Below are 72,089 nucleotides of genomic sequence, written 5' to 3' on the forward strand. Positions count from 1 at the left end.
TCTAGCTCGGAATCCCATAGGAAGAAAACTCCCAAGGCAACCTAAGACTCATAAGTCCAGCGAAATCACACGCAACCTCAACCTTGGTAGTAATAGTGCCAATTCTTAAAGCCTAGGAACACTACTCCTAGAACACAAGGAGCACAATCTTCAGAAGACCATTCGAGATCCTCGCCAGGAATGGTCCAAAAACCTATAGCCTTCGATTAGCATAATAATCCAGTTCCGTACATTTCATATTCCTCGTAGTTCAACCCTAATAAGTGTCTGGCCGCCGAAGCTCGTAGTCCCACTCGATGAGATCAAGGTAAAAAGAACCCACACCCCAAAGGGGTGCATGTTGGGGATCATAGGCAGGAATATCAAAAGAACAAGGTCAAAAACTAATAGTGAAAATACGCTAGAACGCCAAGCAAGGATCTAAGTTCACTTAGGAATGAGAAGATCAAAAGAAATAGAAGTACACACATCTTTCCTCAACCCTTGGTATTCCACTAAGAATTTGAATTTTGGGACGAAATTCCCTCTAACAGGGGGATTATGTGACAACCTGAAATATTTGGATCAAGCAAGGTCTAAATTCTAACCCTATTACAATAAAAACCTTGAAACCTAAAAAGGCATAGGTGCTTGCACATGAAAGGGTACACTTTGGAAGCCACATACAAGGTAATCTTTTGAAAGTAAACAAGTTTATCAAGGAAAAACTATACAAATTGATTTGATTAAGAATCACATGATATAGATATAAGAACTTGTGTTACGTTGCAACCTTGAGTGCTTGAACTTTAAGGCCATCATTTTGATTTTTCTAAGCACTAGAAACATATACAAATTTATAAAAAAATCATCGAAAACGTAAACACACTTAAGGATTCCATCTAAGACTATAAACCCTTTTCATTGGGCCATGTTTGGCCGTGAACACCATCTTGAGAAGGATCTTAGGGCGTAAACACCTTGTTGGACCATATTAGAGGCCAAAACTACTTAGGGAATCATTGATTTGGGTGTAAACTACCTTAGTGGACCCCCTTGTGCATAAATGTCATTCTAGGTAGCATCTTGGGTCATAAACACATCAAATGAAAGGAATCTTAGGCGTAAACACCCTCCTAAGAAGCATGTGGGGTGTAAACACATGTGTTCACACATGTTTACAGATTTGCATTGAGGAAAAGACAAATACATTGACTTTAGGGTGGGACATTTCAACCATTTCCAAGGCTTACATGGGTAAACACGTATTGACCATCAAATAACTAAGCCAAATCATCCAGTAACCCAAGCAAACATCTTGTCAACTTTCACCCTCTTCTTTAGGAGCGTAAATTCCTTTTTCCCTAACACATTTCCTCATTTTTGTTTACTGAGAAATCTCAAGTTACTCTCTGAGAAGTCAAGCTTCAAACTCTTAGAAAACACATTTCTCAATGGATTTTCTCTAAACCCACGACATCATAATCTTCACAAGTCCATCAAACACTCCAAGTGTTTAGGATAAAACTTTCACTCTCATCACTTCAACTACACCCTTCAACTACTGAAGGTGAGCTTCATACCCCCATATTTTCAAGTTTTTCTATGTTTTAGGGGGGGGGGGGGGTGGGAATACAAGTCAAACTTTGTTTATTCCACAAATAACTATAAGTTTTTCTCCTTTATGTTAAGGACAAATTGTTATTTGTACAAGTTATGGTATTCTCTAGTTTTGATATAAATATGGTGATATGTATATATCTATCAGCAAAACTAACATGATCAATGTTATCAAATCATAAGAAAAGCTAAGATCTGTAAACTACATGGCTTTTGGGAACCTTTATTAAAAGATAGTTTTACCAGTAAGCTTTGATACAGTATACTCATTTACAAATCTAGTGAGTTTAATACCCAAGTAATATGTTTTGATTTCATAATTTTCATGCTAGAATACACTTGTACATTTATATAAAAGGGTATATAAATTATTTCAAACCAACAAGATAATCTATAATCATATAGTTGGAAGTCACGAACTACATTTTCAAAGACACTTTTAATCATTTAAAGGTATAACTATCTTGTTTTTACAAGAAAAGGAGTCATAATTCATGTAAATCGGTTAAGTCTCTTGTGAGACACCTTTAGTCGTACCTACCTAGCGTACGTGGTAAGTTCTGTTAGTTATAATCAGAGTCTCTTGGAGGGAGAGTGGTAGCTTGTGTATAGATCTATATGGGGTTGACATCCCACACCTAAGCTGTTCGCTATAGCTAGACTATGCTAGTCTAGGGTGACAAATATCTTTTAATGAAACTGACTCCTGTAAAACGGCAAGCCAGGTACTCCTTCATATTAGTATGGTTATAACGACTCACATAGGGATAAACAAAAAGATTTATGGTTTACGAGAAGCTTTTACTTCATTAGTTTTATTAAAAGAAATGAAACTATAAACTATTTTATGTATGATTATCACTTCTATTTTGGTCTTGGGATTTTAAGACCTGGTTTACTGAAAGTTTATATTGCTTTAACTTTATTAAAAGAAATGAGGTTATAAACTATTTTTTGTATGATTGTCACCTCCATCTTGGTATTGGGATTTTAGGACCTGGTTTACCGAAAGCTTATACTTCATTAACTTTATTCAAAGAAATGAGGTTATAAACTATTTTCTGTATGATACTCCCTTCCATCTCTGTCTTGGGGTATAAGACCACCGTTCACCTTTAAGAAAATACTGGATTTTTCTGGAAATATATATTTGTATTTTACAAGTGAAGGATATACACCCAATTAGTTTTATAAAGTACAAACCTATGTTTCGTATATTATGTAAACTGATTTTCACAACTCCGGTCTTAGGATTTTAAGACCACAACCCTCTTTTTATACATAAAATATAGGATTTTCCTGGAACACTGTCTTTCTGATACAAACAAGGGAAAACAAAGAACATGCATGCAACTATACACAGATTTTATAACGAGACTCACAAACTACTTTTTATAGAAAATATCAGATTTTCTGGAGTTTTACAACATATTATGAACAAAGATATTGCAACATTTTACCTACAAATATGCTTATGAACCCACCAACGTTTTAGTTGACGCTTTTTCAAAATGACTTGTATTCTCGGGGATCTAGTAGGCAGGTACTCAACCCTTCTTGAGGGGTCGACGTCGTCATTTCATGCTAATTACTATTAAGTTAATTGTATTCGACTTTCGAACAATTGTGTTTTGTAAACAATGTAATATTCTAAATCTAAATGTATGAATATTTTTTGTTGTTATGTTTCATTACTATTCAACTGTTATGATACTATACATGAAGTCACCCCATCCCCCTAGACGTTTCCGCCGTTCTGGTTTGGGGGTATGAATTAGGGTACTTTGCATCTACAAAACCCTCTGGCTAACACATGTAAACATCTTCAACCAACATCCCATTAAGGAAATCAGTTTTGACATCCATCTGCCATATTTCATAATCATGAAACGCAGCTATGGCCAACATAACTCTTATAGACTTGATCTTGGCCATTGTTGAGAAGGTCTCATCATAGTCAACCCCCTGTATGTACGTTCCCCTCCATGTTGGTCTTCTTCTTGAAGATCCACTTGCACCCGACCATCTTACGACCTAGTAAATTGTTAACTAAGTTCCAAACTTGATTGTCATACATGGACTAAATCTCTCTGTCCATTGCCTCTTTCCATTTTGCAGACTCCGACCCCCCATGGTTTCCTTATAGTTATTAGGTTCATCCTAATTTATCAGTGTACTATCACTGATAAATGTATCACCTTCAGCAGTTATACGGAAACCATACAACACAGGTGGAACACTAACTCTACTGGTATGTGTTAGAGGTAAGGACTCGTCAACTGGTTCAACAAGAATCTCTTCCTCAAGTTGAGTGCTAGTGTTAGAGGCCCCTTCATCTCTTGACACTTGAAGCTCTTCAAGATCAATTTGCCTCCCACTGTCCTCTTCGCATATGAGTTCCCTTTCGCGGAAAACCCCTCTCATTGCTATGAAAACCACATTGTTACTTGGTATGTAGAAAAGATATCCAAAAGACTTATATGGGTAGCCTATGAAAATACACTGCTCACTCCAAGGTTCAAGCTTTTCGTGAGTCTCTCGTCTTATGAAAGCCTCGCAACCTCACACCTTGATATGTGCCAATGAGGGAACCTTTTATGTCCACATCTCGTGAGATGTTTCAGAAATCTTCTTAGATGGGACTAGATTAAGGATATGGGTGGCAGTCTCTAAGGCATACCCCCAAAATGAGATAAGTATCAAAGATCGACTCATCATGGAACGAACCATGTCCAAAAAAGGTTCGATTGCGCCTCTCAGCCACACCATTGAGCGGCGGTGTCCTAGGCAGCATTAATTGTGAAACAAATCCACATTCCTTTAGATAGTCGTGGAACTCGATACAAAGATACTCACCACCACTATCAGATCTGAGCATCTTTATTTTCCTGCCCAATTGATTCTCCACCTCTTGTTTAAACTCTTTGAACTTTTCAAAGGTTTCCGACTTGTGCTTGATTAAGTAGATATACCCATATCTACTATAATCTTCGGTGAACGTAATGTAGAAGCGGTTAGCATCCCTTGTGGTGGATCTGAAGGGCCCCCACACATCCGTGTGTTGAGATCCAAAAATCCCTCACCTCTTTCAGAAGTACCAATGAAAGGTGATTTAGTCATCTTTCCAAGCAGACAAGATCCGCACGTGTCATTTGAATTTAGGTCAAATGACTCCAAAACTCCATCCTTTTGGAGTTGGGCTTTACGCTTCTTATTGACATGTCCAAGACGACAATGCCACACATATTCCTTGTTTAAACCAATAGACGAATCGATATGCAACACATTATTTCCTAAGTTCTCTACAACCATCACATTGTCATATACACCATTACAAGGCAACGCTTCAAAATATAAAGTACCATTATAGAAAGCATTAATAGAACCAACTTCATTATTAAATGAAAATCTAAAACCTTGTCTGTACAAACCATGAAAAGAAATAATATTCCTCGTCATATCTGATGAGTAGCAACGATCATTCAACTCTTATCCTAACCCAATACGAAGCACTAAAGAGTAAATCCCGATCTTGGTGACAGGCAACGATTTCCTATTCCCCATTATCAGGTTCATCTTTCCATGCTCCACACCCCTACTTCTTCTTAGCCCCACAACTCAAAACAAATGTGAAAACCACATACTGTATCAAGGACTCAATAACTAGCATGTGATGTGTAACTAGATTGAACAGTATAAATACCTACGAAGGAGGGCTTTATCTTCCCATCCTTGATGTCCTCCAAGTACTTCGGGAAGCTTCATTTCCAATGCCCCTTGTCATTACAGTAGAAGCACATTGCTTCTTTAGGATCAGATGAGGGAGTATCAGAACCGGCTTTACCTTTGGATCCATTTGAAGAGGACCATCATGGGACTTTTCCATTATGGCTCTTAGAGGGAGCTTTCCTCATCTTCCCTTTTCCATAACCTATAGCGAAGACTAGGGCAGCAGCAGTAGCGGTGGACTCGACAACTTTGCCTTTTAGTCTACTTTCAGTAGTTCTCAACAAACCTTGAAATTTGATCAAGGTGACTTCCTCCTTGTTCATATGATAAGTCATCTTGAACTGATAATAACAAGGGGGTAAAGATTAGAGAATGATATCAATCGCCAAATCTTCGTTAAAGATGACATTCAAATTGAGCAGTGGATCCACATACCTTTGCATCCTTTGCAAGTGGGTCGTGATGGACTCTCCATCTTTCATCTTGGTTGTTATCAACGAGGCGACAATCTCTTACCTTTCCTGTCACGCGCTTTGATGGTACTTTTCCATCAAATCTTGACACATGTCATAAGGCCAGTAGTTCTTGTGGAACTGCTGCAGCTCAAGAGTCATAGTGGCTACCATTATACACGCCACCTTTGTCGTGTCTTTCTCATGAGCCCTATACTCAGCTGTTTGTTCAGCAGAAGTTTTGGTTCCATCTATCTCTTTGAGCTCTTTGTCATGGACGTATTCTTTCTACTCGTATCGCATGGCCATACGAATGTTGTGAATCCAATCATTGAAATTGGATCCATCGAAGGTGACCCTGCCACAAATGTTCAAAAGAGAGAATGATCTTGAGGAGTTGGAGTTCGAGCCAGAAGCGTTGTTTGAGCCATACATGTAAAAAAGGAAAAGAAAAAAGTTTTTATTAGATAAAGAATCCTTAATATAACCCACTAATGAAATATCAAGGCTAGGACTCAATACAATAATTTACAATTCGGAAGAGGGAAGTCGTAGTCCAATTGAAAATTATTTGAAGGTAGGTAAATGACGATTTACCAATTCCACCACGAAAAATGAAATGAAAATTAGGTTTTAAATGAAATGAAATTCCTAGATTCATTGAGATTTTCAATGGCATGTTTAATCTCAATTATGCCCTTTAAGTTTGTGACTGCGATACCGAGGATCACAAACATGGTGTAAATAACCATATAAATTAGCTAGGCACTCTCGATGTTGTTTACCACCTAATCAATGTGCCGGTTAACTACACACACTCCATTGATCTATGGTAATTCTAGGGCTACCCTTTGCCAACCTTGTTAGTCCAAGTTAGTGTGCCCGTTAACCACACATGCTCCACTAACGATTTGGCAGCGTGCAAAGTGCAATTTCATGGAATAGCATCATTTTCACATTTTTCTTAAAGTAACTAAGATTGGGAATTTATAAAAACATTTAGTAACTTTAAAATATTTCTTATTCTTATTAATGAGGAATTAATGTCCTATCCTACCCGTTCGGCTAACGACCCTCCACTAGTCAAGAGTGCGGTGGGTAAGAGTGGATAACTAATGATAGTAAGACTGACTTATCTTATACATATATATAAATATAAATATTTTAATATTATTATAGTATAAGGGTTGTATTTTAAACTTTTAAAACCCTAGGGTTTAAGAATTTAATATTTCAAAATTAAAACTTTTAATCAAATTTTAAATTCCAAAACTTGAGGGAATGTTTTGAAACTTTTCAATACTTCTAGATCAAATTTTTAATAATTAAACTAATCACATAATTTTGGACATTATCTTAAAATTTGACCATTATCTTTTAATTAGATGAGGATACTCATTACCATAACTGAAAATTCGAATTTTAAAAGCTAAAAGAATTTAAAGTAATGATCCTTATCTAATTTAGGCTTGAAATCCAAAATATCTGCCATCTGACAAACCAATTCGTTGAGTCAGGGCTTGGACTCGTCGAGTTGGTCCAACTCGTCGAGTCTATCTTAGGACTCATCGAGTTCACCAGGTAGAGACCAAAATCGATTTTTGTTTCAGCTTTGAAAAAACATAATAACATCAAATATAACAGAAAAACACCCTAAGCTATGTTACCACTGATGGGTTTTGAGCACTACAATATTCCTATGGTGCACATGCAATGCTAATTGCTTTTGTTCTAGGTTTTTCTCAAGTTATACATGCAAATTAATTTTCCAAAGCAAGAACCCTAAACTAGCATAGAATTTTCGGATTCAATGTATTAACTAGAGTTAGAATAATACCTTTCTTGTTAACTAGTAGTAACAACTAATCCTTTCCTTGATATTGAATTTCAAGATCTTAGTGCCTCAAGCGTTGCATCTCTAATGGAGGCACAAACACCACAAGCAAAGAATGAGGACGAGGAGAGTCAGAAATGGGCTAGGGTTTCTTCTAGGCTAGCAATCGCCAATTTCATGAGGCTGGGGGGTTCCTTTTATAGTTGAGGCTCCCAGGTTTTCAACTGGAAACCCTAATTTCCCTAGCTTAGGCCCTAAGCAATACATGGATTCCCACATGGGTATCCTTCAACGACAAATCTATGGGCTTGCCACAGATTTTTGTCCACCCTATACCAATAGGATCCATTAGCCCAAACTATAACTATTACTGATTTACATAATCAGTCCCCGTACTTTGAATCAGTCTCTTTTGATCACTAAATTAATTTATGATCAATACGAATTAAATAATATGATTTATCAATTAATATATTATTCCTATAATATATTAATAAACCATTTAAATAACCTCTATCTCCAAAACTCATTATGTCCAGTTGATATGGTGAAGGTAACCCAAAAGGACCATGCTACTATTGGGTCAAGTACATAACAATTATAGTTATGGGCTTAGACACCTAATCCAACAGTTATATCAAGTAAACATCAAACTGATTTGTAACAAGGTTTGCAGTCAAACACGAGTTAGTAAATGTAAACAATTTAAGATGAAGAGGATCTCGGATATTCGATAAGATAGATATATGAGAGAATGATCTTTGTATTTTAGTTTAGCTCAAAAGATCATGAAAGTTGGTACAAAAACGTGAAGAAGGGAGTCTCTATTTATAGATCCCCATAAAGTTCATTTGAAATAACAACTAATATTCTACTGACTTAAGTAACCATGCAAGGTTCACTGGATAATGTTATGCTAACATGCTAAGTCAGTTAATGTAACTAAAAGACTTCATCTTTTTCTTTACTACGGTAGTCGTTGCGGTCCACTATGGTTTACAAGATAACTTTTTCAACTTCGGTAGACAAACTCCAGTTGTGGTAGCAAAACATTTATGGTAGACAAAAAAACAAGATTGCGGATCACTAAGTTAAGAGGGTCACTTTTTGATTCAACAATTTCCCCTAAAGTGACCTCTGCAATTTTCTTCTTCACTTGTTGAGTTTAAGGAATGTGATAATGATCCACCAAAACTTCCTTACTTTACATAACCACTTGATTCTTCAGGGGATTTCAAACTTCACTTCTTCAGTTGTATTCTTGGATGTCTGAATCGAAGCCAATGTGGCATCTAGTTGCTTCTGGGCCAACCGATGCATTGTGGTTACTGGAATGAAGTATTTGATGTCATAGTTGGCTTTCTTGTATACAACTCCTAACTCTGGATAGTTTGTTTCTCCGAGTGACATGTCTTGATAAACTTCTGTAAATCTTTGTGCGGGCTCGAAGTCTGGAAAGTTCAACTTCTTGGCCAGGACATGGTGAATTTCCGCATCTATTTTCCCAAAATCACACACTAATTCCTGGAGAAGTTCACAAGCTTTCTCACATGCAATTTTCATCTTCGGATGTTATTTCACTTTGATCTGAAATACTCTTGCAATCAGAAAAACTTCTTCTGGGTTCATTTAGGGAAAATCAGCCTGTGTCCGGATGTAGTGATCTCCTCTCCTAGTGAGGGTATACTGAACAAATTCAGTCTTGATAAACTTCCTCACTTTGTAATTGTTGACCCCTTCTAGTATGTCGTTAGACTAGATCATTTCAAAGTCAGTATCATGCTTAGTATGAAACTGATATAAGCGTTCAAATTCAAGGAGGAGTCTTTGAGCATCCAGAAGGTTGAGATCAAAAGGCTCTAAAATGGGGAAGAACTTGGAGTTGGTAGAGATTGGAATGTCCCAAAATCCATCAGATGGAGGCTCAACGTAAGTTAGGATTGGTCTATAATCATCATCTAAAAGTCTTCGGGTAGGGTTTGCCCAAGAATTGATTAAAGATTCATCCATGGTTATATCGAATCCTTGTGCCCTCCATATTTGTTCAGCAAACTTCATGACCCTCCAGTCGCGTTTTCTGTGAAGAGTGGCCGGTAAGTCATTTGAGTGATCTGAGGACATTGCGAGCTCCAGATTTCCGAATTGCGGAGGAGTCTGATGAGGAGATTGATGAGGATCTGTTGCGGTGAAGTTTGTTGTGGAGATGATTGCGTACTTGGAGGTTTGTCTTGTTCTTTGGAAGGAGTAGTTTGGATTCTTGGAGGAATTTGATGAATCGAAGGAGTCTTGGAAGGAGAATGACCTTCTTATTGATGAAGATGTGGATAATCCTAATGGAGATGCGGAGGAGTTTCACTTTCCCCTTTTGAGGAAGTAACACTTTGTTGCTCCTGAAACAACTGCTTTAGTCCATCAATTTTAGAGAAGGTTTCATTAAATTAGCACGTGATTTCTTCATAGAGCTGTTGGTTGTTGAGGATTTCTTTATTGAAAAGTAATTGATAGATCTCCTTGGTAAGCCGCAGAATCTCAACAACACTTGAGTTGACAGTTAAGGATCTTCATAAGCCGTTGATGGTGGTTTGTTGAACTGCATGTTTTCTTCGACCATCTTTTTGGAGTGAAGGACTTGTTTTTCTAGGGGAAATTTGAATTCATCTTTCAATGCGATAATCTTCCAGATGAGCTTCTCCGTAGAGGAGAGAAACTCCTTGTGGCCTGCAATGCGGCGATCATCAAGATATCGAATACCCATTTCAATTTTGAGACTAACCCTTTGAGAAAGCATTGTTTCCCTTGTCTCAAGAGTTTCCACATGTTCCACTAGAGACTGTAGTGTGGGAAATTTAGTATTAAATTGCTCTTTTATTGTGACTGTGGCGAAAATCTTATCAACTTTGTCCTATGGACTTAGAAACTCCTTCCTTGAAACTGCATTCTTTTTCTTCTTCTTTGCTTTAGGTTTGGAAGTGGAATGTTGTGATCCACTAGACTCTTCATCTTCAAAAACCATCATGAATTCTTCTGAATGAGGGGGTACTGAATATTTTCAAGATCAATGTCATTAAAACCAAACATTGGGCGTAAGCTAATATCAATTTCGGTGCCGTTGTCGTTTGAATCATTTTTTTCTTCATTTAGAGGGGGCTTTGAAGGACCAACACCACCTTCCATGACTTGGGCTTGTTGAACAGTTGTTTCCATCTGTGAGATCCCATGTGGAATCTTCAAGATGTCATGAACTGTTTTTGTGTTACTGAACGTATCTGCCAAATATTTTGTGACTGTGTGAAGATCCGTATCTTTTTGTTGTTGTTGTTGTTGTACTTGTCCAGCTTTCCTGGCTTGCACCACCCTTTTGAATGCTTTGAATTTTCTAATTCTAGATTCATTACATGGATGGTATCGAGTTCTTGAATCATCAGTGTTGTATCCGTCAAATCCTTGTTGCACCGAGGTGACCCTCGGGTTAATGGTTCCTTGCATAATTGTGTTCCCCACGCTTACACCACTTGTAAGTAATGGTGGCGGAATAGGATTTCCTGAGCTTCCTCGGTCTCCTTGACCTGAAGAAAAGTCTGGCCTCAGCTCAGTTTTGGGTAGCGCAAAAGAAGTGCTCTGCGGTGCAACAAGTGTTTATAGTATTCGTGAAACACGAATGATAATGAGGTTCAACTCATCAGGCTGAAAATAGTGAAAGTGTGATGCCCTAGAGACCTTAGGGCGACTCAAACCAATATGGTCTACTTGGGATCCAACTGGGGGTGTGACTCCAAGATGGGATGAAATAGATACACTTACTGTATCTGAGTGGTGAGATTGGGTGTGAATAGGTGAGCCTCCAGCAGCTCCAATGACTACCTGAGTCTTTTGATAGACTGTGGTATTAGTCATTATATCCATATGGATTTGACTGGGGGTAAGTTTGAGTTTCTTTCTCCTGAAAATATCCCCAGATCTTCAAGACTCGTTAAGGGTACTATCCAAAACATTGACTGGAGGAGAGTGATGAACCACACTTGTGTTTCTTAGAGGGACTAACTCCCTTTTTACGATGTTCATTGGCGTCTCTCTTGAATTGACAAGTGACTTAAATCTTTTGGGTTTGGGCTGAACAGATTGGTCTGCGGTAGTATGAGGAACTTATGTTGCGGTAGGAACTACGGTACTAGGAGGAACCTGTGTTGCGGTAGGGGTTGCGGTAGACTGACTTGGTGTGGGTGGGGAAGAGTGAGATGGGGCAATACCACTCGTAGCCACAATGTGTCACAACTAGGAAATTAGGGTTAAGATGTTGACCCTTATACAAGATAAAATCCTTGTGTAATCTTGCAACATCTCATCTAGTGAAATTTAAACTTCAATGCTATTAAGTTCATACTTTCATACATTGTCATTCAAGTCGAAACAACCTCGTATAAGCCCAAAACTATATCCAATAAGCCAAGTCCAATCAATTTTTGGGCCTTAGCCCAAGAAGTTTCGACCCAAAACCCTTATTGGACCAAGGCTTCCTTATTGGGCCCTATTGGGCCGATAACTTCTCTTTTTGGTTTTGTTGGGCCGAAAATCCCTCTTTAGGCCCTAATGGGCCAAAAATTTCTATTGGACATTATATTGCACCGAAAACCCCTCTTTGGTCCCTAATGGGCCGAAAACATCTATTGAACATCATGTGGGCCTTAGTTGGGCCGAGAACCCTCATTTTTGGACTCCTTGAACCGAAAACCCATATTAAGCATCAATGGGCCAAAAATCTTTATTGGATCAAGCCAAATCGAAGCCTACCCTCTTGAACCCTCCCTAATCGGTTGGACTATCTAAACAAAAAAGGGGGTGAGTTAAGGGTACATGCCACCTCACAAATACACAATATGTAACAAGGTTTTGCCCAACAAACTCCCATACACCTCACATCACCAAAGCCTAGGTCAACTCCTATTCTCCCCCCTTCTCTTGAATCAGTCGACCTCCCTTCCTCTCTCTCCATATTCACTTCCAAAGTTCACTCTCGTCTCATTTTTCTCACAAGTCTCCTTTGTTCTCTGAAGAAATTTTCGAGTTCACCATCATCAAAGATCGACTTTTAAGCTCCTTGGTAAGTCCATGTTAAACTCAAGATGTTTATTTCAAATCTATACTGAGATAATTCTTCTTACAACCTCATTTCCATGTATATGACCCTTAGAACACCCACCACTAAGAGAATCCCCTCAAGTGAAAAAGCTATGATCGAAAAACCTTTTTTATCTTCTTCTACATTTTGAGAATCCCCATGGTGAGCTTCATACCCCACTCTTTTCAAGTTTTCATCCTTTTTTTTTGGGGGGGGGGGGATACAAGTCAAATCTTGTTTGAAATCCTTGTATATTTGCAGGAACTTGTATGTTTATTTTTCTATATGTGTTGAAATGTTATTATTTCATGCTAATACTCCTTAAACTTGAGATTTTTACAAAGTCTCATGTTGTTGGAACAAAGTTATCTTTGTGTAGTTTCATATATTTAGGTATCATGTTGAAAATGGAACAAGTTGCTAAGTAAAAATGACTTAATGTATGTTAAAAGTGAAAAAATAATGTCAAAGAAAATGTTATAACATATTTGGTTATAATAGCTTGAAAGATGATAAAATATGAGAGTTTACACTCAAAATGGTAAATTTTTGGATATATAGATTTTTACCACTAATACTTGAAAAATTGTTGAAACATAATAAATATCAAGGTTTTATGAAATTTTGTGAAAATTGTGACATGTTATAGTCACAACAAAAAAAGAGTATTTTTGGGTTGCAAAACACTCAAATAAATTTTGGTGTCTTAAAAACCCACCATAACACTTAAACATTTTACTAAAAGCTAGTTTTTATTTGTAAAACAATCGTAAAAAGGGGTGTACTATTCCAAGGGTTTAAAAAATAGAGTATTTTGTTATTTTTACAACAAATATTGCAAGTTGACAAGTCATTAGTAATTATTTATAAATATCGTTATAAATAATTCAATAAAATCGGTATGTAAAACAAATTTTTACGACAGGAATATCCACGTGTCATAAAACCGTAGTCATAAATTAGCACTAAGAATGCCATTGGCATTATTCAAATAAATTCGCGTAAATTTTTGTTGAGACTCTTGTAAGATACTCCTGCACCGTACCTAACTAGCGTACACCATAAGTCCTGTAGTTATAACCAAAGTCTCCTGACCTAGCGTACACCGTAAGTCCTATAGTTATAACTAGAGTCTCCTGGAGGGAGAGCAGGGTAATTGTTTCTAGATCTATATGTGGTTGACACCCCCACTTGAGTTGTTCGCTACAGCTAGACGAGCCAGTTTAGGGTGACAAATATCTTATTAGAAACCGACACTTGAAGAACATCAAGATAGGCGCTTTAGTCGCATTAGCATGGTTGTAACGACTCACACAGGGAATAACAATATTATTTTAAATGTACGAAGAATCTACACTCTACTAGTTTTATAAAATACAAAACTATGTTTTGTCTATTTTGTAAACTACTTTCCCCTCTCTGGTCTTAGGGTTTTTAAGACCATAACTTTGATATAAAAGAAAATATAGGAATTTCTTGGAACACACTCTTTTCAAATGCAATGATAGGAAAACAAAAAACATTCATGAAATTATACATGGTTTTGGGAACGAGACTCACAAACTATTATTTGTAAAGAAAACATTGGATTTTCTAGAGTTTTACAACTTATTATAAACAAAGATATCACAAATTTTTTCTTACAAATATGCTTATGAACTCACCAACATTCTACGTTGATGCTTCTCAATGAACAGGTACTCGAGCAATTGGTCTAGATGTTTTGCTATCTTTTTGAGACATCATACTTTATGTTATTTTTGTGTAATGGAAGAGCAAGTACAATTTGTAAACAATGAATGTTGTTATATTTTATTGTATGATGTTTGGTTGCTATGTATCATTTATACTCAATTGTTATGATATTACAAGATGTAGTCACCCGCCCCAGACGTTTCTGCCATCCCAGTTCGGGGGTGTGACAGATTGGTATTAGAGCCTTGTTTATAGTGAACTAGTATATTTAATCCTACAAGATATACAACTATAAATACAAGGGGACTACAATACTCTGACTAAAAAGTATACTTTAAAAATATAAATACTTTACCAAGTGTACACACATACATGCATATTAGAAATCAAGAAGAAGAGTTGGACATCGTGACTAAACTTAGACAATTATGTAATCATATCTAGGGTAAATATAGCATGATCAACTATATTTACTCGAGATACGACTAACATGTGTCTAGGAGTGGTCAAGGTGGACAACAAATCTAAAAATCATCCACTGTAAAAAAAAAGGGTCTAGGAACAAAAACTAGAAGACATAAAAATACTATAGGAGTATTTTTAACATGCTATCTATTTTCTCATACTTATATATTCTCGTGCAAACACTATGCCTGGCTTTTACCTTCTCGGAGACCCTTACTTCCCAAATAACGGGAATGGGGGATGGCTGGAAACAGAGCCGGAGGAGGATCCCGAGGAGCCTATGGAGGATCCCGAGGAGCCTATGGAGAATCCCGAGGAGCCTATGGAGGACCCCGAGGAGCCTGCAATAGAGTTTGAAGAGGAGGAAATTGACAAGGATGTCAACAAGGATGAGGAGGATGACTCGGACGCAGAGTCGGAAGTCATCAATCCACCCTACATGGTAAGGGTGTCGGCACACCAGATGGGCTACAATGGACCAACGCCTCCCTGGGCACTCGACATAGAGAGGTGGAGCCGACACCGGGGCTAGCGCCCGCCCTTCAGCATGGAGCGATGATTCAACATCCTCCAGCATGGAGGCCCAACGGATCAACCACTTCCTGTGATGGTCTCACGGACTAGGGACATTGGTGACCAGGCACAGGTGACGGCCAACCAGATGATCTAGATGAGAGTCGTAGTGGAGCGTGCGGAGAGGTGCACTCAGGACCTTGTGCGGGAGTGACAGGAGCGGCACGCAGCATTAGAGACGAGGGTGGGAGTCGTTGAGCGCCGATTAGCTGAGTATCAGGGCGCTTCTACCTCATCGCAGGCACCACCCGGGACCACTCGTCGTATGTAGGTCTCATCCTACCATTTCTCTTCCCTTTATGTATGTAGGATCGACCCTATGTTTAAGTGATTATACTACTCGCAGGGTCGTTATGCTGTCTGATTTTTATTCTCTATGTACTATAAACCTTTCAAAGGTAATTTTCATGCATTTTGTATAAAAAATTTATCATTAATGAAACGATGATGTGTTTTATTTATGATGTTGTAATCTTCTACGTTCTCTCTTTTCATTTTTACTTGATGTAATACCGTTTCAATTATAAGTATGACCGAACCACCGTAACCGTTAGAAAGAAAGGGTTCCATAAACTCATCGCCATTCCTGTCTCATAGTAGGAAATGCCCAAAAGGTATATTCGCAAAAACACTACAACAAAACCATAGCCACCACCGCCTCCACCGGGGACGGATTTTGCTGCTTTCTAAGCGACAGTCTCAATTGCAATTACGACAACATTAGCACACATCAACCAAGGCACAAACGGAGGAGGTAACGGAAATGGGATGCGAAGTTCCAATCATGGGGATAACCAACGGTACCAAAGAACATGCACCTACAAAGACTTCACCAACGGAAAACCGAAATCATTTAACGGAATTGGGGGTGTAATAGCTCTCAACCGGTGGTTTGAAAAGGCCGAGTTTGTTTTCGAAATATGCGGGTATCTAGATGAAAGCAAAGTAAAATTTACAGCTTGTACATTTTTCTGAGAGGGCCCTTTCATGGTAGAACATTCATGTAGGGGCCGTAACTCTCCCAATCGCGAATGTTATGTCATGGGAAGACCTAAAAACTATGATGTTGGACAAGTACTTTTGCCGAGGTGAAGTGCAAAAGCTTGAGCACAAACTATGGAATCTTACCGTGAAGAATTCCGACATTGAAGCATACATTGCCAGGTTTAGTGAGCTGGAACTCTTGTTCCTGAGAATGATAAGTTTTTAGGGCAAGAATGTTGAACGCTTTATTTGGAGGTTAACTCTTCCAATTTAGGGAAATATGATTGCTGAAAACCCCTTAACATTTGATAATGCTAAGTGCCTTGCGCAAAAGTTGTATGACCATATGGTTAAAAAGGGCACGAAGAATTCCGGCACTGAAACAAAGAAGGAAGATCACAACAAGAAAAATAGGGGAAGCAAAAGAAAAGGTCGATAGACTCAAGAATCATCTAAGAAGCAACAAACCGTAGCAGTTCACGCTGCTACCACTCAGACCACACCAACATCAGCTGCACCAACATCAACCACACCGACACCTGCAAGGCCATACGTAGACACTCAACCAAAGTGTGATAAATGAAACTTTCACCACAGCGGTGCATGCCGAGACATACAGTGTACAAACTGCAATCGAAAAGGGCACACCGCCCGGTATTGCAGAGCACAGCCTCAACAAAAGAACCAACCCAACAATGCCAGGGCCAGTCAGGCATGTTACTGTTGTAGAGAGACTAGCCACTACAAGAGAAACTGTCCCAGGTCCAACAAGCAGACTACAGGGGGATTAGCCAGAGTCCTAGCAATGGGACAAGGGGAGGATATGCAGGATCTAGCGTTAGTCACCGGTACATTCCACCTCAACAAAATCTATGCATGCATCTTTTTTGATAGTGGAGCAGAACGAAGTTTCGTGAGCCATAAGTTTGAACACTTACTAAACCATAATCCCCAAAAGTTAAACGAAACCTTCACGGTGGAAATGGCTAATGGGAAAACTAAAACAACCAATGACGTACTTCTAGGATGCATGCTAACACTAAATAATCACTTATTTCAAATTAACTCGATGCCGATTACTATTAGAAGATTTGATGTGATCATCGGTACGGATTGGTTAAACCTCCACCATGTCGATATTATGTGCTGCGAGAATGCCGTTTGCCTTCACCTACCCAACGATGAAACCCTAATTATCTATGACGATAAACCCGATACAAACCTCCGTGTTATCTCGTGCATCAATACACAAAAGTGTTTGCATAAAAAGAATTACGCCTTTCTATCCCACATAATGGACAAACAAAAAAGGGAAAAGACCATTAAGGAAATTCTAGAGGTGCGCGATTTTCCAGACGTATATCCTGAAGACCTCTCGGGAAAACCCCCTAAATGACAGGTCGAATTTCGGATCGAGCTAATACCCAGAGCCACTCCAATCGCCAAATCACCGTATAGATTAGCCCCTGCAGATATGCAAGAGCTCTCCAGCTAATTGAGCGAATTATTAGACAAAGGGATCATAAGGTCGAGCTTCTCTCCTTGGGGAGCTCTGATTTTGTTTGTCAAAAAGAAAGATGGTACATTTCGTATGTGTGTCTCGATTACCGAGAACTCAACAAGATCACTGTAAAAAATCGATACCCTCTTCCTAGGATCGACGATCTATTTGACCAATTAAAAGGAGCCAGTTGCTTCTCGAAAATAGATCTAAGATCTAGATACCATCAAGTGCGAGTCCGAGAAGAAGATATCCCCAAAACTGCCTTCCGAACTCGTTACGGGCACTATGAATTTGTGGTTATTCGATTCGGTCAAACGAATCCACCTGCAACATTTATGGACATTATGAACTGAGTCGGCCGACCCTTCCTTGAAAACTTTGTGATAGTATTTATCGATGACATACTAGTTTACTCTCGAAGCAATGAAGAACATAGCCAGCATCTACGGCAGGTTTTGGAGACTCTTAGAGCGGAAAAGTTCTACGCGAAATTCTCCAAGTGTGAGTTCTGGATCTGCTGGGTAGATTTTCTGGGACACATAGTCAGTGAAGAAGGGATACATGTAGACCATTCCAAGATCAATGTGATTGAGGGATGGGTAACCCCGAGAACCCCAACGGAGAATAGGCAATTCTTGGGCCTCGTTGGTTACTACAGGAGGTTCATTCAGAATTTCTCCAAGATCGCCAAGCCACTCACAACTCTAACCTAAAAGGGTGTACCCTTATCATGGGAGACGAAACAGGGGGCTACCTTTCAAACTTTGAAGAAAGCCCTCTACAGTGCTCTGGTGTTGTCTCTTCTAGAGGGAACAGAAGATTCGTGTTATATTGCGACGTATCGAACCAAGGGTTAGGCAGCGTGCTTATGCAGCATAAGAAGGTTATAGCCTATGCATCAAGGCAACTGAAAACCCATGAAGTGAACTATACCACTCATGATCTCGAGCTGGGAGTCGTGGTCTTCGCTCTAAATATTTGGAGGCACTACCTCTACGGGACAAAGTGCACCATTTTCACAGACCAAAAAAACCTCCATCACATCCTGAACCAAAAAGAATTAAACATGAGACAATGGTGATGGGTTGAACTACTGAATGACTATGAGTGTGAGATTAGGTATCATTCGGGCAAGGCTAATGTGGTGGTCGATACCCTAAGCAAAAAAGAATACTCAGGTCGCCAGGTAAGAACACTAATGATGACCATCCATTCCCACTTGTCTTCGCAAATCAAGGCGGCTCAAATTGAAGCCTTGAAGCCAGATAACATAGCAAACGAAGCCTTGCGTGGAATAGACAAGAATCTTAAAATCAAAGAGGACGGAGCATACTATCTCTTGGACCCGATCTGGACCCTAAAATTCGGAGGGTTCAAAGATGTAGTCATGAATTAAGCACACAACACACGATACTCTGTCCATCCGGGGTCCGACAAGATGTACTTGGATCTCAAACAACAATATCGGTGGCCAAATATGAAATAAGAAATTGCTGCCTACGTGAGAAAGTGCCTGTTTGCGCAAAGGTTAAGGTAGAATATCATAAGCCCTCAGGTTTATTACAATAGCCAGTGATTCCCAAGTGGAAATAGGAACCAATAATAATGGATTTTATAACCAAATTTCCTAAGTTGGTAGAGGGGTTGGATGCAATTTGGGTAATTGTCGATCAGTTGACTAAATCGATCCGCTCATTTCCTACTAATAAAGGAAACACATAAAATGGAGAGACTGACACGGATCTACATAAAGGAGGTTGTGAGATTACATGGCGTACCAATATCTATTATCGCGAATAGAGATAGTAGGATTACCTCTCATTTTGGCAGTCTCTATAGAAGTCTATGGGAACTTAGCTCGATATGAGCACCGCCTACCATCCCTAGACAGATGGGCAAAGTGAGAGGACCATGCAAACCTTGGAAGATATGCTCCGAGCCAGTGTGATAGACTTCGACAAAGAATGGGATACCCATTTGTCCCTAATCGAATTCTCGTACAACAACAACTATCACACAAGCATAAGGTAGCTCCCTTTGAGGCCCTTTACGGATGAAAATGTCAATCACCTCTCTATTGGGTGGAGGTAGGAGTTACATAATTGCCAAAAGGGCAGGTACCAAACAACACTCTCATTGGGCCCGAGATTATCTGAGAAACAACTGAGAGGATCGTTCAGATAAAAGAACAATTCTGGGCATCTCGAGACCAACAGAAGAACTACACCGACAGACGACGGAAGCCCCTGGAATTCCAGGTCGGTGATCGCTTACTTCTTAAGGTCTCTCCATGGAAAGTGTAACACCTCGATTTCCAAGAACAAAATTTTCATTTAAATAATTAATTTAATATTAAAACACTTGTTTAAAATCTTATCCACATTCGATTTACAAAGCATAGTTTCATTTTCGTTATAGTAGAAGACCAGGATCCTCCAAAACACAACTCTTTCTTCGGTGTGTACAATCGAACCGTTGCCATCCCGCGTTACTGTAAGAACCTGAAACAACATGACATAAACAACGTAAGCACGAAGCTTAGTGAGTTCCCCAATATACCTTACGCACATACGCCTTCCGGCCCGGACCTTTCGATCCACATAATATTGCCTTCCGGCCCGGACCTTTCGGTCCACATAACATTGCCTTCCGGCCCATGAGATACTCGCCTTCCGGCCCATAAGATATTTGCCTTCCCGCCCATACACATATATAACACATAGTACAAATACTCTAACACACAAAGCATATTCACCATATATCATACCTGACCTTTCTGTCACATAATACTTTGCCTTCCGGCCCATAATATAATCGCCTTCCGGCCCATAACATACATAGCACATATAACAAATAACTTACCACATATAGCATACATATCACATATCATATCCGACCTTCCGGTCACACAGTCAAACCCTTACGGGTACGGTATAGTGAGGAGACTCACCTCGCGGACACTGGAAGATAGCAACTCCTGAAATCTCTTGCACTTGATCCTCCGAGCTACAAGCTCCCTGTCTCATCATATATCTCTTTTTAATACTTCTATCTTCCACGTTAACTGACCCTAAGAAATCACACCAGTCAACTCTGGTCAACAGTCCATTGTCAACTCGACTGGACTCGGCGAGTTCCCTGGCGACTCGGCGAGTCTGGTCGTCCGTCAATCCTCTAAGATTCCCCTTCTACTCGTCGAGTATCCTATTTGACTCGACGAGTCTCTCCTGGAAGAATCGCGGGGCCACCCCGACTCCACTCGCCGAGTCTGAAGAACAACTCGGCGAGTCCCAGTAAATCTTCAAGCTACTCGCCGAGTCTGATCATCCGACTCGGCGAGTCCACGCCATGCAGTCGATCAAACTGCTTCCTGGGATACATATATTTTCGAATAACCAAACATGGGACCTTCTGGACCTCTAAGGGTCCTAATACAAGGTTATAAATGTTGAATAACAACACAACAATCCATCTAGACTCCAAATGGGTTCCATAAACCCTAAATTTATATACACATCAAAATAACAGGAAAGATCCGAAACATAACCTGAAAACGTACTCTCTGTGTCCCCAACCTCAGAACTCGATCCCCTTGATCTTCCTTTGGCCAAAATCCTTCCTCTTCTTGCACCACAATTCCTTCAAAGTCAATAATGGCCTTCAAGCTTGCTCCAGATGCCACAGTCGTTTAGGGTTCTCCTCAATCGGCCAAAAGACGAACAATGACGGCATAAGATCCCTTATATACGTCCCAAACTGAACGGCTAGGGTTTTCCACTGAACAGCGTTGACTCGCCGAGTCCATACCTGGACTCGTCGAGTCCAGTCGCGAACCCGCGACCCAAGCTGCGACCCCACTCGGCGAGTCTAGCCCCAACTCGCCGAGTCTCCCCTCTAAAACACCCCAAAATGCAATTAGATAATACTTGAGATTTTGGGCTGTTACAATTCTCCCCCACTAGAATTAGACTTCGCCCTCGAAGTCTCACTCTGAAAATAGTTCTGGCTGCTGCTCCCGCATCTCACGTTTCGGCTTCCCTAGGCACTACCGATCTCTCCCAAGGCCGTTACTGAACCAATACCAGAGGTACCTCCTTGTTCCTCAGAACCTTGATCTTCCGATCTCCGACGGCCACTGGCCTCTCGACGTAACATAGGCTCGTATCCACCTAATCGTTCTCTAGTAGAACCACTGCTGACTTATCCGCTACACACCTCTTCAATTGCGACACATACAAGTGTCATGGATCCGTCCCAATCCCGTTGGCAGCTCCAACGATAGGTCACCCTTCCTATCAACATACCGGGGCCCCCCATTTACCCCTCTTCCTAAATTGAAACACCCCGACAGAAATACGAAGTCGCCGACCGGAATCACATGCTCGTAACGACGTCTGCCTGCATAACTTTCCTGTTAACTCTAGACGATCACTAACTCTCTTTAACCTGCTGATTCTGCACTGCCAACTAAAGTACGAACTCTGAACTGCTCATCACTCCCTGTAATCGGAAATTACTCACGATGCACTCTGCTCCAAATCTCAACGATCACTCAACCCCTAAGGGTTAGGATACCCCGAACCACCGGATCCCCGATCCAAAGCCCACTTTGTCTACTCCGGACCGAATGAGAGATCCATTCTCACTCTCAGATCAACTCTCACAAGTTCCCTCTTGCCATCACATACACATACTGAACTAGCCCCAACACCCGCAGGTGGAAAGACCCGATACCCTGATGATATCCTCGAACATTTCCCAAGATGAACCACTACATCCACCCTACGCTCTGATCAGATTCACACTGAGAATTTAAAATTCTCTCTCTCCATGCATCCCTTCTGAGCCTCAACAGACATCCCAACCGGATGGGTTCCTACTCCACTGCCGCGAACACGATGCTCAAAACCATCCTCGAAATACTCTAACTATAACTCTGCTCTGCAGCTTTCACTTCCGTGAACTTGCACCCCCTTCGGAGTTACACACCTTCCTCTTTTCCCTTTTTCCAAGGAACCCTCTTGGCCATAATGCCACTCCAACCGGTGCCACGGTGCTCGCCCCAAGCGACACCACCCTTTTTGCGTAACCACTATCCACATGCTCTGGTTCTCATTGCAGGGCTCTCAATCCCATGTACTCTCTCCACTCATCAAAATCACAGCCTCAGCTAAACAAGATCACTAACCCGGGGCCAGACCTTCCAATGCAATCACACTGCAACATACACAATCCGCAATCTCAAACTGATCCCGCAATACCAACAGAGTCTCCAGCATGACTGGACCGACTCTCATAACACATACTAGCCACTCGAGGCTATATCTCCGTGGGTCCGTACACCCAACTCTGCGAACCCTCAGGTTCTAACTCTGGAACCTTCCGGTTCCAGCTCTAGAAACATGCACAACATAATCCCGTGGGATTAATGCAGTACAACCCATCACGTACCTCAAACGTACCAATACTCTGATCGCAAAATTCCGATTACTTACTCAAGCTGTATTCCGACCTCCTCCCAGGCCTCCACAATCGAATACCCTAGGTCTGTATCCCGCCCCGCATGCTCAACACTCGCTCTCGACGGCCTATACTTTGCGCTGACAAACACTGCTGAATCCCGGCAGCTAAGCACCCTCACATACTCATCGATCTCCCGGAGAATTTTCTAATTCTCCCCCACTAAAGCACTGACTAACTGCCACCGATCGTCATTAATGACCTCTCAGAACAATCCTGCACAAAGAGAACATTTACCCACTGACTGCTTCCCACAAGCACAAGCAACCCTCAGCAACACACACCTCCTCCCTGATCAACCCACTCACAAGAATCTAGTCCTTCAATCATCCACTCCACGACTGTAGATGCTATCCGACAATCAACCCAGTGCCGCATCTCCCCTAACAACCCCCACGAACGATAACCAAAGGAATCCTCGACAATAACCCATAACCAAACTCACAACCTGCCCAAAGGATGAACACCACATCGGAAGCCGCACAAGACTACTGACACTAAAACACCAATTATAACCATACCCAACCATCAGGGTATAACGTATGCCCAAGCGAAAACCTGAAGCACCAATCCATAATCATGCCAGACCCGCGAAACAACGAATACCGCATCGAAATCCATACAAGACACCAGCACAAACAATACGTCAAATCAATGCAAGACAATTAAGACATCATGAAAGCATCATACCCGCAGCTGTCTCCGGCACTGCTCCGTCTCCCTCTGTCGCACGCAGATAAACACGACCCTGAGCCCTCTGGGGCTCCGCTCCATCCTGTCCTCCTCGAATCCCGAATTGGCACTGACTGCCAACAATCCCGTGCACCGTGCCCCTCCTTTCCGCACTTGCGGCATGCACCACCGGACCCGCAAGCTCCGATGTAACCCCTTTTTACTCGACCATCGACACCTTATGGTCTCATGATTTCCTACTGCATCTCTATACTCCACTTATTACTACTCCTGACAATTTTTTTTGTTTTCTTACATACTGCACCCGGTTCTCCCCCACTAAGGTTCGAACTAACACCAATTAGTATACAATCAATCCACGACTATCTTTCACCAGCGAAGTCGTATCTGCTCCAGAAAAGTGATGTGCAACACCCGATAGTCCCTCCCCTTATGAAATCAATCAATCCCCTATACTCTGAACCTCTAGCTAACTCTCCAAGAACTTCTCATCACGGCTGCCTCTAATCGTTCCAAATCCCATACTAATCTAATACTAAGCACCTGCACTGCTCGATAACATTCTGGCTCGCAGACTGCACCGCAACATCATCGTTCCTCTCATCTCAGCTCATCAACCCGTATCCAACGCCAGATTTGTCCCAAGGACAGGGACTTACTCTCAACATAGACGACAACTCTCCGCACTGCAAAACTCGTCTGAACTCTTCACTGCTACCACTATAACCCAACCTGTTATTCTCAATTAGGTGTGGTGTGGTTCTCGACTACCTCAGCCCCAACTGACTGTCTGTTCACGGTAAATCTCTGTCTCGCGGTACACCCGCTACCTGATGCTCTGAGGGAAGTCATTATCGATAACTACCTGCAGGGTGTACTCCCAAATCCAGAACTGAAACACCAGACCTCACGCGTCTTGCACACGAGCATAAATGACACTACCCACCCAAAAGGTGACCTCTCCTCTGTCGTCTGATTGCTCGACTCAACTGAAATTCTCCCCTGTCTTTGACTCTTACCAAAATACTCTGATAGGCACTTGCCCTTCCCCTCGGGGAACGCCTCTCCGCACTCAATCATGGTCTACAGGCCTGAAACCCATAGCGTCCAATCTCTACCACATCGGTCATACCGGATAACAAGATAGCCACAAGCATCATCCACTACGAACCATGGTACTCATCCCATGACATTCCTCCTCAACATGCTTCAGTGTATGGTACCTGAACCATAGCACCACTCCTCAATCTGCTCCAATGTATAGCACTCGGACCACAGCATCTATCCCAATCTGTTCCGATGTATGGTGCCCGGACCATAACATCACTCTGTATCCGCTCCGATGTATGGTATCCGAACCATAACATCACCCCTCAATCCGTTCCTTAGGACCCTTAGGATGCCCCCTGTATCAAGTATGGGTCCTCTGCTTTCAGTAGTACGGGCCCATACTACCTGCCACATCTACCCATACTTTCCACACGGACCATCCCAGAGTTCCTAAGTAGCTGATACACCTGCTCTTTCACCCATCTCATCGCGCGTGCTCGCTTTCCAGCGAAATCCTCTACTCTACCAGCGCACTCATCTGGCTAGGTTTACTCCCTAGTCCCTACCGCTGTCCTCCCACTTCTTTGCTATCAGCTGCTGAAGAGTTACTAATGATGCTAGCCCTCTACCTCCTGAGTATCGTCATACTCACTTAGTAGCTGACTCCCATCATCGGTAACTCCACAAAGCACAAAGCAAGCAGCATTCGAGCATTGAAGCATACATAGGACTCCCCATCTGTGGTGGCTCCACCTTCTCGGCTCATCCTCGGAAGTACCTCTGTACCCCGTAGCTTTACCCCTTGTGCGTTCTAACTAGATGCTCTCACTCATCACATACACACAAAAGCATAACGTACATATAACAGCAAACCCTAGACTAAGGCATCACAAATCAGGCCACTCTAGTCCTAAAATGTGAAATACCTAGCCTGTCTCTAGCATGCAATAATGTCTCATAAAGTGCATAATAGATATTTCATAATACACAAGTAAGGGTATTTTGGGAAATCACCGTTTGGCTCTGGCTGATTGTACACACTGCTCTTTCTTGCTTTCTCTTTGAACTCTTATTCACTTTTAGAAAACTATTTATTTGAAAACCTTTTTCTTACTTCCTCAGTTTGAGTCCAGATTTACCCGTAGGCGCGTCCGAATCCCTCAAACCAAGGCTCTGATACCAATTGTAACACCTCGATTTCCAAGAACAAAATTTTCATTTAAATAATTAATTTAATATTAAAACACTTGTTTAAAATCTTATCCACATTCGATTTACAAAGCATAGTTTCATTTTCGTTATAGTAGAAGACCAGGATCCTCCAAAACACAACTCTTTCTTCGGTGTGTACAATCGAACCGTTGCCATCCCGCGTTACTGTAAGAACCTGAAACAACATGACATAAACAACGTAAGCACGAAGCTTAGTGAGTTCCCCAATATACCTTACGCACATACGCCTTCCGGCCCGGACCTTTCGATCCACATAATATTGCCTTCCGGCCCGGACCTTTCGGTCCACATAACATTGCCTTCCGGCCCATGAGATACTCGCCTTCCGGCCCATAAGATATTTGCCTTCCGGCCCATACACATATATAACACATAGTACAAATACTCTAACACACAAAGCATATTCACCATATATCATACCTGACCTTTCTGTCACATAATACTTTGCCTTCCGGCCCATAATATAATCGCCTTCCGGCCCATAACATACATAGCACATATAACAAATAACTTACCACATATAGCATACATATCACATATCATATCCGACCTTCCGGTCACACAGTCAAACCCTTACGGGTACGGTATAGTGAGGAGACTCACCTCGCGGACACTGGAAGATAGCAACTCCTGAAATCTCTTGCACTTGATCCTCCGAGCTACAAGCTCCCTGTCTCATCATATATCTCTTTTTAATACTTCTATCTTCCACGTTAACTGACCCTAAGAAATCACACCAGTCAACTCTGGTCAACAGTCCATTGTCAACTCGACTGGACTCGGCGAGTTCCCTGGCGACTCGGCGAGTCTGGTCGTCCGTCAATCCTCTAAGATTCCCCTTCTACTCGTCGAGTATCCTATTTGACTCGACGAGTCTCTCCTGGAAGAATCGCGGGGCCACCCCGACTCCACTCGCCGAGTCTGAAGAACAACTCGGCGAGTCCCAGTAAATCTTCAAGCTACTCGCCGAGTCTGATCATCCGACTCGGCGAGTCCACGCCATGCAGTCGATCAAACTGCTTCCTGGGATACATATATTTTCGAATAACCAAACATGGGACCTTCTGGACCTCTAAGGGTCCTAATACAAGGTTATAAATGTTGAATAACAACACAACAATCCATCTAGACTCCAAATGGGTTCCATAAACCCTAAATTTATATACACATCAAAATAACAGGAAAGATCCGAAACATAACCTGAAAACGTACTCTCTGTGTCCCCAACCTCAGAACTCGATCCCCTTGATCTTCCTTTGGCCAAAATCCTTCCTCTTCTTGCACCACAATTCCTTCAAAGTCAATAATGGCCTTCAAGCTTGCTCCAGATGCCACAGTCGTTTAGGGTTCTCCTCAATCGGCCAAAAGACGAACAATGAAGGCATAAGATCCCTTATATACGTCCCAAACTGAACGGCTAGGGTTTTCCACTGAACAGCGTTGACTCGCCGAGTCCATACCTGGACTCGTCGAGTCCAGTCGCGAACCCGCGACCCAAGCTGCGACCCCACTCGGCGAGTCTAGCCCCAACTCGCCGAGTCTCCCCTTTAAAACACCCCAAAATGCAATTAGATAATACTTGAGATTTTGGGCTGTTACAGAAAGGGATGATACTTTTTGGAAGGCAGGGAAAGTTGAATCCAAGATACATCAAACCATTCGAAATCATTCCCAGGATTGGTCTGGTGGCTTACAAGTTGTAGTTACCACCAAAGCTCAGTAATGTACACCCCGTCTTTCATGTATCAAATAAAAAGAATTGCTTATCTAATGAGACCCTCGTTGTCCCACTCGACGAAATTGAATTGAATGAAAATCTCCATTTCGTTGAGGAGCCAGTTGAGAACATGAATAGAGAAGTGAAACGAATCAAGAAAAGTCGCATTCCTATTGTGAAGGTCTGATGGAGCGCCAAACAAGTCCCATAATTCACCTATGAACGTAAAGATCAGATGATGCAAAAATACACTCATCTTTTCCATAGTTCTTGCAGGCTACACCAAAACAAATTTCGGGATGAAATTCCCTCTAACGATGGGATGATGTCACAACTAGCAAATTATGGTTAATATGTTGATCCTTGTAAAAGATAATCTCCTTGTGTAATCTTGCAACATCTCATCTAGTGAAATTCAAACTTCAATACTATTAAGTTCTTACTTTCATACATTGTCATTCAAGTCGAAACAACCTCGTATAAGCCCAAAACTCAATCTAATAAACCAAGTCCAATCAATTTTGGGCCTTATCCAAGAAGTTTCGACCCAAAACCATTGGACTAAGGCCTCCTTGTTGGGCCCTAGTGGGTCAATAACTTCTCCTTTTGGTCTTGTTGGGCCGAAAACCGCTCTTTGGGCCCTAATGGTCCGAAAACTTCTATTGGACATTATATTGGGCAAAAAACCCCTCTTCGGGCCCTAATGGGCCGAAAACATCTATTGGACATCATGTGGGCCTTAGTTGGGCCGACAACCCTTATTTTTGGACTCCTTGAACCGAAAACCACTATTTAAGCATCAATGGGCCAAAAATCTTTATTGAATCAAGCCAAATTGAAGTCCACCCTTTTGAACCCTCCTTATTCGGTTAGCCTATTTAAAAAAAAAGGGTGTGAGTTAAGGGTATATGCCACATCACAATTACACAACATGTAACAAGGTTTTTCCCAACAAACTCCCATACACCTCACATCACCAAAGCCTAGGTCAACTCCTATTCTCCCCCTTCCACTTGAATCGGCCGACCTCCCTTTCCCTCTCTCCATATTCACTTCCAAATTTCACTCTCATCTTATTTTTCTCTCAAGTCTGCATTGTTCTCTCAAGAAATTTTTGAGTTCATCATCATTGAAGATAAATTTTTAAACTCCTTGGAAAGTCCATGTTAAACTCAATATGTTTTATATCAAGTTTATATTGCGATAATTCTTCTTACAACCTCATTTTCGTGTATATGACTCGTAGAACACCCACCACTTCGAGAATCCCCTCAAGTGGACAAGGTATGATCGAAAATCCTTCTTCATCTTCTTCTACGTTTTGAAAATCCCCATGGTGAGCTTCATACCCCACTCTTTTCAAGTTTTCATCCTTTTGGGGAGGAATACAAGTCAAATCTTTTTTGAAATCCTTGTATATTTGCATGAACTTGTATGTTTATTTGTCTATGTGTGTTGAAATGTTATTATTTCATGCTAACACTCCTTAAACCTGAGATTTTTACAAAGTCTCATGTTGTTGGAATAAAGTTATCTTTGGGTAGTTTCACATATTTAGGTATCATGTTAAAAATGAAACATGTTGCTAAGTAAAAATGACTTTAGTGTGTGTTAAAAGTCAAAAATAATGTCAAAGAAAATGTTATAACATATTCGGTTATAAAAGCTTGAAAGATGGTAAAATATGAGAGGTTACACTCAAAATGGTAAATTTTTGGATGTAAGATTTTTACCACTAATACTTGAAAAATTGTTGAAGCATAGTAAATATCAAGGTTTTATGAAATTTTGTGAAAATTGTGACATGTTCTAGTCACAACAAAAATAGAGTATTTTTGGGTTGCAAAACACTCAAATAGATTTTGGTGTGTTAAAAACTCACCATAACACTTGAACATTTTACTAAAATCTAGTTTTTACTAGTAAAACAATCATAAAAGGGGGTGTACTATTTCAAGGGCTTAAAAACTAAAGTATTTTGTAATTTTTACAACACATATTGCAAGTTGACAAGCCATTAGTAATTATTTATAAATATCGTTATAAATAATTCAATAAAATCGGTATGCAAAACAGAGTTTTACGACAGGAATATCCGCGTGTCATAAAACTGCAGTCACATAATGTGAGTATCCTTCCCCGTACCTAGCTAGCGTACACCGTAAGTCCTATAGTTATAACCAGAGTCTCCTAGAGGGAGAGCAGGGTAATTGTGCATAGATCTATACAGGATTTACACTCCACACCTGAGCTGTTCGCTACAGCTAGGCGGGCCAGTCTAGGGTGAAAAATATCTTATTAGTAACTGATGCCTGAAGAACATCAAGACAGGCGCTTTAATCGCATTAGCATGGTTGTAACGACTCACATATGGAATAACAATATTATTTTAAAGTTACGAAGAATCTACACTCTACGAGTTTTATAAAATACAAAACTATGTTTCGTCTATTTTGTAAACTAATTTCCCCTCTCCGGTCTTAGGGTTTTTAAGACCATAACTTTTATATATAGAAAATATAGGATTTTCTGGGAACACACTCTTTTCAAATGCAATCAAAGGAAAACAAAAAAAACATGCATGCAATTATACATGGTTTTGGGAACGAGACTCACAAACTATTATTTTTATAGAAAATATTGGATTTTCTGGAGTTTTACAACTTATTATAAACAAAGATATTACAAAGTTTTTCTTACAAATATGATTATGAACTCACTAACATTTTATATTGACACTTTTAAAACAACTTGTATTCTCAGGGACTCACTGACCAGGTACTCGAGCCTTGGATCTAGATGTTTTGCTATCTTTTTGAGACATCATACTTTATGTTATTTTTGTGTAATGGAAGAGCAAGTATAATTTGTAAACAATGAATGTTTGTATATATGTCTGGTGCTATGTATCATTTATACTCAATTGTTATGATATTACAAGATGTAGTCACCCGCCCCCGGATGTTTCCGTCGTCCCGGTTCGGGGGTGTGAGACAATGTGGTCAGCTACCTCAAGGTGTGTGAGTCCAATGCACTACGAAATATACATTAGCAATCGCCTAAGGTGTCCGAAAACAGTTTGATCTTTAGAGGATGTGTACTTTTTTAAGATCGTAAGTTGAGAACAAATTTGTGTCGTTCCTCATATCCAGGCTTGCCTCCTTATGCAAATCCAAGGTGCATAGCGACCAGAAACGAGAAAAAGTAAGCTCTGTTTCATCTTCTTTTGGAGTTTCCTTGGGAATGTATTGCAAAAAGTCATCCCACAATATTTGACCATACTTTACTGCGTTTCGAGTGTAGATGCTCCAGATGAGTTCCATGAGCTTGATCCCCATGTTATCCATTCCACCTGTTAATCTTGAAAGACTTCGGATGATGAAATGGCATACAAACTGCCAAACTGTAGGAAGCTGATTCTTCATGAATTCGCCAATTTATTTGAGTATTGTCTGGTAGCCCATTTGGTACAGAGTAGATACCACATCATTTGGGCTTGGGGAGTAAAATATTGTTGATAGAATAACCCCAAGATTGATTGGATGCAGAAACTTCTCTTTTGTGAGCACCACCAGTGAGTCATCCACCAGATTGAGATGAACTTCTTGTAGATTGTGGCTTGGACGGAAAGTAGAGAAAGCACATTTGAAAATAACCACCATGGGAACAACTTCAGTGAAAGCATTGAACGCGCTATAAAGTGGGTGTTTTGGGAGAAACTTGATCATCGACCTTAGTGCTTCGTTGTATGAAGGATGATCTTCAAAAATGGCCTTGAAGTTGTTTGATGCGATGGATGGGGTTTGATCCTTGATGGTGGATTCAGACTAGTTGGGCGAGCAGAGCCTGAAGATTTTAATTGATTCCTTGAAACACCAGATTTCACCATTTTTGCTAAAAAGGTTTTTTTAGAGAACTTGCAAAAAAGGTTTCACCAAGAAGGTGGAGAAGAAGAAGAAGATCGTCTTAAGAATTCAAATAGCATAAAAGCTATCGTCAGAAGAATCGAGGTTTTAATACCTCCAAATTTCAAAAATCATTGTAATTAATTTAATTACAGCTGTTAGAGTTAAAAACCCTTGGGTTTTTACCATTATCAACTATAATTAAAAAAAGAGCATTTATTGCATTAACAGTAGTACCATTATCACATGCCGCCTGAATGTGAGGTTGAGAGTGGTTTTTAACTTTTTTGAAAAATAGGGAATTGGAAACAGATTTGACATTCAACGGTCGGATGAAATGACTGGTTGAGGAAAATATTTATTAAAATATTTCGTTTATGGGAAAAACGATTCATTTGTTTTTATCCGAAAAAGGAACCTGACAAAGGAATGTTATTTGAGAAAGGACTAAAACTGTCATGTGCGAAATAATGAATGGTTGAAAGAATGTTTTTTTAAATTCCATTAAATAGAAAACAACATTATTTACAGAGTTTATGAAGTTATGACTGCGGGATCATTCACTGCAATTGCGGTAGGATTCAGATGACTGCGTTAGAAGGCAGTAACATTGCGGTAGCATTAGCTGAAATGACACTTGATCATGAAAGTTAGAAATAAAGGAATCCAAAGAATATATTGATCATATGTGATTGCAGTATACTAGGTATACTGAAAATAAATATGATGAATATATTATTCTAGAACCCCAGTAAAGGGAATGCTTCAAGAGTTTTTATTTTGAAAAGAAAAGAAGAAATTCCTTCACACTTGGAGACCAAATGAGGTCTGCGGTAGCTATCACTTCAATATGAATTGCGGGTCTGGATTCATCATTCCAAGCATTTCCAAAAAAAGCATTTAATTTTGTAGCATCAAGTGCCTTAGTAAAAACATTAGCTATTTCTTCGTGAGTGGGTACAAAAATGATTTCGATGTTACCCTTGAGGATGTGATCCTTGATGAAGTGGTACCATAGTTCAATGTGCTTCATCTTAAAATTGTGAATAACATCATGAGAAATCTCTATATCACTCTATGAATCACAATAAATTGGTACCCGCAACATTTTGTAACCGTAGTCCATTAGTTGAGTCTTCATCCAAAGAACTTGGGAACAACAGTTGGCTGTGGCCACATATTTTGCCTCTACGGTAGAAAATGAAACACAATTCTACTTCCTTGAATACCAACTGACTAGTCTTCCTCCTTAAAATTGACATCCACCAAAAGTACTTTTTCGATGTAATCTGCATCCTGCAAGATCCGCATCTCTAAACGCTTGAAGGCTGAAGTCATTTCGCGTAGAGTAGGAGAGTCCTAACTCTTTACTTCCCTTTAGATATATCTGAGAATTTGCTTGACTACAGTCAGGTGAGATACTTTAGGGTCAGCTTCATACCGAGCACATAAGCCTCTTGCAAAGACAATATCCGGTCTACTTCCGGTGAGGTATATCAATGACCCAATCATTCCTCGGTAGGTTTTGTGATCAACTGATTCTCCATTGGGATCAACTAGGATTTTGTATCCAAAGGCCATCAGGACCTTCGTTGAGGAGCAATTGTCCATTAAGAATATCTTCAGTAGCTCAGTGGTATATTTTTCTTGATGAATGAATTTCCCTTAAGGGACTTGTTTCACTTGAAGTCCTAGAAAGAAGTTGATCTCTCTATTCATGCTCATTTGGAATTTACTTGTCATGAGCTTTGAAAAACCATTCACCATATCCTGATCTGTTGATCCAAAAATGATATCATCCACATATATTTGGAAGAGTATCAGGTGATTACCATTTTCCCTATTAAATAACGGGGGATCAATCACACCTCTTTTGTATCCAAATGTGACAAGAAACTCAGAAAGAGTCTCATACCATGCCCTTGGTGCTTGCTTCAAACAGTATACTGTTTTCTCCAGCTTGTAGCAATGGTTCATAAATTCTAGACTCTAAAATCCTTGTTCAAGTAAACTTCTTCCTTCATTTCTCCATTCAGAAAGGCACTTTTTACATCCATTTGATGTACTTTGATGTTCTTGTGTTCTGTATACGCTAATAAAATGTGTATTGCTTCCATTCTGGCTACGAGGGCATATGATTCATCGTAGTCAACACCTTCAAGTTGATTGTACCCCTCAGAAACTAGCCATGCTTTGTTTCTCACTACCGAACCAGACTCATCAAGCTTGTTTTTTTGATACTCATCTTGTACCGAAGATTGTGTGGCCTTTTGGATTCGATACCAGTTTCCACACTTTATTCCTCTCAAACTCGGCTAACTCTTTTTGCATTGCGGTGATCCAGTTGGGCTCCATGAGAGCTTCTTTTATGGTTCAAGGCTCGACTGAAGACATGAAAGCTGCATAATGAAAGTGATCAATAAATCACTAGAGGATCGAGTTTGAATACCTGTAGATGGGTTTCCGATGATTTGGCCCGGTGGGTGATCCTCCATCCAATTGTGAAAGCGAGGTTGTTGGTGATCTGTGACTCCATTTGAGGGAATATCTTCAACATCAGAGGACTCTGCGGAAGGTACTTCCCCTCGACTTGGGAGCAGCCCTTAGACGTATCTTGAACTGTAGGAATATGAATTGTAGCTAATGAAGGAGGTTCCCTCTAAATTGAGGATGGGAGTTTCCCCAGAACCGAAGATGGTTCCACCTGAACCAATGACATATGTTCCCCCTGGATTGATGAATGTGTGATAACCCTTGAATTTGATCGTGTGCCAATGTTCTCAACTTCTTAATCCTCAGAGTCTGAAGAAACATTTGAATGGATAGTGTCTCTGTGGGTAGAAACGGGAGCTGCATCTTCTAGTACTAGAACCTCGATGGTAGTCACACGATCCAGAGTTGAATTTTCCCCCTCAACCGATGACGATGAAGTATTAAGTGACACATCTTCAAATAAGGTTGGATCAGATACCTCAACATGTTGTTGTGGGGTTACCGGAGACACCGGGATTTCGGAGAGATGAGATGTCTTTGCGGGATCAAAAAGATCATCATAGTTCATTTCAATTATGTTCAAAGGACCCGAAGAGGCCGGGATATCACTTTCCACGATAGCTTTTGTTTTAGTTGACGAAGCAGTGTCGTGAACATAATAGTCATCAAAGATGACATTGAAGCTTTTCGACTATCAGTCTTGTACGTCTAATGAGAACCTTGTTGGCCACTTTGTTAGTTGAGTAGCCAAGAAAAATGCTTTCATCTGATTTCGGTGCAAATTTGTTAAGATGATCCTTGTTGTTGATCACAAAACATCTGCATCCAAAAATAACGAAGAATTGAACATTGGGTTTGCGGTTGTTAAGACCCTCATATGGAGTCTTGTTAAGACATTTGCGAATGATACTTCGGTTTTGAACAAAGCATGCGGTTGCCACTGCTTCTGCCCAGAAGTAGAGAGGAAGGTCAGCAAAGTTCAACTCGATCTAGTCGCTTTGACCAATGTGCGATTCCTTCGCTTTAGTACTCCATTTTGTTGCGATGTGTGGGGAGCTAAAAAGTTGTGATTTATGCCTTTGGAAACCAAGAACCTATTAAGGAGTTGATTAGTGAATTCAGTTCCATTGTCACTTCTTATCCTTCTGACTAGTAGCTTGTTTTTTTTTTTTTTTTGCTCTGTTTAATTTATGAAGTTTATCATGATCTACAGTGTGTCAAATTTGAGTCTCAAGAAGAAGACCCAAGTGAATCGAGTAAATTCTTCAACTATAACCAGAATGTATTTTTTGTGATGAGGACTGGCTACGGCAGATGGACCATAGAGATCAATATGAAGTAGCTCTAAAGGTTCAACAATTGAAGAATCTATAATCAAAGGATGACTTCCCTTGGTTTGTTTTCCACACTCACAAGTTAGGAACAACGTATCGTTACTGTACTTTAAGATTGGGAGACCACGGACTAGCTCTTTGGTGACCAGATTGTTGATTTATGTGAAGTTGAGATCAGCTAGCTGGCGGTGCCATAACCAGCTGACTTTGGATATTGCTTTTGACAGAAAACACAACTACAGTTTGCCAATGATCAATGAGACATCCAAAGGATACATTGTCCCTTCTGCTTTGGATTTGACCAAGCAGGTGTTTCTATCATTTGTCATTATGTAGCAATATTCACTATCAAATTCAACCCAATAAACAACTTTGCATAGTTGGCCTACGCTGATCAAATTTTGTTTAAGGCCTTCTACGTAAGCGACCTTTTGAATTGAGAAAATTTCCATGGTCAGTACACCGTAACCCCTACTGATTCCATTTGCATTGTTTCTGAATGTGACGTGTCCACCATTACAAATAGGCCTAAAGTCGCGAAGGTATTCTAACCTTTAGGTCATGTGCAAGGAGCAGACACTATCAATTCACCACTCATCTTCTTGTTTCTCCTTGCACATAGCCTGGAAAAATTAAACGGTTAGTTTGGGCACCCAAACAAGTTTGGAGCCCGGGAAAACATGAGAAACTTTCTTACTGGATGAATTCACGTGGGTTTTAGGAATAAATTCCATGTCAGTTTTTAAACCTAGTCTTGGGTGTTTCAAAACTTTTGGAATGTTACAAGGTTGGATTGCACCAGAGGTTTTAAGCAGATAAAATCCAAAGAAGAGATTTTTCTCGTTTACCCAGTGACCATACTTAGTCAATGGTCCAGAAGGTGTGGTTGAAGACTTATGACTAGTCCGTGGTTGGAATTTGGTTGCAGTGCCTTGCGACTCGAAAAAGTTTTGGCACGTGAACTCCTAGGTTTTGATTTGATGACCGATTGATGTGTTTTTGAAGGTTGAGCAGTTGGTAATATTCCTTTACACTTTGGATCGTTTAAGGAATATTTTTTAAAATACGTGACTTTATTTTTGAATTTTGCAGGAGTATTTGAAAAAGTTTTTGTCAACATTCCTCTTTGTTTGATCCTTTGACTGCCACACTTTTTGAAAGATGTTTGGAAGTAGTGGGTTTTTCGAAGCTCTTTTGATTTGAAAACTTGGCTTGTTTGTTAGTTTTGTTTTTGAGGTTAGTATCCCACTTTTTGCCTCAGGACCTAAGTGCTTCTTTGTAAGCCATATCTGCTTGAGTTTTTGGAGAACCGTAATCAGAAATATTTAACTTTAGGTTCCTTAAAACATTCAAATGAGTTGAAAGACAAGGAATTAATTAATCCAAACTAGAAAGTTCCGGATGTTGTGACCATTGGCTACATTCAAAATTTTCAATTGATAATTCATGAATAACGAGTTGGATAGTCACTGTGCTTTTGACTACGGTTTGCGGTACGTATGACTGGACTACCCCAGAGTATGTCAAGGATGGTTTTTTGTTGGGACACTTTATGGGAGGCAAGGATGGACAATTTACAACTAATTCTGTTTCTTCGATGATAATTTCTTCATATTTACCCGATGATGACTGGGAATTGGGGCAAATGGTGCCAATGATGGGTAATTGATCACCTGGATTACCCGATGAATCAGAAAGAATTTCCTCAATAACACAGTTGTTACTTAGTTCGTGGAGTCTACCGAAATGACATCTTATGTCTTCGGGGAAAGTTTTTTCATTGACTGTGTAATGAAACTCATGATCCGGTGGGACATATGGACGATCTGCATTGAACCGGGGAGTAGAGTTCTCGTTGGTTGAGTACCCATTGGACCATCCCAAGTTGTAAGTATTGTCTACATCCCATTATTAACTAAGTTTTCAATTTCTTCAGATTCATTAAAGATATTTTCTACTAATTGATTCAAGCATACAACTTCTTTCTAGGTTAAATCCTTTTTATTTAAAGCAATATCTAACTGAGTTTCATTCAACATGCTAGCATCCTTTTCTAACAACAAATCCTTTTCTAGCATGGCAACTTTAAGTCTCTTATCCTCAAGTATTCCTCTCACATGGTATAGCTCCTAGGACGCTATATTCTTTTCTCTAGTGCTTTGTTGTAGCTTGAAAGGACGGCATCACATGTTTCATTAAGTCTATCTAGGTATAGTTCAAAATCATGCATGTTGAAATTATTAGAATGGATCATGATTATTACCTGTTCGACGATGCTGAGGGTGCCGTCTTTGGCCATATAGCAGTTATTCGTCTACAAATTCATAGTTGCATCTTCTTCAGTAGTTGTACCCATGAAGATATTTCTTTTCCTCTTGTTGTCAAACTCTTCATCTTCATCTTCATCTCCATATGACCACACTTGATTTTCAATATTCACTTTGGCTAAATATGCTCTTGCCTTTTCATTCTCCTCCATTTCATGGTCCATTCTAAGGTTGAATGCCTTGTCCTTAACCATATTTGCTTTACAGTCTTTGGCAAAATGATTTTCTTTATGGAACTTGTGGTAGATAATGACTTCATTTTTCTCTTCCGTTGAGGTACCGGACTCTAAGGGTTTGTTGGACTGCGGTGGCTCTTTGGAATGATGCGAATTTTGTGGTTGTGGTGGATGGTGAGGGTTTTGGGGATATCGTGAGTGGTTGTTCTGCGGATTGAAGTTGCGGTTAATATGGGGCTTGGTAAATTGCTGATTTTTACGAAATGATGGTGGTGGTAGTCGGTTAAATTGTTGCCTAACCAAGGCGATGGCATTCTGGAATTCTTCTTCGTCATCGATTTTAGCATCAACCTCATATAACTGCGGTGGGTTGTCATATGAAAGTGGATAAGATGATTCCGTGGAATATGAGTACTGTGGAGTTCTGACTTCAAGGGTTTGAGCTATCAGGGCCAGTGGTCCACCGAGGTTAGCACAATCTTTCAGCACAATTAATTCTTGTGCTTGAAGTTCTCTGTATAACTTGAACAAGGACACTGTATAAATATTTCTATCTCCTTGGACAATAATCTTTGTAGTAGACCAATGTTTTCCTAAACCGTTAACAAACTGCAGGTTTGTTTCATGATTGTTTCGAACTGCACCCACATTTTATAACTTCATGATGATGAGATTGAACCTTTTGAAAGAGTCGTCAAGACTTTCACCGGGAAGAGCTTTAATGTTGTTAAAATCATTGAGAGTTGTGGTGAGTTTCTTATCCTGAGCTTGTTCTGACCCTTCATAGAGGTTCTTGAGCACATCCCAGATCTCCTTAGCTGATTTGCAGTTGATGATGATGTCAAAGTTGTGTGGAGCAACACCACGAGAGATTTCATAGAAGGATATGGCATCATTTTCCATTTTGTCAAGATCATCTTTGGTTGGTCGATTCATTGCAGCTGGACCTCCACCTAGTTGTGCTTGAGCACCATCTGCTTCAACAGGAGTAAGAACAGGGAGATGGATTCCTTTTTCCATAGATCTCCACATGTCTCTTCTGAGCCTCTTAAGATACCTTTCCATTCTTTGGGACCAATGGTGGTATTCATTTGAAACCAGTATTGGTGCTTTGTTCGAGCCTCCAACACTGTTGGAAACATTCAATGATAAAGCTTATGCCATATTTCCTTTGTTGTTTTTTTTAATTTTCAAGAATGAGCTTTAGTGGTATAGAAGGCTTTTCAAAATCAGAGTTTTGTTTAAATAGCAACCACTTAGGCTCTAATACCAATTGTTGAGAGAAAAACTTTTAAGAAACACTTAAACAAACGTTAGTACAAGGTAATAGTTACGGAATAAGTTAATCTCAAAGGATCAAGTTAGCTCAATGATAAAAGTTAGAAGTGTTTGATAGTTAATTGCGGAAATGTAAAGGAAATATAAATGACAACAAGTTATATCAACTAAACATCAAACTGATTTGTAACAAGGTCTGCAGTCAAACACGAGTTAGTAAATGTGAACAGTTTAAGATCAAGAGGATCTTAGATATTCGATAAGATAGATATATTTGATAACAGTTTAAGAAGGGAGTCTCTATTTATAAAGTCACTTAAATTTACATCAAAAATAGACAACTAATATTCTACTGACTTAAGTGACCATGCAAGGTTCACTGGATAATGCTATGCTAACACGCTAAGTCAGTTAACATAACTAAAAGTCTTCATCTTTTCTTTACTACGGTAGTGGTTGCGGTCCACTACGGTTCACAAGATAACTTATTCAACTTCGAAGACAAACTCCAGTTGTGGTAGCAAAATAGTTACAGTAGAAAAAACACAAGATTGCGGATCAGTAAGTTAAGAGGTTCACTTTTTGTTTCAACACTTAGCAAGACCCATGACTTATTACTGGTTAATATTAAGTGAGCGGGAGAGTTATGTACAGATCTATACGGGTTGACACCCCTACCGGCGGTTGTTAGCTACAACCTTGTAACATCCCAAATTTCCAACAAAAAATTTCATTTTTAATTAACGAAATCATTTCCATAAATTTAAAATTCTAATCACATTTCTTTTCAAAATCCATAACATCGGACAATTTATTCATAATATCAGAGTGTCCCCGATAAAACGCCAGAGAGTGCATGTCGTGCCATCATGTCGGGCTCTTGTTCTTAGCTCCTAAAGTACCTGATACTACCAACAAACTATAAGCTAACACTTAGGGAGTTCCCCATATCATACCCCACACCATCCACATAATCACATAAACCATATCAGCCATCTAAGCTACATAAGCCATTCATATAAACATATAAGGATACCATGGAAACCCTCTAAGGTCTTACACTGGGTGCCACTGGAACCCCCACGTGGTCTTAACCTACTGCCATGGGAACCCCCATAGGGTCTTAACTACCTACCATTGGAACCCCCACATGGTCTTCCCTAATTGCCATGGGAGCCCCCACATGGTCTTAGCTAACCAGAGATATGTCATATAAGCTAAACATGCAAACCTTCTAGGATGCCATGGAAACCCTCCAAGGTCTTACACAGAATATCATGGGAATCCCCTCATGGTCTTATTCCACTGCCACGGGAACCCCCAGGGGTCTTCCACGTGAGTATCACAAGGACAACTTGCATAACACATATCACAAAATCAATTATGATTCCACATAATACATAATGGATCGACCTTGGTGCCTTCAACCCATTAGTATGGTGAGGAGACTCACCTTAGTTTGTTGAACACGAAAGTTGCTCGTCAAATAGTCCGAAACCACCCGTGCTGAAAAATAGTACCATTAACCCAAGATTAGGATTAAATACAATCTAATTATACCACCCGATTACATAAGCCCAAGCCCTTTCATAATGGCCCAAGGGTCTTTCCTTTTATAATGGGCTCAAAGTCCATGACCAAAGCTATTGATGGGCCATATGGCACAATAAGGCCCAACCAAAACAACCATGTCCCAAAAAAAAATTAATCGGACCACTAACCCAAAATATGACCAGGCCCAAAATTGATTAAGGCTCAAAGGGCATACAAGTCCACATCAAACCCAAAACCAACTAGGGTGCGTACGCCAAGCATACCACTTTAATATGCTCAGTGTACCGAGTCAATGGCCATATGTCCTCCGTACGCTATATTATGCCCAACATACAAGCAGATTAGGCACCACTTCCATTAAGTGCCTAATACTTGATATTCTAACGTCCAATATCAAATCTGATCTCATTAAGACATCCTAGGGTATAAAGTTGGTAACTTTATGCGATTGCTTGCTATAAGGAACTTGAAAACTTCATTCCTCACATTAGGACATTATATAAAGCTTCAAACTCATGCATGGAGTCTAGATCGCCTTCAATCTAGCACCTTTTATGCCTCTAGCATGCTCACAAAGCTCATATCTAACCATCTTAGTCTCTGAAGTTGCTCAACTCTCAAAAGAAGATCTAAGAACCAAAAAGGGGACAATATAGAAAACCCCAACTCAATCTAATGAATAATATGGCAAGATTAAGACTTTATAACTCCCGAAGCTCCTCAAGGTGAACTAGATGCAGGTTCTTGAAGCCCAATTCCACACCAAGCTTGCTTACTAAATTCTTCTTCTTGAATAAGCTCCAAAATGGCCACCAGCACACTTCTATGCTCCAAAATCACACTCTCAAAGGAAAACTGAGGTAAACGGACGAAATGAGACTCTAGAGGGTGATTAGGGTTTGTTTCAAGTGGCTTAAGGATGAATAAATAGGTCTCAATTCCAGTTTCTAGGGTTTTGATCCTCCATCGCGTACGCCCTACATACCTACATGTACGCCCCACGGACTCAATATTTATTCGCGATCCTTCCTCCTTATTACGCTAAGCATACACTTAGATACACCTAGTGTACCAGAGGGACCATTTTTGCCGAATTAAATCATTTCAATGGGTTAGAATGGTTTACATGATGTGGAGTGTTACAATGCTCCCCCACTTGGACTAGACTTCGTCCTCGATGTTCGCAGACACAAAAAGATCCGGGTAATACTCATGCATCTCATCGTCCCACTCCCGTGTCCATTCAAACACTTGTTGGTGCTGCCATTGCACCTTCACTAGCTTCACCTCCTTGTTACGAATAAACTTAGTCATCATATCCAAAACCCCATGGGTTTCTCAATGTAGTACATGCTCTCATCTACCTGACTGTCATCCAAAGTGATAACTGCAGCCTCGTCAATGACACACATGGAAGGTGTTATGAATCTGACTCAGGTCATCTGGAAGGTCTAGTCGATAAGGAACTATGCCGACTCGGGCAGAAATCCTGAACGGACCAATAAATCGGGGCCCTAACATGCCCTTCATCCGAAACCTAATGACACCCTTCCGTGATGACACTTTCAGAAAGAAGAAATATCCCACCTGATACTCGAGGTCCAATCGGCACCGGTTAGCATAACTTTTGTGACCGCTCTGTGCGACTCGACTGTCACGTACCTGTTGAATCAACTCCATATTCTTGAGCACCACCTCAGTGCTTCCCATGACTAGTTCCCTACCGCACCCCAACATACGGGATTTCAGCACCTCCGTCAATACAACATCCCAAACGGGGGTCATTAATTAGTACCATGATAACTATTGTTATATGAAACCTCTTCTAGTGGGAAGTATGTATCCTAACTCCCTCTGAAAATCCAATATGCAAGCCTGAAGCATATCCTTGAGCATCTTAATTGTCTGCTCGCTCTGACCATCGGTCTGAGGGTGGCAAGCGGTGCTGAAATTTAATTGGGTGCCCATTTCTTCATGAAACTTCCTCCAAAACCTGGAGGTGAATCGGATATCGCAGTCCAAGACCACGGATACCGACACTCCATGCCTGACAACCACCTCTCGCTCATAGATATCTGTTAATTTCTCAGTAGAGATACTCTCGAAGATCGGAATAAAATGGGCACTCTTCGTCAACCTGTCTGAAATAACCCAAATGGAATCCACACCCCTCGTCATCCTCAGTAACTTCGTAATGAAGTCCATGGTGATCTCTTCCCAATTCAACATGGGCATGGGTAGTGGCTGAACCTTGTTATGAGGCCTCTGATGTTCGGCCTTGACCTTCCTTCAGGTCAAACACCGCTCCATGAACCTTGCGACCTCTTGCTTCATGTTGGGCCACTAGTAACTGAACCTTAGATCACTATACATCTTTGTTGCCCCCAAATGAATAGAGAACATGCATTTGTGTGCCTCCACCAAGACCTTTTGCCCCACACCTCCAGATACCGGTACCCACACCCAGTCACAATGTGTCAAAAGACCCCGACCATCCCGAACAAAAAAGGAACTGTTGGATTAGGTGTTTAAGCCCATAACTATAATTGGTATGTACTTGACCCAAGAGTAGCATGGTTCATTTCGGGTTGCCTTCACCAGAACAATTTGACAGGATGGATATTTGAGAAATTGGTTATTCGTGATTAGTTAATATATTCTAAGAATAATATATTAATTAAGAAATCGGATTATTTAATTAGTATTTATCAAGAATTAATTTGGAATTAATTGAGTGATCAAAATAGACTAATTAAATTAACGGGGACTGATTACGTAAATCAGTGATACATATGGATCAGCCTATTGATCCATGATGGACTAAGTTTATGTAAGAGTGTTATAGTACATAAAACCCAACACTTGTATTTGATCCTGGGTAGTTTTCTGTTATATTGATGCATTGGTATTATTTTCAATGCAGGAAAATCTGTCAATTATGATTCTACATGATGACCACGACGTGGCAATTCTTGCTAGGATGTGGTGATGCATCTGATGGCAGATTTCGGATTTCATGGCTTAATTTCGATTTAGATAATTACTATAAATTGTTTTGTTGATAAAAAAATTAATGTTTATGTTATGAAATTAATTATCCTCGTCTTAATTAAAAGATAATTGTCAAAACTTTAAGATAGTTGATAGTTTATATAAAAAAATAACTATTTGTAAAAATTGAAATTATCTTACTACACAAGTATTAGGTCAAATTGGTAAACGATAAATTATATGATAATTGCATTACTTAAAATTTGATCTAAATGTTTCTTGAAGAGTTTGATAACTTGTCCTCAACTTATGGAACTTAAAAAGTCTCATTCATGAAACAAATTAACTCTTTAAGTTATGGAATTCAAGAGTCTTGAAAGGTTACAAAACTTGCCCTTAAGTTTTGGAATTTAAAATTTGATTAAAAAAAATTTAATTGTGAAATATTAAATACTAAACCTTTTGACTTCATAACTTAAGTTTAGAATTAAAAGTTTTTTTAATTATGGATTTGATAATTAATTAAAAGAGTATTGATAAATCCATAATTATATGGTTTGAGTTTAATTAAGTTAAAAGTCTAGTTTAATTAATAGATTAAACCACCTAGTATTTTAAATGTTTAAAATACACCCTTATACTATATAAAATTAAAAGTTTAATATATTATATATGTATAAGTAAAAAAAGTCATTGTTATCGTTAGTACGCTTGATTCACAAAGCTGGTCAATAAGGGGTGTTTAAGGAAGCGACCTGTAAAATGACCGCCATTAGGTATCCACTCTTACCCACCGCACCCTTGACCAGTGGAGGGTCGCTAGCCGAACAAGTTTGATAGGATATTTAAATCCTCATTAAAATTATGATGAAGTATTAAGTAACTAAACCTTTTATAAATTCCCAATCGTAGTTACTTATGAAAAATGTGAATTAGATGCTAACCCATGAAATTGCACATTAATATGGGAACCCCCACATGGTCTTCCCTAATTGCCATAGGAACCCCCACATGGTCTTAGCTAACCACAAAAATGTCATATAAGCTAAACATGCAAACCTACTAGGATGCCATGGAAACCCTCCAAGGTCTTACATCGAATTCCATGGGAACCCCCACATGGTCTTAGTCCACTGCCACGGGAACCCTCCCAGGGTCTTCTATGCGAGTATCACAAAGAGAACTAGCATAACACATATCACGTAATCAACTAGCATTCCACATAACACACAATGGGTCGGCCTTGGTGCCTTCGACCCATTGGTATTGTGAGGAGACTCACCTTAATCTGCTGAACATGAAAGTTGCTCGCCTAACAGTCTGAAACCACTTATGCTGAAAAATAATACCATTAACCCAAGATTAGGATTAAATACAATCTAATTAAACAACCTAATTACCCAATCCCAAGTCCTTTCATAATGGTCTAAAAGTCTTTCCTTTGCTAATGGGCTCAAATTCCATGTCCAAAGCTATTAATGGGCCACATGGCCCAATAAGGCCCAACCAAAACAACCATGGCCCAAAACAGATTAATTGGACCACTTATGACCAAGCCCAAAACTGGTTAAGGCCCAAAGGGCTTACAAGCCCACACGAAGCCGAAAACTGCTGGGGTGCGTACGCCAAGCGTACCACTATAGTATTCTCAACATACTAAGTCCTTGGTTGTACGCGTTGCGTATGCTATATTACGCCCATCGTACAAGCAGATTAAGCACCACTTCCATAAAGTGCCTAGTACTTGATATTCTAACATCCAATATCAGATCTGAGCTCGTTAAGACGTCCTAGGGCATAAAGTTGGCAACTTGATGCCCTTGCAAACTATAAGGGACTTCAAAACTTCATTCTTCACATTAGGACATCATATAAAGCTTCAAGCTCATTCTTGGAGTCTAGATAACGTTAAAGCTAGCACCTTTATTCATCTAGCATGCTCACAAAGCTCAGATCTAACCATCTTAGTCTATGGACTTGCTCAACTCTCAAGAGAAGATCCAAGAACCAAAAAGAGCACAATATAGAAAACCCTAACTCGATCTAATGAATAAGAAGGCAAGTTAAGACTTTATACCTCCAAAAGATCCTCAAGGTGAACTAGATGTAGGTTCTTGAAGCCCAATGCCACACCAAGCTTGCTCACTAACATCTTCTTCTTGAATAAGCTCAAAAATTTCCACCAACACACTTCGATGCTCCAAAATCACTCTCAAAGGAAAACTGAGGTGAAGGGACGAAATGAGACTCTAGAGGCTGATTAGGGTTTGGTTCAAGTGACTTAAGGATGGATAAATAGGACTCAAGTCCGGTTATTAGGGTTTTTGTCCTCCATCGTGTACGCCTCGCATACGTACATGTACGCCCCGCATACTCAATATTCCTTCGCAATCCTTCCTCCATAGTACGTTAAGCGTACACTTAGGTACGCCCAGCATACCAAAGGGGCCATTTTTTCCAAATTAAATCATTTCAAGGGGTTATATATATATATATATATATATATATATATATATATATATATATATATATATATATATATATATATATATGGTGAGGTTTGATCTTATTATTGTGGATGAATTTTCATGATTCAGCTGGGTAGTCTTTTTAAGAAAGAAAAGTCATGCCGCTGATGAAATCATTTTTCTCATCAAGCAATGGGAAGTTCTCTATGATCACAAAGTAAGGCAATTACGTAATGACCATGGAATTGAATTTAGAAACTCCTATCTGGAAGGTATTTGCTTAATTTTAGGAATTTCCCATAACTTCTCTTTTGTTAGAACTCTTCAATAAAAAAGTATTGCGGAGAGAAGGAACAAAACTCTCATTAAAATTTGTTGAAAAATGTAGTTTAAATGTAGTAAGCTATACAATCTGTTTTTAGAAAGGTTCGCATGTTCCTCTAGAAAATCCTATACTTCCTAATTTGATGTAAGATACATAAAAACGATTTTACAATCCCTTCTATTAGTACTAAATGGATGCAAGTTATATAAAACTCAGAGTAAACAAACAATCAATTGTGCACATCTGCCCTAAGCCCACAACCTAACAAGGAACATGAAGTAAGGCGAATAGAACACATCCCATTGTTTGTTGGATCCTCATTGTATATAACCTAGTTGTATTCACTTGTAACTCATGGAGTTAATTGTAATAGTTCCTTTACAATTAATGAAAAGATCCTTTAAGAAAACCCTTATTTCTTATAATAAAATAGAGACCACAGTGATTACCTCTATAATCACTTAGTTTATACTGCTATATATAATCTAATATCGAATAGATAGTTGATTGGATGAATCTGCCCTAAGCCCACAACCAAACAAGGAATAGGAAATAAGGCGGAAAGCACACATCCACCTACTTGTTGGGTATTAATGATATATAACCATGATGTATAAACTAAGGTATTATAGGGTCGATCACCTAAAGTCCTTTAAGTCTACACTAGTTTAATAAAATGGATTAAACCCTTTACTGGTAAGTTTCTAGTTTTGTTTACCAAAAGGGACTGTTTGAAAGGTATGTTTTGTACTAGAAAACTGTGCATTAAGTTAGTGTCCTATGACTTGATCCATAGCTGGTACCCCTTATGATGACTTAATGTGTACGGAACATATATATAACTAAGATCGAATTGATAATAGGTTGGGTGAATCTGCTCTAAGCCCACAACCAAACAAGGAACAGGAAATAAAGCGGAAAGCACACATCCTATTACCTATCAGATCCTATATATATATATATATATATATATATATATATATATATATATATATATATATATATATATCCTTTGATGTATACATTAAGGAATCATAAGGTTAGCATTATGGTCCCTTTCTACTAAATGTACTTGCCCTGGCTATTCTATTTACTGTTTGTAAAATGTAAGTTTTCCCTAGTTTATAACTATCTTGACTCAAAAATAGTTTCAGTTGACTTTCAAGTGGTACTGTCACTTTATGAAAGTAATGAGAAAATGTAAGTGTTGTAGTATTGTACATAGTAATTACTGTTGTACTAATTGCCTTAAATCGATTCTTAAGGTATAATGTGATGGCTAGATCCTATACTAAATGCTCTCCCTGTCAAAAGATTTTGGGATCCAAACGCGAGCTCTGCAAATAATTGCAAGCCATAAACATCCACATTAAAAGTATATGATCATGTATACCCAATATAACTATCACCTTTCGTTTAGAACAATGCATTAGTGATTCATTGGTATAAGTAGATCCTGTATTAGTGCCATGCTACATCAATTTTGTATGTCCATCCTATTATAGTACCTTAGTATCTTCTCTTGTTATACTAATGTATAGTATGTTCTCTTTGTTATTGTGTATTGTATCTAGTATTAACTAAACCCTTAAACTATACCCATTATAGTTTAGTAGTATTCTACTTGAATTGTTATTGAAAATACTCAGTTTACTACCAAGTTATGCTGGTACTTTAAAAACAGAGTTTTGTGAAACTATAATCAAACATAACTGTAAAATAGTTTTTGAAATATTTTGACCACTAAAAGAAGACATAAGCAACATTTTGAAAGATGTTTATAACAAATAATTACACAATTATCATTGTGTTTAACTTGTACCCCCCCCCCCCCCCTTAAAAGCATTAAAATAGTTTAAAAGATTCATTACGGGGTATGAACTCACTTGATGTGTGTGATTCAAACGGGTATGTGTGTAAGGATGAGAAGTTCCATGAATGAAGTCCCGAGACTTAACACATCCTAAATGACATATAATGGCATATACTGACATAAATATAGTGTTTGGAAGCAACCAAATGTAATGAAACACCTTACGGGACTAGGAAACACTTTGGCCAAATGTTGGAATCCCATGTGATTCACTAAAAGGGGGTGTATGGCCACTTTGAGGATTGTGCGGCCAGGGAGTGTGCGGCCCCACACTCATGGTAAAGAGTGCACTAAACGTTTTCCAAATGGTAGGGAGGTTTGTGGGACAATTGTTCAACAAGTGGTGAAGCTAGAAAGGCACTTTGGAGGTCCTTTAGGGTTGTTTTGAGGGGTGTACAACCACAACTATGTGTGCGGCCGCACACACCATATGTTCTTGATTTCTAGTCAGTTTCAAGACTTTAAACAAGTGTTCTTAACAAGTTATAAGCTTAACGAAAGAGTACTTACGATTCGGAAGCTCGAGAAGGCCCAAAATAACCAAGAATAAGTGTGTGTTCTTGGTGAAATGGTTGAAGATTTGAAGATCTAACCAAAACATCATTTCCAATGGATGAAATCAAAGGATGTAACTAGTTTAAGAAGATTAACAACAATTCAAGGGAAGAACACTTACATTCTTGAAGATCTAAGTTGTAAATCGGATGATAGTTGAAAGAGAAATCGAGTCTAGGCTTGGATGTGTGAAAAGGGATTAAAGGAGGCTGAGATCTACATTTATACACATGAGTGTGCTGATAGAAGAGGGGTGTGCGGCCGTACACTCCTTAATTTGGAGTGTAGGGCTCGTTTTTGGTGCTAGAAGTGTACGCGATGCATTCCTATGCTCAATGCTTGAATGTAATGACCTTTGGACCTTTAAATGGACTCTAAACAAGGCTAAATGATAGCAGAAATGAGTTTGACACTCAATCGAGTTGATTGACTGGGTCTCTAAAGCAAAAAAAATTCGGGTTGTCACATCATGTGTGGACTCTTATTCCTAAGCCTCAAGGAAAAACTATCATTGGCACTCATTGTTTTTTCAGGAACAAGATGGATGAAGATTGGCTTGTCATAAGGAATAAAGCTAGACTTTTGGCTAATGGTTTCTCTTAGTTAGAAGGGTTGGACTATAATGAAATATTGTCTCATGTTGCTAGACTTGAAGCAATTTTCTTGTTTCTTGCCTTTGCTTCATTCAAGAACTTTAAAGTCTATCAAATGGACGTCAAGACTTCCTTCTTACATGGAAATATTCAAGAAGAAGTTTCATAAGAAACCTCTAGGGTTTGAAACTGAAGAGTTTCAAAATGATGTGTATCATCTTGATAAAGATATCAATGGTTTAAAGCAAGCACTTAGAGTTCATCACCGAACAAGGGCCTAAGGCTCTTGATGAACAAAGGAGAAAAGATCACGAACAATTTTTGCAGCAGGAAGAAGATTTCATCATTGAGGTCATAACTCTCAAGGAAAAACTCCAAAAGTTGAACGAAGAGAAACAACAAATGACCACTCATCTGATTAATGCAACTGTTGATGCCTATGAAGTAGGAGTCGTGGAGCTTCAAGAAAAAAATCAGACATCTTCGGCACTCGGTCAAAACAAAGGAAACACTAACTGAAACTCTCACCGTCTGCAAAGATCTGTCTCGGTACATCAAGAATCTAACCCTAATGACAAAAAATGAAGTTAACACAAAAGCAATGTTCCAATTTGCAAGGGTCCTCTCCCAAATGGGCGAATTGAAAACTTTTTTTGAGGAAAAAGCCATGCCTTCTTCCTCAAAAGGGGGAAAATCAAAGATAGTGGAAATCAACAATACCGAAGAAAGCTCAAAATCCCCCTCTCCCTAAAGAAAAAAATCTCCAATTAAATCTCCTCCAAAATCCCTAGTTCATTGTTCTCCTAAATCCCCTGAAAAGCCAACTGAAAAGGAAATTATGTCCTCTGATCACTCCAATGACTCCCCGACCACAATACAAAAAAAAAGAGACTGGAGAGCTGCTAAACTAGCTGACGATATTTGGCATGGTCAAGGAATCGACACAACCTTTCATGAATCACTAATCAACTCATGGATAAATCCATGTCGTAGACTTTTAGATGAAGACTATGTTCCTCGTCTCACCTACTCGCCTCTAAGCGAAAACATGTAATGGGACATTACTTTGTACTTCAATGGGATATTCTATAAGGTGTTTGAAGAATTTGATCTGCGTATTCCCGGTAACAAAATATTGACCATGGAGTTCGAGAGGTTAACTCTTTTTCACAACAAGCACGGAAAAGCAATTGTAAACGAGATCTTATGAAATGACACACTAGAGGTTGTTACTAACTACAAGCCAAGATCATTTCTCAAAGCTCAATTCTTCCAATATAGTCTAGTGTGTTTTGGCAAAGAGTATTACAAAACTTGGGCTGCTCTCCGAAGATGAATCCCGAAGAGCTGTTCTTAATTGCAAAAGTCTTCTGTCACAAGATTGAAAAATATCATAAAATGAAGACTCCTTACTTTAGGGTTTGCACCTATCTCCAATCCATGCTTCGTGACTTTGTCACTATTGATGCTGAGATGCATTCAGTGTTATAGGAAAAACCTAAACTTCCACCTTTGGAACCCCCACACTTCATCATCGAAGGCATACAAGAACTAAGTCTAGGAGCCACCAACAATCCAAACTTAGGAATTATTTTTCGTACAGCAAAGGGCCCTCCAAATAACTTTCTCCGTGCTCGATCCTTCCATCGTTGTAGAAAGAAATAGCTAGAATACATCCTTCTACTAACCGAAAAATCTAAATACACAACTAAGGAGTTCAAGCAACAAATTTAAAAAAAAAAATCTACTGGATATTCCAAGTTAGAGTTTTTTGGTGGATCGTGATCAAGTTCTTCAAACTCAACAAGCAGATGGTGAAAGTTGTAAGGTCACTTAGGGGGGGGAGTTTTTAAGTATAAAATGACCCTCGGCAGCTGAAGTATGTAAACAATATCGCAAAGTTGATGATTTACGGAACCACAGAGGAGATAAGGCTTACCGAAGAGCTCTCTATGTTGTTGTTGAGAGAAAAACATTTGAGAAACACTTGAACAAACGTTAGTACAAGATAATAGTTACAGAATAAGTTAATCTCAAAGGATCATGTAAGCTCAACAATAATAAGTTCGAGTTGTTAGATAGTTAGTTGCGAAATTATAAACTGCTGAAAAGTAAAGGAAATTTAAATGACAACAAGTTATATGAAGTATACACCAAACTGATTCATAACGAGATTTGCATTCAAACACAAATTAGTATATGTTATCAGTTTAAGGTGAAGAGGATCTCGAGTATTAGATAACATATAATAGAGATAAGAGAGAATGATCTAGGTATTTCAGAGTGAAAGTTCATAAGGATCTTTTTGAAGTGGTAAGAAGTGGTAATATTACATAAAGACGAGAACTCTATTTATAGAGTCTCAAAAAGTTACATCTTGAATAAACAATAATAAAACTACTAAATTATGTGACCATGCAAGGTTCACTGGATAAACTAAAGCTAACACGCTAAGTCAGTTGACGTAACAAAAGGTCTTCACTATGGTAGTAGAAGTTGCGGTTCACTCTGCTTTCAACATAACTGTGGTAGGCACTCATCGTTGCGGTAGTAACATCAGTTGCGGTAGACAGAAATATGATTGTGGATAAGTTTAGAGGGTCACTTTATGTAACAACATTTTCCCCCAAAGTGACCTCTACAACTTTCTTCTTCACTTATCAAGTTTCAAGAATTTGATGAGGATCCACCAGAACTTCCTCATTTCACCTAGCCAGTGAATTTTTCTTGTTATCTCAAACTTCACTTCATTTGTTGTGTTCTTGGATCTTTGAACCGAATCCAGAGTCACTTCCAGTGGCTTTCGGGTCAATCTATGCATTGAGGTAACAGGAAAGAAGTACTTGATATCACTATTGGCTTTCTTGAATATGACACCCAATTATGGGAAGTTTGTTGCACCAAGAGACGTTTCTTGGTACCCTTCAATGAAGCTTGGTGCGGACACAAGCTCTGGGAAATTGAACTTCTTGGCAAGCACCGAGTGAATATCCGCATCTATCTTTCTAAAGTCACAGACTAGTGCCTTGAGAAACTCACAAGCTTTATCACAAGAAATCTCATCTTTGGGTGCTTTTTGGCTTTTATTGGAAGACTCTAGCAATAAAGAACACTTCTTGAGGGTTCATGCAGGGAAATTTAGTTTGGGTCCTGATGTAGTCATCACCTCTCCTTGTGAGTGTATACTTAACGAAGTCAGTCTTCATGAATTTTCACACCTTGTAATTCTTCACTCCTGATTGTTTGTCATTAGAACATATATTTTTGAAGTCAGTCCCATCCTTGGCATGAAACTGGTTTAGGCATTCGAATTCCACAGGGAGTCTTTGTCACGAGGAAGACTTACATCAAAAGGCTCAAAGACGGGGAAGAATTTAGAGTTGGGTGAGATTGGAATATCCAATATCCATTGGATGGAGGTTCAACATATGTCAGGATGGGTCTGTAATCATCACTAAGGATCCTTCTGGTGGGATTGACCCAAAAATTGTTTAATGTTTTATCCATGGTTGTATTGAAACCATGTTCTATCCACATTTGTTCTGCAAACTTTGTGGGTCTCCAGTCACGTTTTCTTTGACAAGTAGCCATTGAGTCGTTTGAGTGCTCTGATGACATAGTGGGTTCCAAGTTCCTGAACTGTGGGGGAGTCAGTTGAGATGACTGTTGCGGATCCTGTTGCACTGGGGTTTGATGTGGAGAAAGTACTGGAGTTATTTGTTTGGGAGATGGTTACGGTGAAGGTTGTGGAGTTGATTGCGGAGTCACAATCCTTTGATGGATTGGTTGATGAAGAGCAATAACTGGAGGAGACTTATGTATATGGCCTTGATGAACATGTGGATGAGAATGCAGAGGTACTCACTTCTCCCTTTTGAGGAAGAAACAATTTGTTGCTCCTCAAACCATTGACGTAGTCCATCAATCTTTGAGAAAGCTTCATTGAATTAGGACTTCATTGCATCTTATAGCTGTTGGTTGTTGGGGAGTTCTTTTTTGAAAAGAGGTTGATGAATCTCCTTGGTAAGCTTGAGAATCTCATCAGCATGTGAGTTGACAGAAAGTGAGCGCCTTAAGCTGTTGATGGTGGATTGGAGGACCATAATGGTGGATTCGTAGGCATTGTGAGTTTCTTTTACTAGCTGTTTTGAATGAACCACTTGATTATCAAGCGTTGTTTTGAGTTCATTCTTGAATGCAATTACCTCTTTGATGTGGTTTTCTGCAGTTGCCAGAAACTGTTTTTGGTCAACTGTTCTATTATTATCTAGAGCCCAAATACCCATTTCAATTTTGAGAGTGAAGCGTTCTATGGCCAGACGTTCTTTCGTTTCAAGCCTTTCCACCCTTTCAACGAGTGACTGCGGTGTGGTAATCTCAAGGTTTTGTGATTGGTTGGTGGTGACTACGACCAAGATTTGGTCAACTTTTGATTGAAGACTAAGAAATTCCTTTCTTGATACAACCAGCTTCTTTTTCTTCTTTTCCTTGGGTTTCGAAGTGGAGTGTTGGGATCCATTGGATTCTTCATTGTCAGACACCATTAAAATTCATCTGAGTTTGGAGGCTGCTTAACATCATCGAGATTGATATCATCAAATCCACACATTCGACCTGAGCTAATTTCCACTACCATCATCATTGGAGTCATGATTATTCATCATGTTGAGGTGGTTTGTAAGGACTAGTACCACCTTCCAGATTTTGAGCTTGCTGAACTGTTGTTTCCATCTTGGACATCCATTCATGAATATTGAAAATCTCATGAATGGTCTTGGCATTGTTGAAGGAGTCTGCCCAATACTTAGCAACTGTGAAAAGATCCTGCTCCTTTTTTTGTTGCTGAATTTGCTGGGCTTTTCTGGCCTGCACTGCACGTTGGAAAGCTTCAAACTTTCTGATTCTGGACTCAGTACTTAGACGGTACCGAGTCCAAGAATCATCTGATTGGTATCTGTCAAATCCTTGGTTTCTCACTGAGGTGTCCCTCGGGGTCGTGCTTCCTTACACTATTGTGCTCCCCATGCATAGACCACTTATATGTAATGACGGTGGAATAGGGTTTCCTAAGCTTCCTCGGTTTCCTTAACCTAAAGTGAAGTTCGGCCTCGGCTCAGTTCTGGCTAAGGATAAAGAATTGCCTTGTGGTGCGAATTATGTATGAAGTGTTTGTGTGACTCGAACAAAAATGGATTTCAACTCCTCAGGGTCAAAAGCATGTAAATATGATGCCCTAGAGACCTTAGGGCGACTCAAACCAATAGGATCCACTTGGGATCCAACTGGGGGTGTGTCTCCATGGTGGGATGAAACAAATACACTTATTGTATCCAAGTGGTAAGTAGGGGTATGTCACACCCCCAAACCAGAATGGCGGAAACATTCGGGGGCGAAGGACGTCATGTTTAGTATCATAACAAATAACAACGCATAATAGTAAACAAGCAACAACATCATCCATTGCATTAATAATATAGTTTAATACAAGTGTGTTCTGTGTAAAGTTTGAAAGACGCCAAAATATGAATCAAAATAAAAGACGACTCTTGAACACGCTCCATCTTCTCAAAACCTAATCCAATGTACTTGTCTACTAGTGACCTGAGAATACAAGTTAGGTTGAAAGAGTAGATCAACATTTAAACTGGTGAGTTCATAAGTATTATAGTGTCATTGTTTGTATAAGTTTGATGATAGTTTCTGTAAATGTTTGTTGTAAATGTTTGTAACTGTTTGATGTAAATGTTTGTATCTCCTAGAAAATCCTATATTTTCTACTTATAATGAAATGTAGTCTTCTACCAAGACCCGACTGTTCTGTATGATTGTTCTTTTGTAAAAGTGAGTGTTTTTCCCAAGTATGACTATCATTACCAAAAATATAGTTTATATTATTGTTTATGTGAGAAGATCTCAATATGAATGTAATGGGAAAATGACGATGTACTGTAGTATTGTATATAGTAACTACCATTGTACTAACTACCTTAAACCAATTGTTTAATTAAGGTAAAATGTGATGAGATTATAACCATACTTGATTGACTAGTAAAACAGGACGATCAAAGGCGTCGAAATGGTATGACATTCGTAACTTGTAGACCTATAGGTCCCACTGTAGCTAGAAGCAAGGTGTAGGATGGTCAATCCCGTATAGATCTATACACAAAATCACGCATTCCCTCCAGGAGACTCTGATTACAAAACGTGACACAGCAGTATATTGGCATGCCATGACATAGTGGCTCACATTAATGTTATAGTGTTCTTGTATTAGTGTAGTATGTTCTCTTTGTTCCAATGTATAGTATGTTCCTCCCTGTTTCTCATTATAGTATGTTCTTTATGTATCTCGTTATAGTATGTTTGAATTGACTCATGTATGAACTAACTCGTGTATGTTTCATTGTTCTAGAATTAGTGAGTAGTAATCTCTAAACTATACCTATTATAGTTTACTAGTAATGTTGTTTGAATGATTGTTCATGTTTTTACACCTTTGCTACCCAAAGGTATTGAACTGATGTAAGAACTTTTATATCTATACACTTATACATAATATATAACTAAAATTTAAACGACAATCGGACAAGAAACCGATACCCTAAGTCCACAACCAAACAAGGAACAGGAAATAAGGCGAGTTATCAGTCTTAAGCCCTTTCAACCTTATTTATATAACTATATCTTTATAGACATGATTTTGACAATATATAAGTTTAAAAGAGTTTGATAAAGAGTGTAACGTATATAAAAGATTTTTAACATATAAAAGATGTTTTAACCATTTGAATGGTTATAGATGACTTGCTGTCAGTTTATAAAATGTTTTAAAATAGCTTGTTTGATAACACAATTTTGAAGTATAATAAATCCACTTGTTTGATAGTTATTAATCATATGTGATTGAAAAAATAACTATATTGTTTTCTACTTGTATCCCACCCCCCCCCCCCCCAAGCATTTAATATCATTTAAGAGATAAGTTTAGGGGTATGAACTCACCTGTAGTGGGTGATTCGAATGTAAGATCGATATAGGATGCTAAGTGTCAAGTGAAGTCTCGAGCACAAACGGATCCTATTAAGCATAGAATGACACATATATGTATATAATTAGTGTATATAACAACTAATCATGTTAGGGAACAACCTTAGGGACTAGGAAACACTTGGAAAGAAGTGTTACAATCACATATGATTGTACTAAAGGTGGTCACAGCCACACAAGTGTGTGTTGACGGCCTAGATGTGTTCACGGCCAATGAGTTTACGGCCAACACAAGAAATAGCTAGGGTTTACGGCCAAGGCTTGGAAGGGTTCACAGCCATAACATAAATCAAGAAGGGTTTACGGCCATGCAAGGGTTTACGGCCGTAAACTCTTGATGTTCTTGCTAAAATGGTTGTTTCTTGTATGCTAATCAAGAGCTTCTAATGAATATCAAGTATATGGAAAGGATACTTACGATTTGGAAGCTAAAAGGGGTTATTTCAGCCTAAAGAACTAGTGTGAGTTCTTGGTGTTCTTGGTGTTCTTGAAGATCTAACCCCAAAAAGAGATGAATTCACGGATGAATTCATGGGGTTTTACTATATTTAAAAGGATATCAACTTATAAATGAAAGAGTCACATACAAATAAATCGAGAAATGGATGTGTTCTTGATGATACTTGAGAGAGAATCGAGTGTTCTTGACTTGGAAGTGTGAGAATTGAAGAATAATGAAGGATTATCATACTTAAGGGACTAGTTCACGACCAAACAAGGGCTTACGGTCGTAAGCTCTAGTTTACGATCGTAAACTCCATATGATGGAGTTTTCCGGCTTGAATGCTGCACAATGAAATCTAGTAGATACTTCCTAACACCCAATCCTTGAATGTATTAGGCTTGGAACACTCAAATAAACCCTTTACAATGCTAAAAGATAGCAGAAACAAGTCTGACTTTTGATTGAATTGAATGGATTTAAAGGATAGAAATTTCGGGTTGTCACATCATCCCCTATTAGAGAGAATTTCGTCCCGAAATTAGATTTTAAGCAATTACAAATAACTAAGTAAAAAGATGAGGATATTTCCGTTTCTTTTGATCCTCGCGCTCCCAAGTGAATTCATGTCCCCACTTGGCATTACGGCGAACCTTCACTATCGGGATACGACTTTGCTTTGTTTGCTTGACCTCTCGGTCCATGATCTCTATTGGTTCTTCCACGAAGTTAAGGCTCTCATTGGTCTTGATCTCGTCGAGTGGGATTACAAGAGTCTCATTGGATAGACACTTTTTCAAGTTCGAAATGTGGAAAGTAAGGTGTACGTTACTCAGTTCGTGAGGTAGTTTGAGTTTGTAAGCTACAGGACCAATTCTAGCAAGAATCTCGAAAGGCCCTATGTATCTTGGATTTAGCTTTCCACGCTTTCCGAAGTGTATCAAGCCCTTCTATGGTGAGACCTTCAATAGAACACAGTCATCATCCTAGAATTCCAAAGGTTTCCTTCTCTTGTCTACATACCTTTTCTATCGTTCTCTAGAGGATTTCAATCGTTCACGAATCTGAACGATCTTCTCTGTCATTTCCCAAATGATTTCCAAACTTGTGAGAGTGCTATTAGGAACTCATCCTTTAACTAACTGTGTGTCGCCCACCTCAGCCCGGCACAGAGGGAATCTGCACTTTCGGCCATAGAGGGCTTCAAATGGAGCAGACTTTATGCCTGTGTGATAACTATTATTGTAGGATAACTCGACAAGGGGTAGACGAATATCCCATGCCTTTCCAAAGTCAATCACATAGGCTCGAAACATATCTTCCAAAGTTTGAATAGTCCTCTCACTTTGTCCATCAGTTTGCGGATGGTAGGCGGTACTCATGTCCATCCTAGTTCCTAGTGATCCTTATAGCGACTGTCAGAACCTTGAAGTGAATCTACTATCTCTATCAGAGATAATCGATATGGGAACACCATGCAGTCGTACGATCTCCCTAATGTAGGTTCTTGTTAGTTTCTCTATCTTGTCAATTTCTTTTATAGTCAGGATGTGTGTAGACTTTGTTAACCTGTCTACGATCATCCAAATGGTATCGAGACCACCCATCGTCTTTGGCAATTTGGTTATGAAGTCCATTGTGATCTGCTCTCACTTCCATTCCGGTATCTCCGGTTGTTGTAGTAAACCTAACGGTTTCTGGTATTCGACCTTAACCTTGGAGGAAGTAAGACACTTACTAACGAAGGTAGCAATCTCTGCTTTCATGTTAGGCCACCATTATAGCTTTTTGAGATCCAGATACATCTTATCTGAACCAGGGTGGACGGAATATCGAGTGTTGTGCGCCTCGGTGATGACCAGGTCTCTAAACCACCATGCGTCGGTGTCCAGATCCGATCCATGAGATATAAGGCTCTACCACCCTTGGCTTCCAACTTTTTACGCATCCCTCTTAGGGATTCACTCGCCACATTTTCGAGTTTCAAGGCTTCTAGCTGAGCCTCCTTACTTTGTGTGGACAGATGTGAATGGATAGTCATAGTCAATGATTTGACTCTACGACCAGAGTATTCTTTTCGACTTAGTGCGTCAGCTACTATGTTAGTTTTACCTGGATAATAACGAATTTTGCTTTCGTAGTCATTGAGTAGCATGACCCACTGTCGTTGTCTCATATTGAGCTCCTTCTGGTCGAATATATGTTGAAGGCTTTTGTGGTCTGTAAAGATAGTTCTTTTTGTACCATACCGGTAGTGTCTCCAGATCTTCAGAGAAAATACCACTGCTCCTAACTCAATATCGTGTGTGGTGTAGTTGACTTCGTGTGTCTTTAGTTGTCTTGAGGCATAGGTGATGACCTTAACTCTTTGCATAAGAGCACAACCAAGCCCTTGGTTGGATGCATCGCAATAAACCACAAAGTCTTCTATCCCTTCTAGGAGGGATAGTATCGTTAAGCTGCATAAGGGTCACTTTAGCGTTTGAAACGCTTTTTCTTGTTTCTCTTCCCAGGAAAAGGCTATGCCTTTCTAGGTCAATGTTGTCAGCGGTTTCAAGATCCTAGAGAAGTTCTGAATGAACCTGCGATAGTAGCCAGTGAGACCAAGAAATTAACGAATTTTTGTAGGCGTCTTCGGTGCTGACCAGTTCTCAATGGCCTTTATTTTGGTAGGGTCCACGTGAATTCCCTCTTCGCTAACCACGTGACCCAAGAATTCGAATCTTCAAATCAAAAATTCGCATTTAGAGAACTTCGCGTAGAGCTTCTCTAATCGCAGTGTCTCTAAGACCTGACATAGATGTAGACTATGCTCCTCCTTACTTCGAGAGGAGATAAGTATGTCATCGATGAACACAATGATGAACTTATCCAAGTTAGGACGACACACCCTATTCATTAAGTCCATGAATAATGCGGGTGCATTGGTCAATCCAAAAGGCATCACTATGAACTCATAGTGTCCATAACAAGTTCGGAAGGCTGTCTTGAGAACATCCTCCTCTAGCACTCGTAACTGATGATACCCAGATCTCAGATCTATCTTCGAAAAGTAATTCTCCCCTTGAAGTTGGTCGAACAAGTCGTCTATGTGAGGTAGACGGTAAGCTTGTTTAGTTCTCTGTAGTCGATGAACATACGGAACAATCCGTCTTTCTTCTTGACGAACAAGATTGTTGCTCCCCAGGTTGAGAAGCTTGGTCTAATAAAGCCCTTGTTGAGCAGTTTGTTAAGTTGACTGGAGAGCTCCTGTATCTCAGCTGGTGCTAGACAATAAGGCGATTTGGCTACTGGGGTAGCCCCTTGAACTAAGTCGATTATGAACTCAACTTGGCGTTGCGGTGGTAGTCCTGGTAGTTATTCTGGAAAGATTTCGGGAAAGTCATGTACTTCTGGGATGTTCTTTATGTCTTTCGTCTCTTGGCACATATCAACCACATGAGTAGGAATGCATGACATTCCTTTCGTAAGTACTTCTAGGCATGTATACTGGAGATGATGCGAAGGTTCGTGTCGTGTTTTTCGCCATACATAACTAGAGTTTCGTTAGACAGTAGATTAAGGCGAACGGCCTTTTCATAACACATGATATCAGCACGATGAAGAGTCAACCAATCTATGTCGATAATGACGTCGAAACTTAATTGAGATCGGCATGAGGTTGATTGGAAATGAATGGCTATCTAGAGTTAGGGTACAACCTATGTATATAGTGCTAGTGCTCTCAGTCTTTCTATTAGCCATTTCTACAGTGAACGGTTCTTTAAGTGCACGTGGTTTTTATTTAAGTAAGTGAGCAAATTTCTGGTTCAAGAAACTCCTCTCCGCTCCACTATCAAACTGTATGCATGCATAAGAGTTATCGAGGAGAAACGTACCAGTGACCACTGTAAGGTTGACTACCGCTTCCTCGTGGCCTATAGCCAAAACTCTTCCTACTCCACCTGTGTTTCCTGCCTTCGGGCAGTTTCTTTTGTAGTGACCCACATCGCAACATCTGTAGCAAGCCGGCCCACACCAACGTCGGGGACTTGGGTTATTGGCCATGCCGGAGACTTGCAGAAACGAGCAGTGTGCCCCTTCCTGTTGCAGTTAGCACACTGCATTTCCCGATAGGGTCCGTTGTGGTGGAAGCTGCACTTGTTGCATTTGGGCAAGCTTCCAGCATACTGCTTCATTGGAGCAGTGGCAGTAGGTGTTATTGCGGCATGAACAGCCACGGCCTACTGCTTTTTGGCAGAGTTTTGCGCGGCTTTGTTCTTCTCGTTATCCAAAAACTTCCGCTTGTTGTCAGCGGCCTTGTATGGTTCTGGGATGGACAGGGTGGTTGTCGTTGTCGGGGTACAGACACTGTGATCGGTGAGCCGCTGTGCCTGTCACTTGGAACTGTCGTTGGTAGTGGGGTTTGAAGATAAGACATTCCCCGAGAATGGAGGCACCAGCCCCCATATATACCTCTCAATTTTCTTTCCCTCAGTAGGGACAATTCTTGGACATAGTGCCACTAGATCACTAAACATGGCAGTGTAGGCAACTATGTCGGAGCCCTTCATGGTTAGGCTCCAGAGTTCCTATTCAAGTTTCTGAACCTCACCCCTCGGGTAGTACTCTTCAATCATGAGCCCCTTCAGAGCTTCCCTGCCCATAACATTAGCCATTATCAGGGTTAGTGACTTGACATGGCTATTCCACCACGTCAGGGCTCTGTCCGTGAAGGTGTAGGCAGCAAATTTAACTTTGCTTCCTTCCGGACAGAACCAGATGTCGAAGATCGACTCCGTTTTCTCGAAACATTGCGAGAGGGCAATGATTCCTCCAGTCCCATTAAATGACTTGGGCTTGCAGTTGGTAATGTCCTTATACGATCACTCTCTAGAGCACACTGGGGCATCACCTTGAGTAGAATGCACAGCTGTTCCACTCCCACTAGTACCACTACCACTGAATTAAGCTAAGGCTGTCGTAACAACCGCAGCCAATGCAGCTTGGATAGGTGTTAGATTGTATTGCGGAGGAGGTGGTGGTTGAGTAGGAGTTGTCGGAGGGTTATTTCTCGGATGACGACATAGAGGCATCTTTCAACTAAAAGTTTACAAATATGAAGATGATAGTAAGAATAATGAGAGTGATCCATGAACTAACTTGCCATAGTACAACAAAGAAATGAGAGTATGATTGAAAAATAGATCTAATGATAGAAGGATGAAAGCATTTGGATAAAGATTCCCCATTAGATTAGATGTCTGTCAATTACATTGGCATTAATGATGTAACAAGTTCGGGAAAATGACCTAGAAGTATGTCTTTCATCAAAGCATAACAAGAAAATATTGACAGCATAAAGACTTAGTGAAACAGTACTTGCAAGATAAGAATATCTATAGGGAAAAGTGCTACATAGAGCATACATAAGAAGGCTATTCCTTAAACCAAAAGAAAGGATGAGTAAAGGATCTCCTACCGGCAACGGGTACCCCTTGGGTGAACCCTCAAACCTGCCAGTTGACCCTCCACATCAAGAAGGTGTCTTTCATACATTGTCTGGCGTGCTTGGAGTTCTATGACTTTAGCTAGAGTTGCAGCTAGCTCTTGCTGCGAAGCTTCATTGTCTCTCATAGCTCTCCTGTGAGAAAAATCAAGATTGCTAATACAATCCATATTAGCGTTCGTGTCCGCATCAAGCTCCACGGTCTGTTGAATGGTTGTCATTCCCAACTCAACATTTTGAGCCAATCGACGAACCAAGATGGGAAGAATTCTGTCTGTCGAGCCTCCCTTACTTATGTTGTAGAAGCTTCGGTCTCCATTGTAGCATAAGGGTTGACCCTGCTGTTGACTCCATTTGCCGAAGTTCTCAGCCCATAGAGGCGTTGGACCTTGAAAAGCCGGAAGAGGGTTGGGATTTGGGATTGGAGCCACTAGGGGTAAATCATTGACTTCTGGCCTGGAGTTAGAATCCTCCGGGAAGTTTTCTGTGAAGTCATCATCTAAAGGGATTTCATGGTTCTCTTTTGGCTCTGCATCAAACCATCAATCATTTCCTTGGTTGGGAAAGTACGGGTTGCTAGGGAGATGTAATCCAGCCATGTTATCAAAGCGAGGAAAGGGATGAAAGAGATAGTTAATAGACGTACTAATTAAGATAATTATAGGATGATCCTTATCAGTTACTTCAATACTCGCGTAGTGCATACCAGTCATATATAACCAATACAGGAAAGACTTTCGAATAAGTGACCTTAACTCTAAGTCCACAACCAAACAAGGAACAGGAAATAAAGAAAAGATCACAGATTCTAAGTCTATGACACCCTAGTCACATAAAACCTTAGAGTATCCACTCAATAACTATTGACATACTAATAAAGACCTTTTAGTTCTCAAATAAGTAATTATAGTAACACAAACTACTCGTATAATATTTTAAGTTTATGTTTTGTTCTAAAGTTTTCATTGTAGTAGTGTTGGTAAGTATTTAGAGTAACACATGCTAATCACTTCTCGGAAAGATATAGTTGATTAGGCTATATCACTCCCATGTCTGATTATATGTCCCCAAGCCTAATTGTGTTGTCCAACAACCGTAATACTTTTGTTCTGTTCTAGTATAACACTGATCCTAGTATGAATGCTTGTATGTATACTTTTGTTAAATATTTTACTATTTAAAAGTATAAACTCTTGGTTAAAGTATTTTAATCCCGATGTGTTTATAGTTGTATATCTTTTATGGGTTGATATACTCAACTCATTATAAACAAAGCTCTGATACCAATCTGTCACACCTCCAAACCGAAACAGCGGAAACGTTCGGGGGCGGAGGATGTCATGTCCATTATCATAACAATGCATAATAGTAAACAAGCAACAACATCAACCATTGCATTAATAATATAGTTTAATACAAGTGTGTTCTGTGTAAAGTTTGAAAGAAGCCAAAATATGAATAAAAATAAAAGACGACTCTTGAACATGCTCCGTCTTCTCAAAACCTAGTCCAGTGTACTTGTCTACTAGTGACCTGAGAATACAAGTTAGGTTGAAAGAGTAGATCAACATTTAAACTGGTGAGTTCATAAGTATTTTAGTGTCATTGTTTGTATACGTTTGATGATAGTATCTGTCATTGTTTGTACACCTTTGCTTCCTAAAGTTATTGAACTGATGTGAGAACTTTTATATCTATACACATATACATAATATATAACTAAGATTTAAACGACACTCGGGTAAGCAACCGATACCTTAAGTCCACAACCAAACAAGGAACAAGAAATAAAGCGAGTTATCAGTCCTAAGCCCTTTCAACCTTATTTATATAATTATATCTATATAGACATGATTTAGACAATATATAAGTTTAAAATAGCTTGATAAAGATTTTAGCATATATAAAAGATTTTTAACATATAAAAGATGTTTTAACCATTCGAATGGTTATAGATGACGTGATTTTGGTTTATAAAATGTTTTTAAATAGCTTGTTTGATAACACAATTTTGAAGTATAAGAAATCCACTTGTTTGACAGTTATTAATCACATGTGATTGGTACAATAACAATAATGTTTACTACTTGTATTCCCCACCATAAAAGCATTTAAAATCATTTAAAAGATAAGTTTAGGGGTATGAACTCACCTGTAGTGGGTGATTCGAATGTAAGACCGATATAGGATGCTAAGTGTGAGGTCAAGTTTCGAGCACAAACGGATCCTATTAAGCATATAATGACACATATATGTATATAATTAGTGTATATAACAACTAATCATGTTAGGTAACAACCTTAGCGACTAGCAATCACTTGGAAAGAAGTGTTACAATCACATATGATTATACTAAAGGTGTTCACGACCACATAAGTGTGTGTTTACGGCCTAGATGTGATCACGGCCAATGAGTTTACGGCCAACACATGAAATAACTAGGGTTTACGGCCAATACTTGAAAGGGTTCATGGCCATAACATAAATCAAGAAGGGTTTAAAACCATGCAAGTGTTTACGGCCGTAAACTCTTGATGTTCTTGCTAAAATGGTTGTTTCTTGTATGCTAATCAAGAGCTTCTAATGAATATCAAGTATATGGAAAGGATACTTCTAATTTCGAAGCTAAAAGGGGTGATTTCGGCCCAAAGAACTAGTGTGTGTTCTTGGTGTTCTTGAAGATCTAACCCCAAAAAGATATGAATTCATGGATGAATTCATGGGGTTTTACTAGATTAACAAGGATATCAACTTATAAATGAAAGAATCGCTTAGAAATAAATCGAGAAATGGAAGTGTTCTTGATGATACTTGAGAGAGAATTGAGTGTTCTTGACTTGGAAGTGTGAGAAGTGAAGAATAATGAAGGAATATCATACTTAAGGGACTAGTTCACGACCAAACAAGAGCTTACGTCCATAAGCTCTAGTTTACGGCCGTAACTCCATATGATGGAGTTTTCCGTCTTGAATTTTGCACAATGAACTCTAGTAGATACTTCCTAACACCTATTCCTTGAATGTACTAGGCTTGGAACACTCAAATAGACCCTTAACAATGCTAAAAGATAGCAGAAACAAGTCTCACTTTTGACTGAATTGAATGGATTTACAAGATAGAAATTTCGGGTTGTCACAAGGTATGAGCTTGTGAGCCTGCGATTGCTCCAATGACTACTGGAGTCTTTTTGGAGATGGCGGTATGATTCGTGGTACGCATTTGGCCGTGACTTAGGATTAGATTAAGTTTCTTTCATCTAAAACCATCTCCAAAGGCTGAAGGCTCATGATGAGTGTCACACCCCCAAACCAAGGATGGCGGAAACGTCCGGGGGTGGAGGACTTAATGTAGAGTATCACAACAACGAGTATAATAGTGCTCAAAGTAAATACAACCATCATAAATATAATTGAAAAAGTTACACCAAAGTATATGTTTACATGATTCAAATCAATTACATTATGATACAAAATGAACTGTTCGACGATTTATCGTCCCATCCTCAAAACGTGGTTGATTTCCTGTTTCACTGAATTCCTGAGAATACAAGTAGTTTTTAAAAGTGTCAACACAAAGGTTGGTGAGTTCATAAGCTTTTGACAGTAAGAGTTTGAAAATCGATCTTTGTAAAGAGATGTATGATACCAAGAAAAATCCAATATTTTCCTTACAAAAGTTATGTAGTCCTAAATACTAGGACCGAAAATGAACAACTATTTGTCATACTTAAAGATATAAAAGTGGTTTTAAATCGGCATAAAACCTTTTCTGATGTGAGAAAAATCCCGTAATGAATGATGGGTAGTCTTAAATACCAAGACCGAAAGTATACAATAAAGTATGTAATTGTTGATGTAAAAAGTGATTTTAAATCGACATAAAACCCTTTTTGATATGAAGGCGTATAAGTATTTTTCCATACTTAAAGTAATTTCAGTGAGCTAAATAGACATAACTCGCTAATTTAAAGTTAGAACCCGTAAATCTTATGATTGTTAATACCACATGTGAGCTATCATAACCATACTTGACATAGACGGCCTCGTAATACGACGTTCTTCAGGCGTCGCCGTTAAATGACACTTGTCACCACAGACCTGCCGGTCTAGCTGTTGCAAGCAGCTCTGGTGTGGGTTTGTCAAACCCAATATAGATCTATACACAACTATCACGTTCTCCCTACAAGAGACTCTGGTTACAATTTACAGGACTTTTCGACTTTGTTACTTTGGAAGTAACCCGAAGGGAATGACTCACAAATTTATTCATTAACAGATTTACGTGAACTAAACTGAAAACCTTTGGTAAATAAGTTTGAGAAGTAAATGATACATAAACTATACCTATTATAGTTTATCCAAAACGTTTGTAATGTATAAGAATTCTTTTATGAATGCTTTAATACTATGAATCCATAAACTATGCTCATTATAGCTTAATTTACGTATTCTAAATGAATGAATAATCTTATCATGAATGACTATATTTCAGTTTATGATGATAAACTAACAAGGAAACACATTCAATATTTAGAACTTATCGTTATACACTTTGCTCAACATAATACAAAGTGTTATGAAAGTTATAAGTTGTTAACAAATTTTCAACCTTTCTACACTGTTTTTGAAAGGCCATAGAAAAATCATACGAAGTTGAAAACTAAATCCGTAAATTCTGAGAGTTCCCAAAATGTGTCTAGTTTACTCATAATTTTTATCATGATTTTTAATGACCTCCAACTTGGGTGAAAAAGTCCATAATCACAGACTGGTCCGGATTGGTGTTTGAAATGATAGGCAGTTTTGTAAAAATCACCATAAATTGTAGAAAAATCGTATGGAGATGTGCAAGTAGTCATTTTAAAGCTAAGAACTGGAACCACTAAAACCTAAGACAGTTTTTCAAACAAAAATGTTTAAGTTGTCCAAAACAGTCCGTGAATGGAGTCCAACTTTTCTGATGAAAGCTGTTAGAAAAATTTAGTTATGTTCTTGGTGTGTTAACTTGTATTCCCCCCCCCCCCCCCCCCTAAAAACTTAAGAAAACATAAAAATGTAGGGGTATGAACTCAGCTTGAGTGATTTTAGTAGGTAAGTGTTGAAGAAGAGAAGTGTTCAACCCAAGAACACTTGAAGAATCACTTGAAGATTCGAAGATCTAACAAGAATGTGATGATGTTTGTGTAAGCAATCTTTGATTTTGAGTAGGAGGATGTGTAATAATCATAAGAAAGATGATGATACTTACTAATTGTAGGAGGAGAGTCTTGGAGTATGCCTTGAAATTCTCGAATTAGAGAGAAAAAGATGAGAGAGTTTGGAGTGTGATTCTTGGTAAAAATGAGAGAATGACTAAAGTGTGAGGAGAGAGGATGGATGTTGCAGCCCTAAGAACGTGGGAATAGTTGAAAATAGTGAGAAAGGACCTATGAAGTGACTAGGGATGGCCTGGTGGTGAATAGTGACATGGAGTGGGTATGGGAGTGGTTGCTTGTGTCATAGAAATAAGTAAAGTCAACACTCTACCTTTGTACTTCACCCACTCTCTTTTGGATAAGGTTTTATCCTTAAAATGTGATTAATTAATATTTAAGGGTCCTTATATGTTAAAATAAAGTTTTGGGTGAAAATCCCATGTTAAAACAATTAAAAACGGGCCTAAAATGCGAATTTAGTCGAAAACCGGGAGAAAAAGCGTTCCCAGCGAGACCTCTCGGTCCTAGGCCGAGGTTCGGTCCTTGCTGGTGCTGAGCCGGAAGCGAAATGCGAACCAGAAGAAGAAGGCGAAGGCGAGGGGCTCAGTCCGAAGGCGAGGGGCTCAGTCCGAAGGATCAGAAGCGAAGGTTTGGTTCGGTTCTTTGAGTGAGGTTCGGTTCGGTTCTTTGAGTGAGGTTCGGTTCAGTTCAGCAGCCTTCTTCATCAGGAGGGTTCGGTTCCTAAGAGGACTTTCGGGTCCTAAGAGGGGTTTCGGTTCCTAAGAGGACTTTCGGGTCCTAAGAGGACTTTCGGTTCCTTAAGCCCGTTTTTCGCGTAGACTTCCGCTTTTGGGCTGTTTTCGCCAAATTCGAGGGTCGGAATGCCCCGAGTGATTATAGAAAGTTGAGAGAGATTTTGAGAGAGATTTGAGAGAGATTCCACATACTTAGAGAGATTTGGGAGAGATTTGACATACTTGGAGAGATTTCACATACAAAGAGATATTTGGGAGAGATTTCACATTCGTAGAGAGATTTGGGAGAGATTTGACATTCTTGGAGAGATTTCTCATACAAAGAGAGATTTGGGAGAGATTTGACATTCTTGGAGAGGTTTCTCATACAAAGAGAGATTTGGGAGAGATTTCACATACTTAGAGAGATTTGGGAGAGATTTGACATTCTTGGAGAGATTTCTCATACAAAGAGAGATTTGGGAGAGATTTCACATACTTAGAGAGATTTGGGAGAGATTTGACATTCTTGGAGAGATTTCTCATACAAAGAGAGATTTGGGAGAGATTTCACATACTTAGAGAGATTTGGGAGAGATTTGACATTCTTGGAGAGATTTCTCATACAAAGAGAGATTTGGGAGAGATTTCACATACTTAGAGAGATTTGGGAGAGATTTGACATTCTTGGAGAGATTTCTCATACAAAGAGAGATTTGGGAGAGATTTCACATACTTAGAGAGATTTCTGATAAGAAGAGATGGAGTGAAAACGATTGAGAGAGGTTTCATTGGTAACCTTTTTGAGTGTCCGGCTTCGCAATGCAAGGTCCGTGAACCCCGTTAAGCCTTGTTTAAGGATCTTGCATACTCCCGATGAGTATGTAACATTGTTTTATCGGTTTGGCTCTCCACATACCACTGTTTCAGGTTAAGGAGATCTAGATGTACGCACTTTTCGATTTATGATCTCTCATTAGAATAGAGAGTTGTTTAGAAATTACATAACGTAAACTCTAGTACCTACGGGCAAATTGGGTTGACCGGTTTGACTTGTTGACTTTAGTTGACTTTGACTTGACCGAAATTTGGCAGTTGTCACAATGAGTTTCATCTTCAATGTTGACAAGAGGATCCTGAGTTTTGGAAGGAGTGTGATGAACAACATCAGAGGATTCTGTGGTTTTGGATTTACATTTCTTGGAAGGTTCGCCTCCCTTTTTGACAACATTTCTTGGAGCTTTCTTTGAAGTAACAGTTGTCTTGACTCTTTTAAGTCTGGTTTGGACTACCTGGTCTACGGTAGAGGGAGGTACCTATGTTGCGGTGGGGATTGTGATACTGACTACGGTATTAGGAGGAACTTGGGTTACAGTAAGGCTTGCGGTAGACTTACTTGGTCTGGGCAGGGAAGAATGGTATGGGTCAACACCAATCGTAGCCATAATATGGACAGCTACCTTAAGAGTTGTGAGTCCAATGGACTCTAGAATATATCAAGGCAATCTCCTAAGTGGTCCAAATTTTGTTTGATCTTTTGAGGGTGTGTACCTTTTCGGATCGCGAGTAGCAAATAACATTGTGTCATCACCCATGTCGAGCTTAGAATCCTTATGTAAATCCGAGATGCAAAGCGACCAGAAATGAGCAAAGGTGAGCTCAGTTGTGTCTTCTCTTGGAGCTTCCTTGGACATGTACTGCAAGAAGTCATCCCAAATAATTTGACTATAGTTCATAGCATTACCGGTGAAAATACTCCAGACCAGTTCCATGAGCTTAATCCCCATATTATCAGTTCCACCTGTTTTGCTGGACAAACTCCTGATTACAAAATGGCACACAAACTTCCATACCACTGGAAGTTGGTTTTTCTTGAATTCTCCGATCCCTTTCAGTTTCTTCTGGTAACCCATCTGGTACAAGGTCAAAATCACATCATTAGGGCTTGGTAAGTAGAACTTTGTAAAAGGAAGAACCCTAAGATTGATTGCTTCTAGAAATTTGTTCTTGGTTAGAACAACCAGTGAATCGTCCATGGGATGGAGGTGCACTTCTTGAAGGTTGTGGCTTGGACGGAAGGCCGAGAATGCGCATTTGAATAGAGTTGGCAAACGAACTACTTATGTGAATGAGTTGAATGCACCAATGAGTGGGTGTTTAGGGAGGAACTTGATCATCAATCTAATGGCCTTGTTGTAGGATGTATGGTCTTCAAAGATGGATCTGAAGTTACTTGAGGCAATAGATGGTGATTGATCTTTGATGGTGGTTTCTTAACCGGTGGGACGAGCAGACCCAGAAGCCTTGGACTGTTTCTTGGAAATTCTAGATTTCACCATGATTGCATTAAGAAATTTTAGAACTTGCAGAAAAGGTTTAAGCAAGAAGATGGAGAAGATGAAGATCATCTTAAGAGTTCAAAAAGCATAAAGCACTCTTGGGAAGAATTGGGGGTTTTTATACCTCTGGATTTGAAAACTTATTGTAATTGGTTCATTTTCAGTTGTTAAAGTTAAAAAACCCTTGGGATTTTACCATTATCAACAGCAAATAAAGAAAATGAAAAAGAAATTAATTTCCTAGAAAAGCGCAGTATTTAATGCATGTCAGGTCCATAATCACACGCCGGTTAATAGTGTGGTGAAGGGTTTTTATCCGTTGTGAAAAAGTGGGAAGTGGAAACGGATTTGACAATTAACGGCTGTGAGACATGACAGGTTGAGGAAAGAGATTTCTTAAAAGATTGTGTTTTATGGAAAAACAGTTTATTTGTATTTTAGCCTAAAATAGGCCTGACTAAGAAAAAGCGTTTTTCGAAAGAGACTGAAATATTGTATGCTACAAAATGAATGTTGTGGAATGTTTTTATTTATTAAAGATCATTGAATAGCACACAAATTTCTCAGTTTATTTTTTATGAAGTAAATGCAGGAGCAGTTGAATTTGGATAACTGTGGTGGTGTGCAGTGTGATTGCGGTATCAAAATCTGAAAGAACACTTGATAAATAAGTTAGAAATAAAAGAAATTAAGGACCCAAAAAATATATAGCTCATATATGATTGTGGTATACTAGGTATACTGAAGAGATATATGATGAATATATTATTTTTAGAACCGTACTAAAGGGAATGCTTCAAGAGTTT

This window comes from Lactuca sativa, chromosome 4 (assembly GCF_002870075.4).
Source record: "Lactuca sativa cultivar Salinas chromosome 4, Lsat_Salinas_v11, whole genome shotgun sequence".
NCBI lineage: Eukaryota > Viridiplantae > Streptophyta > Magnoliopsida > Asterales > Asteraceae > Lactuca > Lactuca sativa.